General features: G+C 38.8%; 10 protein-coding genes and 2 pseudogenes across 13 annotated transcripts in view; 5 read left to right on the top strand and 7 right to left on the bottom strand.

Annotated features, from left to right (window-relative positions):
- LOC137942510 (phototropin-1-like) overlaps window positions 1-10,670 on the top strand; it is an 11,267-nt gene extending 597 nt beyond the window's left edge. The window contains exons 2-24 of the mRNA XM_068788195.1: window positions 109-319; window positions 1,292-1,474; window positions 1,588-1,679; window positions 2,154-2,433; window positions 2,570-2,786; window positions 2,874-2,944; window positions 4,320-4,426; window positions 4,516-4,565; window positions 4,690-4,794; window positions 4,931-4,990; window positions 5,076-5,165; window positions 5,504-5,580; window positions 5,997-6,081; window positions 6,808-6,888; window positions 7,165-7,268; window positions 7,460-7,509; window positions 7,659-7,765; window positions 8,187-8,306; window positions 8,637-8,688; window positions 8,881-8,993; window positions 9,551-9,691; window positions 9,942-10,049; window positions 10,394-10,670. Coding sequence (XP_068644296.1) covers window positions 109-319; window positions 1,292-1,474; window positions 1,588-1,679; window positions 2,154-2,433; window positions 2,570-2,786; window positions 2,874-2,944; window positions 4,320-4,426; window positions 4,516-4,565; window positions 4,690-4,794; window positions 4,931-4,990; window positions 5,076-5,165; window positions 5,504-5,580; window positions 5,997-6,081; window positions 6,808-6,888; window positions 7,165-7,268; window positions 7,460-7,509; window positions 7,659-7,765; window positions 8,187-8,306; window positions 8,637-8,688; window positions 8,881-8,993; window positions 9,551-9,691; window positions 9,942-10,046 — 2,501 coding nt within the window. The 3' untranslated portion in view covers window positions 10,047-10,049; window positions 10,394-10,670. The remainder of the gene's footprint in view (window positions 1-108; window positions 320-1,291; window positions 1,475-1,587; window positions 1,680-2,153; window positions 2,434-2,569; window positions 2,787-2,873; window positions 2,945-4,319; window positions 4,427-4,515; window positions 4,566-4,689; window positions 4,795-4,930; window positions 4,991-5,075; window positions 5,166-5,503; window positions 5,581-5,996; window positions 6,082-6,807; window positions 6,889-7,164; window positions 7,269-7,459; window positions 7,510-7,658; window positions 7,766-8,186; window positions 8,307-8,636; window positions 8,689-8,880; window positions 8,994-9,550; window positions 9,692-9,941; window positions 10,050-10,393) is intronic.
- Window positions 10,671-11,839: 1,169 nt separating this feature from the next.
- Window positions 11,840-12,852, top strand: LOC137943116 (senescence-specific cysteine protease SAG39-like). Its single transcript, XM_068788813.1, has 2 exons — window positions 11,840-12,170; window positions 12,254-12,852. Exons 1-2 carry the CDS (start codon window positions 11,840-11,842, stop codon window positions 12,850-12,852), a joined length of 930 nt encoding a protein of 309 aa, XP_068644914.1.
- A 3,614-nt stretch (window positions 12,853-16,466) lies between these two features.
- LOC137943115 (senescence-specific cysteine protease SAG39-like) lies at window positions 16,467-17,599 on the bottom strand (annotated as a pseudogene).
- Window positions 17,600-18,144: 545 nt separating this feature from the next.
- On the top strand, window positions 18,145-22,236 carry LOC137942508 (BTB/POZ domain-containing protein At5g60050-like). Its single transcript, XM_068788194.1, has 2 exons — window positions 18,145-18,707; window positions 19,878-22,236. The coding sequence occupies exons 1-2, from the start codon at window positions 18,195-18,197 to the stop codon at window positions 20,838-20,840; spliced, it is 1,476 nt and encodes a 491-aa protein (XP_068644295.1). The 5' UTR covers window positions 18,145-18,194; the 3' UTR covers window positions 20,841-22,236.
- A 1,246-nt stretch (window positions 22,237-23,482) lies between these two features.
- LOC137942509 (chitinase 2-like) lies at window positions 23,483-24,402 on the bottom strand (annotated as a pseudogene).
- A 5,387-nt stretch (window positions 24,403-29,789) lies between these two features.
- Window positions 29,790-30,698, bottom strand: LOC137943114 (chitinase 2-like). The gene has a single exon (XM_068788811.1). The coding sequence runs from the start codon at window positions 30,696-30,698 to the stop codon at window positions 29,790-29,792; it is 909 nt and encodes a 302-aa protein (XP_068644912.1).
- A 2,496-nt stretch (window positions 30,699-33,194) lies between these two features.
- Window positions 33,195-39,776, top strand: LOC137936836 (kinesin-like protein KIN-5D). 4 transcript variants are annotated; one of them, XM_068781764.1, is made up of 23 exons: window positions 33,195-33,275; window positions 34,063-34,269; window positions 34,374-34,503; window positions 34,600-34,758; window positions 34,841-35,317; window positions 35,490-35,587; window positions 35,744-35,900; window positions 36,007-36,076; window positions 36,198-36,274; window positions 36,372-36,425; window positions 36,520-36,600; window positions 36,687-36,798; window positions 37,028-37,114; window positions 37,228-37,403; window positions 37,482-37,643; window positions 37,747-37,854; window positions 37,976-38,134; window positions 38,223-38,306; window positions 38,394-38,599; window positions 38,694-38,795; window positions 38,893-39,002; window positions 39,092-39,243; window positions 39,338-39,776. In XM_068781764.1, exons 2-23 carry the CDS (start codon window positions 34,094-34,096, stop codon window positions 39,563-39,565), a joined length of 3,165 nt encoding a protein of 1,054 aa, XP_068637865.1. In that variant the 5' UTR covers window positions 33,195-33,275; window positions 34,063-34,093; the 3' UTR covers window positions 39,566-39,776. The 4 variants fall into 4 exon arrangements, with proteins under 4 accessions (XP_068637865.1, XP_068637875.1, XP_068637857.1 ...); XM_068781774.1 differs by having other exon boundaries at window positions 33,203-33,412; XM_068781756.1 differs by having other exon boundaries at window positions 33,203-33,476.
- A 1,410-nt stretch (window positions 39,777-41,186) lies between these two features.
- LOC137936828 (uncharacterized) lies at window positions 41,187-46,160 on the bottom strand. The gene is made up of 2 exons (XM_068781735.1): window positions 45,687-46,160; window positions 41,187-45,494 (listed from the first exon to the last, which is right to left on the bottom strand). Exon 2 carries the CDS (start codon window positions 45,387-45,389, stop codon window positions 41,367-41,369), a length of 4,023 nt encoding a protein of 1,340 aa, XP_068637836.1. The 5' UTR covers window positions 45,390-45,494; window positions 45,687-46,160; the 3' UTR covers window positions 41,187-41,366.
- An 829-nt stretch (window positions 46,161-46,989) lies between these two features.
- Window positions 46,990-51,694, top strand: LOC137942506 (adenylate kinase isoenzyme 6 homolog). The gene is made up of 4 exons (XM_068788193.1): window positions 46,990-47,064; window positions 47,232-47,507; window positions 50,889-51,034; window positions 51,394-51,694. The coding sequence occupies exons 2-4, from the start codon at window positions 47,316-47,318 to the stop codon at window positions 51,578-51,580; spliced, it is 525 nt and encodes a 174-aa protein (XP_068644294.1). The 5' UTR covers window positions 46,990-47,064; window positions 47,232-47,315; the 3' UTR covers window positions 51,581-51,694.
- Window positions 51,695-55,462: 3,768 nt separating this feature from the next.
- Window positions 55,463-57,121, bottom strand: LOC137943113 (WUSCHEL-related homeobox 3-like). Its single transcript, XM_068788810.1, has 2 exons — window positions 56,801-57,121; window positions 55,463-55,720 (listed from the first exon to the last, which is right to left on the bottom strand). The coding sequence occupies exons 1-2, from the start codon at window positions 57,119-57,121 to the stop codon at window positions 55,463-55,465; spliced, it is 579 nt and encodes a 192-aa protein (XP_068644911.1).
- Window positions 57,122-61,550: 4,429 nt separating this feature from the next.
- Window positions 61,551-62,123, bottom strand: LOC137943112 (embryo-specific protein ATS3A-like). Its single transcript, XM_068788809.1, has one exon. It carries the CDS (start codon window positions 62,121-62,123, stop codon window positions 61,551-61,553), a length of 573 nt encoding a protein of 190 aa, XP_068644910.1.
- Window positions 62,124-62,698: 575 nt separating this feature from the next.
- On the bottom strand, window positions 62,699-67,579 carry LOC137943111 (uncharacterized; the record flags this gene model as incomplete). Its single annotated transcript, XM_068788808.1, has 7 exons — window positions 62,699-62,895; window positions 63,003-63,066; window positions 65,462-65,475; window positions 65,678-65,712; window positions 65,802-65,877; window positions 66,440-66,575; window positions 67,351-67,579. Coding segments are annotated over 7 exons (687 nt in total), but the record flags the coding sequence as incomplete, so codon positions are not given.
- Between the last annotated feature and the right edge of the window lie 558 nt (window positions 67,580-68,137).

The raw sequence follows: 68,137 nt of genomic DNA, 5'->3' as shown, positions 1-68,137 counted from the left end.
AGTGCATCAAATAGTTTTCTCAGTGTGCTATTTTCCTTGTTACTATGGTCTTCTTACATTTAATAGAAGGAAATTTGAAAGTTTGATCTCTGAACACATGGCTGTCAGGTAATTCTGGGAGGAGCTCCGAAGAGTCAGAGGCAGGGAAGGATAAAGGGCTTCCCCGAGTTTCAAAGGAGCTGAAGGAAGCATTATCAGCTTTCCAACAGACTTTTGTGGTGTCCGATGCTACGAAGCCTGATTATCCTATCATGTACGCTAGTGCCGGTTTCTTTAAGATGACGGGCTATTTAGCGAAAGAAGTGATCGGCAGAAATAGGTATGACCCATTAACTCGGTCTCTGTGGTAGTCTTTTCTTTCAATAAAATTTTCCATTTGGGGACCATTCTAATTTCATAGGTTAAAATAGGCATACTTCGTACAGGGTGGGCCGCGGGAGTCACGGCCTCACTTAACTGTCGCATTAATTTTCACCCTCAATTTTATAGGGTATTGAGTTTATGTAAAGTGGTAACAAAATTTATTATAAAAAAATAAAATAAAAAATAGTTATGAAAAGAATTCAATTTTCGCGAATTTGCCTAAATGGGTCGATTAGTAATTGAGTTATAATTATATATATATAACAGACTTCCGTATGCACAAAGATTGATACTCCGTTTTCTTATTCTATAAGCCTTGGCTCTGATATAAGAGTAAACTTAGGGACCAAATGAAACTTCATACTAACCAAAAAGAAAAGTATGAAAAAAACTAAAATGACTCTGGGTGACATAAATAATGTAGACACTGAAAATTTATAACATGATTATTTTTGTTATTATAATGCTTAATTTTATATGAATTTCACATTATTTATATGGGAGTCACATGAAATAAGCGATTAACAGGTATTAATTAAAAGTTCAGCTCTAGAATTAAAAGAAGACATAGCATTTCTTTTAAAGAGAGAACGTTTTTAGTTGGATAATATAGTGGTTGGTAGACATGATGTGCCTTAATGAGGGCCGGGATACTGTTGGAGGACAGCAACGCCCATTTATTTTGCGAGGATTGATAAGATTCCCGCAGAAAAGTTAGTAGAGAAGATTAAGAAGTTTGATCTTTGAGATCCACGTAGAAAATTCTTGTTCCTCTAATAAAAAATAATGAAAAAATTAAATTGAGATGGTGTAATAAATTTCATTAAGGACAATTTATATTCATAAAAATTATTTAAAATTATTTTCTATATTTTAGTTTCTTCTGACTGTAGTAAACTAGCGATTAAACTTGTCATCCACTGTGCAGCCGGTTCCTCCAAGGCGCTGGGACGGACCATGCTGAAATCGCGCGGATCAGAGCGGCACTGGAAGCTGGAACTAGTTACTGTGGCCGTGTGCTCAATTATAAAAAAGATGGGACCCCCTTTTGGAATCTCTTAACCATTTCACCCATCAAGGACGAGACGGGAAAGATTCTCAAGTTTATAGGGTGCGTAGCCTAGCACGTTTATCGATTTCGCTTTCAACTTTTGCCTACATGCATATAATTATGATTAATGCACACTTACAAGGAATAATTTCCTTTTATTTTTATGTTAACAGAATGCAGGTGGAGGTCAGCAAGCACACTGAGGGAGCAAAAGAAAAAATGGTTCGTCCTAATGGCCTACCGGAATCACTGATTCGATATGATGGTAAATTTAACATATGTTTTTTCTCTTAAACGATGCTCTCATATCCACAATTTACGTAAAAAAGTGCGTGTGGTTGTGATTACCTCATAAGCATAAGCTGTTTTGGAACTCACAGAAAATTGCAGTTGCCATGGCACAGTAGGTGACAATTAAGTGATTAGTTTATAAATAATATCCATAAATAAACAGAACAATATCCTAAATTAATTATTATAAAATATATTTAAATAAGAAAATAATTGTCACTTACCTGTGGCCTTATGCTCCCTTTAGGTGAAAATAATGGGGTTGGCTGGTTCCTGAAAAAGTAATATCTTTCGAACCAGATAATTTTCTTTTGTATGCAAGAACGTAGTTCCTGCTTGATTAGAACTAGCAAATCAAACTCATGAAAAACAGTGGATCCTATTTCTTTTAAGTTATTTTTTACAAGTTCGAAACTAAACTATGCATGCCGTTCCATGCTTTTTGTAGCTCGACAGAAAGAGAGTGCAACAAGTTCAGTTACTGAGCTGGTGATGGCAGTGAAGCAACCGCGAGCTTTATCTGAATCCACGAATCGCCCATTTGCACGTAAATCTGAAAGTCAGACAGAGCAACTGAAACTTGATACCATGGGAAGAAGAATCTCGGAGAATATGGCGCCGGGAAGACGAATTTCTCAAGCTTCCCGCAGAAGTTCAATGCAGAAAATCAGTGAGATCTCTGAAGGAGGGAAGAAGCCGAGGAAATCTGGTCTTCGTACCTTCATGGGGTAAGTGCAATTCGTCTGTCACTCGGAAGCTAACGTTGGCAGTCTAGCTTGAAATAGCACCATATCAGAACGAAAGTAATTTCTGGATAAGATTGGTTGTACGACCTAATGAAGGCGGCGCTTTACGTGCATGTAGGCTCAAGGGGAAAGGGCACTCCAACATGGACAGAGACGAGGTTGAAGCAGCCACGCTAGATGATCAGTCAGTGGATAGTGACGACGAAAGGCCAGAAAGTTTCGATGACATAGTGAGACAGAAAGAAATGAGAAAGGGAATTGACCTCGCCACTACACTTGAACGTATTGAAAAGAACTTTGTCATAACAGATCCTAGATTGCCTGATAATCCCATTGTAAGTATATGTTCTTCCCTGAACCAAATCTAAGTTTTCGGAAGAAAAATTCTTTACTCGAGTGTTTCCTTTGTTGTTAAACTGCAGATATTTGCTTCGGATAGCTTTTTGGAGCTGACTGAATATAGCCGTGAAGAGATCTTGGGAAGAAATTGCAGGTACGTTTTTCTCTTTGGTAAGCAAAGTTTTGTTTTAATTTTATATTTCTAAGCAAACACAAAATCTACACCAGATCGGAATCGAATCCTCTGCCACTAGATAACTAAGTCCATTTTAGGTGTTATATTAAATATATGATTCTATATGAAGTCCACAACTAACGGGAATATGTCACACGGTTTGATAATGAAACCAGTCCGTATTTCTTTTTCATTAGTTTTTTTAATTTTAGATTAGGCAGAGTCCGTGACTCCCGGGTCAGATTGAATTGGTTCAACCCAGAGGTCTGCTCCGCGGACGGGTTTGGTGAACTGATGGATAATCTAATAGTAGATAAGCTCTTGAAGATGGTTTGTCTGTTACAGAAGAATAGGCTTCACAGTCTATTGCAATATGACAAACGTGTCGCGTTCCCAAATGTGGTTACTTGAGGTTTACTAGGCTAATTTAGTAGGTCGAGTGGCTCATAGGATGCCGAGTTCTATGTGCGTCGAACAATTTACCATCAATGCTCGGCGGGCCGTCTCGACATGTAGCCGATTGGGGTTCGGTCTTTTGACTTTAGTGTTAGCACTGGTGCGCTGACTGCGGACAAACAGAGGCCCCGAGACTTAGCTGGTCGAATATGTGATTCTCAACGTCCTTGATGAAAGCACGTCGGCGAATCTCGGCCAGAGTGAAAAATTAAAAATTTGAAAAACTACTCTCTGCATTAGGAGAAGCAGATACAGAGAGAAGTGCGTTGTCTTCAGGTGTTTTCTCCTACCTACCAGAAGAGAATTGAGGCGAGCTAAAAAATTTCCTCGTTCTTCCTTCGAATAGTCAGGCTTTTATGCTAGATGCAAAAATAAATCTTCAGCGTTTGGCTAAATGTCTAAATTGAGTAAGAGGCTCTGGCCTCTCTTTTCATTTACGAGGAAATGGGTACTCACATTATTATATGAGATGGAAACGGAACAGCTGGAAGAAATGGTGGCTTATATGGCTCTTGAATTTTCTAACCTGAACGAGCATAAGATGAGAACAAAGAGATAGGTCCTTTCACGTAGTGCAGAGAGGTTGGGTTTAGCAGGAAAAATGAAGAATCTTGTTGGGAGAGCTTGCGTGCTTCATATTCAAACAAAAGATAGCAGCTTGGCAGTTAACTCACTCATGTATAGTAACCCTCTAAATCTACAAATCTTCATGTTAAATATTTTTAATCCCTTCTAGTGTTCCAAATATTTTTCATTATTAGAAACAGAAAATTAACGTGTAGAGCTTGAACTATGCCTCCTGATTTTTCTCGGAACAGTGAACATCAACTGTTTGTTCTTAGTGGAATTAACTTTTTTTTTTGGCTTTTTTTCTACTGTTTCTTCTGGGTGATGGCAGGTTTCTTCAAGGCCCTGAAACTGATCCTGCAACAGTTAGAAAAATAAGAGCGGCTATTGATAACCAGACAGATGTTACTGTCCAACTCATAAACTACACGAAAAGTGGTATGTTCTCTTTGATAAGGATGTACCTCTAATTAAGTTAAAATTTGATTTCCTCATTTCTTAGTCTTGAGTCGTTTCAATTGATGTAGGAAAGAAGTTTTGGAATTTGTTCCACCTCCAGCCTATGCGTGATCAAAAGGTGTAAAGAGATTTCTTTCTTGTCCTATTGTTGTCTGTTTTCTCATTTTTTTCTTCTGTTCAGATGATTTTTCCTGAATTAACATGATACTTATAAAGTCATCAATTTCATTTCCTGTGAAAAGGGCGAGGTACAATATTTTATTGGAGTACAATTGGATGGTAGTGAACATGTTGAGCCACTTCATAACTCTATTCCCGAGACAAAAGCAGAAGAGAGCTCAAAGCTGGTAATTTTTTTTTCTACTTTTCTGAATTAGTTTTCTACTTCATCATGCATTGATTTTGTCCTAACTCAGTTATTTAGCAATTTCACTTCTGTAAGGCCAATAAATGTCTCTCAATTACTGCTCTCTCCATATTTAGGTGAAAAAAACTGCTGAAAATGTTGATGAAGCTGTGAGAGAACTTCCAGATGCTAATTTGGTAATTTTTACACATAATTAGAGTTTATAATATATACAAATATGTATGTATGCACTTTTAATGACATAAATGTGGTTTCATCTAGACACCTGAGGATCTATGGGCCAACCACTCTAAGGTAGTTCTCCCTAAGCCTCACAGAAGAGACAGCCCATCTTGGAGAGCCATCCAAAAGGTATAGACTTATGACCTACACTGGTTAGCAAAAAATACTATATTTCAGGAAGTTGCTTATGAAAGATTGAAATTTTATGTGAATACTTATGTTTATGGGACTTTTCTATGGTGCTTGTTTTTCTCTAGTTTGGAGGCTATTTCTGCTCATTAATATTGAATGGTTAGAGTTTGCTTAGTTGTGTAATGAAATATCAACAAGATAATTAGGATTTCTTATTGCTTTTTATACAGCCAATACTGTACTAGATCAGTTTAAAAATGTTGGTTGCTTTACGTGTTTAGCATAATGCAATTCTTAGTTTCTCTGTTTTACTTAATTAACTTCCAAATCTTCAGTTTCGGGGAAGTGGAGAGCAGATAGGCCTAAAACACTTCAGGCCAGTGAAGCCATTGGGATCTGGTGACACAGGCAGGTGTGTATCATTTGAAATCTCTCTCTCTCTCTCTCTCTCTCTCTCTCTCTCTCTCTCTCTCTCTCTCTATATATATATATATATATATATATATATATATATGTATATATACACACACACACACACATATATATACACTGTTTTTTTTTTGGAATACTATTTGGACATAAACTATGATACTCGGCATGTGTGTGAAATTCCTTTTTAATTCTAGGATGGTGTAGGAAACTGGGTTCTTAAACTCGTTGAGAAGCAAACTGTAGATAACACATAAAACAACTTCATAAGTTGGACATGCTATGATCACTACAATCTCTTTGAGGTTTAGCATAGCTTCTCATGCCATCTTTTGAGTGTATCTCCCACATCATGTTAAAGCTAAAGCATATAGATCTAAACCTCGGATTATTTTGCAGTGTTCATTTGGTGGAATTGGTTGGAACTGGAGAATATTTTGCTATGAAAGCTATGGACAAGAATGTGATGCTTAATCGTAACAAGGTACAAAAATCATTGCCTCAAGCATGCAGATAGTATTATCACTCGATGTGCAATCATGCCATGTTTGCCATGTTTCTTTCTTTCTTTCTTTCATAGGTTATGCTTGTTGGGTCAATCAGCTGCCTCTGTGGATGAAACAGATAAATTAGTGGGGTTTTTGCATTTTTCTTTAGTACTTGCTATCCAGCATGCATTTCATCTTGAACAATTAGTAAAGTTAGCATATCATCTACTCATCTTGGGTAAACATAACAAAGGGTTCAGCCTGTTGGTCATGTGCCAAACCAATAAACTCGAGATAAAGCTTTGATGGATGTGGTGATCTGCTTATTATGTGTCATTTTAGCACTATCAACTTATTTCAGACAAAATTCAATTTTAGGAACATCAGAGCAGTAATTTTTTATGCCTTGTTGAGAGGCTCTGGGCAACACTAGATGGGAACATTCCCCTGAGATCATTTTGGAGGAGAAATATATTTTTTCTCCTCCTCATATTAGCTAATAGTAGTTTTTTAGAATTAATTTTGTCAGAAAATTTACTTCCAACTGCAATGATTGGACGCATCAGCTAAGTTTGCCCGTACCAAGTTTAATGCCATCAAACATTATGACCAAGTAGCAATTATTATTTAAATAACAAGAAAATCTCCTGTAACTTGTTTAGATTTGTATTGTAAGGCTCCTTTTTTTGTATGATAAAGTAATGGCATTTTTTTCACTGCAGGTACATAGGGCTTGTGCGGAAAGAGAAATTCTTGATATGCTAGATCACCCTTTTCTTCCTGCACTCTATGCATCTTTTCAGGTTTAATTCCTGACTTTATTTATCTTTATGCTAAAACATTAGTTTTTTCAAACTAGTGAGATTAAATGATATTAGCTGTTTATGTCAATCTATAATATGGATGCCACCTAATTTTGATCTTTCATATCTTAATTCTCTTCATATAACTTTCACTTCGGTACAAATGGCTCTTTTTGTGCTGTCATTACTTTTCTGAATTAGGTGATATTCTAGTTTATTGTTTTTATCCAGTGGTACTCTGTGCTTTACTGAAATCTTATCTTGTTTTTTTTACAGACCAAAACACATGTCTGTCTGATAACGGACTACTGTCCTGGTGGAGAGCTCTTTCTGCTTCTGGATAGGCAACCAATGAAAGTCCTCAAGGAAGATGCTGTAAGGTATTTGAGCTGATTCTTAATTTTCTTCAAATCTCTATATGACTTCTTTTTGCCTTGATTGATGTCCTTCTATACCAATTTCATATTCTTATGTTACTTTACACACTTTATAGGCTACATCATGTTTTGTTATTGTGCTGAAAGTATCCATTGTTTCTTAATATGCTGAAGTTAAATGTTAATAATTGTAGGTTCTATGCAGCAGAAGTAGTTGTGGCACTAGAGTACCTACACTGTCAAGGTATGCAGTAGTGGTCAACAAGTGTTTTTGGTGGCAGTAAAACTTGTACAATGGAATTAAATCCTAAGACATACAAAAGTTTTACTTGCCTCATGAAGATGCTTGATGAAGTTCTCTTAACTATGCGATTATTTGATTACTGCACACAGGTATTATATACCGGGATTTGAAACCCGAGAATGTCTTAGTTCAAAGTAATGGGCATGTCTCACTGACAGATTTTGATCTATCATGTTTAACATCTTGCAAACCACAGGTGCTTTCATTATCCTGTGAATTACTTCTCTCTCTCTCTCTCTCTCTCCCTCTCTCTTTCTTTTGTTTAGTCTTTTTAGCTTTTTACCGGCTTCTCTTTCTATACATGTTTTAGGAGATAAAAGAAAAAGTTAGTATACTTTTTTTTTTATTGTTGCAGCATGTGGTAGTTCTGAGTTTCCTATTTCAATAAACTTTGAGTATATTGCATGACAGTCATGTGTCTCATTTCATATGCTTTATTCCATTGTTCACAAAAGTAACCCCCGGTTAAGTTAGAGCTTAATATTTGGAGAGTCTTACTTGAAAGCACATCTTTCCTTTCCATCTTGTTCCTGAAAACTCACCCTAGATCCTTTTTCCATAATAATGCAACTAGCAACTGCAATAGGAACTTAAAATGTTTCTTGTTTCTTCTGTAGCTTTTGATTCCTGATGCCCAAGAGAAGAAAAAGTCAAGGAAGCAAGCAACTCCCATTTTCTTGGCTGAACCTATGAGAGCTTCTAACTCCTTTGTTGGAACTGAAGAGTACATTGCACCGGTATGTACTTACCAGAAATTTTTTACTACTTCATAAAAGCCAATCCTTTTATTCTCTTGAGACGGTGCTTCACGTTATGTAGGTCAATTGAAGGCATAGAATCATGACACAATATAAAGCACAAGATTAATATTATTTGTCATTTTCTGAAGCTTGAAATGTCTACGCACTTGCCTCTTTGTGAGTTCAGAAGATATATGCAAATCATGCTATATGTTTCTGTGTTTTATAACTCTTTAAAATGTGCATGCAGCGAATAATATAAAAATAGTTTTAAAAATAATCCGATTATCTCAAGGATTTATTGCATGAATTTGAATTCTTTTACAGGAAATTATTACAGGAGCGGGTCATACCAGTGCAGTTGATTGGTGGGCTCTTGGTAACTCTCCATTCTATACAACTGCGTTTCTCATATTTTAACTGAAAGTTTAATGATTGGGTGATCCCTTCTGGTAATGTTAAAATGACAGCAATGAAATCCTTGTAATTGCAGTTCTAATAGAAAGCTTTTGGGATTTCCTTTTACTTCTCATTCTGTTCTTGTCTGTTGATTGCCTAATCTCATTCACAGGAATTCTTCTGTATGAAATGCTTTATGGATACACACCATTCAGGGGGAAAACAAGGACAAAGACATTTGCCAATATTCTTCATAAGGATCTTAAATTTCCGAAAAGCATTAGTGTAAGAAACTCTATCCTACTCTGATTACCCTTCATTATTATTAACTTTACATTAATTTTATAATTTTATTGTCTTTATTGTCTTGAATTTATTAGATCATTAGTGGAACATCCAAGCTTCTATTGTTGTGTTGTGGTATTTGGGCCTGGCGTTTGTGGATTGTTAATAAGCCTCTCCTTCCAAATTGCCAGTGCACCCATGTCCAATTGGCGCCATATCCTGTCTTGTCTGACTTCAACTCAAATGTTAATTTATCTGTTTTTTTTTTTTTAGTATCTCATATGTTCATCTCAACTTATCTGAAAGACCGTCCAAGTTGTCACCATAGATGAGCTTTATTTCAGCCGATTATTGGTTTTTACTGTTTGGATGTGAAAAAGTTGGTTGATTCATTTTCAGTTGAAAATCATTTTGGTGGTAAGGTACTAGGCATTGTTTTCCTTTGATGTTTTTGCTATCCTAATAGGTGATTAGGTCAAGTATACTAGCTAATGTATACAATAAATGTTTAATCTGCAATTTATTGGTCATTTACACTTACTGTCATCGCTGTACAGGTAGGTCTCTCTGTAAAGCAACTGATGTATCGGCTGTTACATCGGGATCCAAGTAACAGGTTGGGTTCATATGAAGGAGCTAATGAAATCAAGCAACATCCATTTTTTCGTGGGGTCAATTGGGCCCTTGTTCGGTGCATGGTTAGAATCTTTGCCTTAATGATTTTTGCATGACTAGTGTGAAATCTTATACTACTGTTTCATCATAGATGCATTAATGTGGATAAGAAAGCAGTTTCAAGTGTTTGGTTTCTGCATTTCTTTTATAAGTCACCTTTTCCCCTTACCTTTGCATTCTACCAAGCATCATTGTTTGGAGAGCCCTTGTTAGACCTTGTCATTACTCCTTATTTTCCTCATGCATGGATGTTGAAAATCTGTTGGTTTGCAGAGCCCTCCTCAGCTAGACGAACCTGTCCAAATGATGACTGAAGGTGAAAAGGAAACCAAAATTGTGGAACCTGAACTAATGGATCTTCAAACAAATGTCTTTTGAAAGGTTCTCTCTTGGGCACAACTCTTACTACTGACATTCTTATTCTTTGTATTGGTTGCACAATGTCACTCTAAAGATCTACCACGGCAAACATTAGAACAGAAGGCTTCCCACTGAGAATTTCCCATTTGTTGTTTGAGCGGGAGTTTCAATCCATGCTCAGACACTATTCGTTATGCTTGAATCTAGTCAGTATCCTTTGTTGAACAATGGGCTTTCCTCTTAAGTTCCTATGCCCTATCTGGCCGAATATTATTTGATCATAGTAGTACTATAGCTAAAACTGGAACTAGTAACTTATAAAAAACTGGTTAGAATGAAATACTGACTGAATTTTGCATCAGCAGATTGAAGAAACCGAGTCACATTCCTTACCGAGGACAGCTGGTTTTAGTAAAGTTGCAATTCTTTTAAAGCTCAGAGAAGATTAGTTGAGAGGTGGATTCACTTCGCAAAGGAATAATCTTGTGCAGTTTCTTGTCACATCTTCTCAAGTGTCCCTGCAGATGTGGAGACTTTGGCAGGAGAATGCATGAGCTTTCTTTCATTTTTATTTTATTTTATTTTTTTCATTTCTGGAGTGTCTCTCTATATGTTATGTTGTGAGTGAAGACTAATGCATAAATAATAATATGGTTCTCTCTTTATTTTCCTTTTGTCCAATCTAGGAAAGACAAACGGAAGATTTTTTAAGACGGACTACCATCGATTTTCTCCAGAACTCTTGGACCCTTAACACAAGGATAATTCTTCCTAGGCTAATCACACTTACGTTTCTCACATAAAATAGTACATGTGAAGACGCTGATGATTCTGAATCATCGGCCGTATGCTACACTTGTAACTTCAGGGCACTGAAAGAATTCAGTTTATATGGAGGGAATCAATATTTGAAGAGAATATGGTCCATTTGACTGTAGTTTTCGGATGAATTTTATCCATTTCAGAGTTTCTCTCCACTAACAGTAACCCCCTTCTTAATCTAGGAAATTGAAACTGAATAGGGTAGTCAAGAGGTTTTGGAATTTTTTTTATTTTAAAAATTTTCTATTATTATTTTTTTATCTGGATTCCAGATTCTGCAACATATTGTCTGGCAACAAGAATCAGACCCAAGTGACAGTTTAGTCTCGACTTCTATGTGGAAGACACATGAAAGGTGAAGTTTTGTTGAATTTGAAGCAGCTTGCAGATGCTCAAATGGAAGAATATCAATCCAAGCTGATGCACTCGACGCCACTGAAGGGCTTTGCGGTTTGCCATGGCAGCATCGTATCCAACTGCCTAGCTTAAACATGTCTTCATCGTCCATCTTTAAGTTTTACGTACGACTATAAAAATAAAATGAAAGCCATCGAGGATAAGATGAATGGGTTCTTTCAGTAGATGCAAACTCAAAATTATCCTCCTCCAGAGCCTAAGAGCCCCAAAACTCGGGATATTTTGGGGAAACTGGTTGAGAATCTGAATATCTATTGTGCATATGATTCAAAAATGGACTAAGTTGATAAAAAAGTGGAAGACCGTTAACTGGAGATAACTTCGATTTACCAAATTTGATCAGCGTAAAATTTCTCTCCTCGTACTATTCTCGTCTCTATTTGCTAGTCCAGTCGTTGCAGTTTACGAAGAATCAGGAGGGGCGGATCCTGCTATTTAATCCCACTGTAGATGAGCATATGTGATCCACTCAAACAATGGATTCGAAAAACCCTTGCCGATTTCTGGCTTTTTGGTGCATCTTTTTTGCTTGCATATCTCACGGATCATCTCGCTCTCTCCATGAGGCATCGATGAGGCTGAGACACGAGCAGTGGTTGGAACTTCATGGGCGCAGTTACGGAAGTGAAGCTGAAAGAGAGCAACGTTTTCAGATATTCAAAGCCAATGTGGAGTTCATCGAATCATTCAACAATGCCGGTGACAAATCCTACACGCTCAGTATCAACCAATTTGCGGATCTCACCGACGAAGAATTCAAGGCCTCTAAGGCTGGGTTTAAGCCCTCACAACGCAAGGTGGGAGTTACGTCTTTCTTCAAGTACGAAAATGTTTCTGCAACTCTCAGTATTGACTGGAGAAGACAAGGAGCAGTGACACCCGTTAAGAACCAGGGGAGTTGTGGTATATACCTACGCCCCATCTACTCTGCAGGATGTTTTATAGATGAGTTTGCTAATGGATTATATTTGATGGAAAATATATAGGTTGCTGCTGGGCATTCTCAGCTGTGGCCGCCATGGAAGGAGCCACCAAGCTAAGAACAGGTAGGTTGATCTCTTTATCAGAGCAGGAGTTGGTTGACTGCAACGTCGGCTTTGGGGGCAACATGGGATGTCAGGGCGGTAGCATGGAGAACGCCTTCGAATTCATAATAGAAAATGGCGGTCTCACAACCGAAGGTAACTATCCCTACAATGGAGTCAACGGCGGCACCTGCGACTTGAACAAGAGATCCGATCATTCAGCCAAGATCACTGGCTACCAAAACGTGCCTTCCAACAGTGAGGAATCCCTTATGAGGGCGGTGACCAGCCAACCGGTTTCAGTGGCCATTGATGCCAGTAGCAGTGCCTTCAAGTTCTACTCGAGTGGCGTCTTCTCGGGTGGCTGTAGCACCGCTCTTGACCACGCCGTCACCGCCGTCGGTTATGGGGAAACCGGTGATGGAACCAAGTATTGGCTGGTCAAGAACTCGTGGGGCACAAACTGGGGTGAAGCTGGTTATGTGAGGATGAAAAGGGACATCGGCGCCATGGAAGGGATTTGTGGTATTGCCATGGATGCATCCTATCCAGTTGCTTAAACCTCTCATCTTCCATGTTTGCATGAAGGCAGTAGGAGGAATTGGCGGTAGTGTTTAAATCAAATCTCCAGTTATCATTTTTCCTATTAAAACTAAGCTTAAATTCGTATCTCCTCCCCTTCCACAAATTTGTCCAGCTCTCCTTTTTCTTATTTGACACAAACTAATCCAAACTCTCTCCTCGGTTCCCTCTTGGCAGATCACAAAGGGGGGACTCTGTCTCATTGCATGCTAAGGGCCCCCTCCCCTTAATCAATGTCATAACCCAATAGATTAGTTAGCTAGTATGATGTTTTCCATGGAAGTGTTTGGTCTCTACTTAATCGAGATTGTCATCTAATTTTAAGGTAATCTTATTTTTATCTAAATAAGAACCGAAAGGGGTCAAATTTTGGTTTAAATGGTTAAAACCACATAGAAGAGGAAACCCTTTCCTCATTTTTCCGAGCTCAAAGCTTCAACTATCCACTTGTGAGAGCCAACAATCTTCCTCTTAATATAGATGAAGAATAGAATTTTTCATCTTCCTCTTTCAAGATGGACATTGTTGGAAGCATTTTGGAAGTCTCTTATCGGTGATAAGTTGATTGTTGTATTTAATTTGAAAATGATTCAAGCAGAAGCTAATTGTTTGTCAAAATTATTTCATCTTAATATAATTATTTAACCGGGTGTTGTGTTAAATTAGAAATACATAAAATTAGAACCACTTTCCCTGGGCAAGGGAAGAGTTCAGAATAAGTAGATTCTATAGAACATATAGGGACAAACTCTATGCTAGCAGACATTAACCAAGGGTTTACCATCTAAGGTCTTTCATGAGCACACTGTTCATATGGGCGTTATTTATGAGAATACCTTGGTTTAGTGGGAGTCATTTTTGTACTATATGTTTGCTTTAGACATTGAGTTCTTCGATTTTTTTAATAAAATTGATTGCTTATTATTTTATTTATGAACTTGCTTATGTTTTTCTTTGTGCAATGTTCACATTGTATTAAGGACTATGGAAAGATCCCACTAAAGACTAAGGTATGTTTGAGATAACATTATATGTAATTTCCATGCTACTCATACATATTTGATCTATGTCATTGAATGTATTAGTATGGTGATCATCGTGGTTTAGTCATGACTCTAATGTGATGAAAGTCGCAGTGGTTCCATTATTAGTATATATGATGGTTCCATTATTAATAGTATACAGATGCGCGCCTCAAGAATTTGATATATAATTGTTTTAGGAATGATATGTAACCCAAGTGGGAGATTGTTAGGAAATTCACATTTCCTATTCTAATTTGGGTAACATATTTATTATGCAATTATATTTTCTATTTTTAATGGAATGGGCTGAAAGTGATCTAATTTTGTTAAGCCCATTATGGAATAGGCCATGGATATGGCCCAATTAAGTAGATACCATAGGGAATTATGGGAACCCTATAAGGCGATTTAGTTGAGGAAGACCACAACATTAATATCCGTTCTTATCGTTCGTCATAGTAAATTCCGCATCAAAACGAAATTAACAGAATGGATCCAGGTATGTTTTCAATTCTAATATTCTAGCATGTTGTAACTTTTGGATTAGAATTTACTATTACAGATTCTAACATGGGACTCATGCTTATAAGCTAAGGTTGAATGATCTGTTGCAATTGGTCTTTGACGCTAGAGTCGGCCTCCAAGCTGGGTTTGCCTCGGCTCGTTCTCTACAGAATGAAGAACTTCACAACCATCGTTACTATTGGAATTGGCTGCCTATCTTTAATATTCACATTGCGCCTTCTCTAAAAGGTCGATCTATTAGAGCAAATGGTTTCAATATGGTATGAAAGCAGGTTGGTCGTGTGTTAAATCCTGCTACCCCCAATATCTGTGTTGACGAATTTGGTCCCCCGGTTTGTGGGGGTTGCCCCGTGTTGTGGGTGTCGCATGTGCGACCTTTTAGAGAAGGCGCAACGTGAATATTAAAGACAAACAGCCAATTTCAACACTCCCTCTCACGTGCGACACCCACAACACAGGCAACCCCCACAAATCGGGGGACCCACAACACTTATTTCTCAACCCTTGTCTCCATTTCACCATCCCCGCCCTATCATGTATGTGCAAAAAAGGAACCATGGATAATATTTTTATTTAATATTATTATATCATTACTATTATATCTTTATTATTATTATTATTATTATTATTATTATTAATTTGTAACAATGAGATGGCTCACAAGGGGATGCACCAAACAAGAAAAGTCTGGGAAAACAAGAGAAATCTAAATGATAATCCAATAGGATCAAAGTAATAGTCACTAAGAGATGGGTAGATAATGTCAGAGCTAGGTGGTTTCGACCTACCTAGGTTAGGTTCTGTTCACCCCTGTTCCACTGATAGGTTAGGTACTTGGCTTTCCGCACTTAACAAACCGGTCTTTTGGGTTGTATTGGCTAGGCGTTTGACAAATAAGTCCCAAACAAAGAAATGTTGTGTAGTTACTCAATTCCTGGGATGGTGTACGTGATTAGATAGTGCAATGGTTTTCATCCTCCAAAGTGAAAACTAAGCTTCTAACACATGTTTTGAGAAGTTTTTGCATTGACCAAAGCTTAAAAGGAGGCCAAACCTGATACAAAAAATTTATTGAGTTAAGTATTTATGTGTTTTTTATTTAAATCTTAATTAGTTCATAGATCTCAGTTTACTAAACATACCAAGTAATTTTATGATCATATTTGAATATAGTGAACTAGTGTTAAACACACTTTGAAATCATTCACCAAAATTCATATTACTACTAATGAGCTATAGTTTGAAGTCAATTGTTGCATTGAGTTGCCTTGGTGTGCATTCCCCAACTCGAAAAGCCAATCTAGATTTACATTGAGCCTTTATTTCCAAATTAAGACATCTTGAGCTGCTTATATTATCAAATCAAGTTATTAAAGGCTGCTATGATTTGTCTTCATTTTAAAATCAAGTCATTGAAGACTATTTTAAGGCGTATATTACATTGGTTAGGCCCTTAGCTTTGGTTTACTTATTTGTTTGTTCTTCGACTATTAAAATCTGCCTATTGAGAGGAAATTTACTTTGGGTTATATTTTAAACAAGTAATAATTGCAATTGGATTAAGCTCTCACCCATAAATTGTTTGAAAAAAGATGTTGTGTTGGAGTAGACATTGGGAAGTTTTGTTTGCTACTATGTGAGCCATAAGACATTATATAGGAAGGCGGTTTTGAAAATCCCTTGTGGGTCTAGGCTAGTGTCCCTAGTTAGTTGTTGTAAGGAGGTGACAGAGGAGGGGGAAGCAAGAGGGGAGGTCTCCCCATGTTCATCATATGGTGAAGATAAAGGTTGGGGCTAGGAAGCTGAAGACAACTCCACCGTGCCCTCTCTCCCTCCCAATCTTTGTGTGCCAACGAAGTTCTTGTCTTTGAAGGAATTTGGCACATCCACCCTCACAGAAGGGAAGAGAGGTGACCCTTTCATAACTTAAAACTTTATTCATGAAACTCCCTTTTTGGGCTACCCTTCATGTCTCCAAGCTTCTTATCTTCCAACCTGTAACTTTTATTCTAAAAGAACAAGTTTTAAAATCGTTCTTCCTACTAATGTCGATTTATTTGAAACAGAAACAGTGGACAGATTCTAGCTAGAAGGGGTAAAAAATAAAATTGGATGCTGAATAGAGGTTTGAGCCATGAAGTTGGATACGATGCTGCCATGGCAATACCTCAAAGCCCTCCTTGGCATCGACATCCCTCTGCATCCTAATATATCCTTCTTTTTGAGTCCCATGAGTTCTTGACCAACCAATACTTGGTTCCGTCATCAGATTTTCCATAACCGAGTACAGTAACGCCGTGGTCGAGATTGGTGCCATCGAAGTAGAACTGGAAGGCAATGCCACTGAAACCGGTTGGTTGGCCACCGCCTTCATAAGGGATACTTCACTGTTGACGGGGACATCTTCATAGCCATTGATCTTGGCTGAATGGTGGGATACGTTGTTGGAGTTGCAGGTGCCGTCAACTCCCTTGCAAGGATAGTTAGCTTCAGTTGTAAGACCTCCATTTTGTTTGATGAATTTGAAGGCATTATCCCATGAGACCGCCTTCACACCCATGGTCCTCCCCGCCGGTGTCACTGTCAACCAACTCCTGCTCCGATAAAGAGATCAACTTACCTGTGCCGAGCTTAGCGACTCCCTCCAAGGCAGCCACTGCTGAGAATGCCCAGCCAGGGATTCGAATAGCTTAGTTGAGGCCATTGTATGAGATCAACTGCGAAGGTACTATATCAGAATCAGAGACGAAAATGGCTTCAGTTTGAGTGGATTGCAAAAGCTCCGTCTTCAGTGGGATCATATAGCACACAGAGCTTCACCTATTCGGCCCTTCTGCTTCTTCGCTGACAAACTTACCGAGTAGATGGGAACCAGTTTGACTGGGAACGCTCTAATCAAAGTGTCGTAATTGCTGATGTTTTGCTTGGACCATAATTCTCTGGAGCGGTGGGACGAAAAGGTGTCCTTTCCGTCTTTCCAGAGAAACATTGAGCTTTACCTCTTCCCATTCACACCACCGTTACACCCACGACGCATCAACGAACCGTCGCCATTATTGCGGCTGCTAACTACGCCTTCCCGTTCAACTCCGGTGAAGTCTCCAAACGGCGATTGCACACTGATCGGAACTACGGCGTCATTGCAGCCGGTTAATGAAGGGTTAATCACTCGCATCTTCTCCGATAATTAACTAGTTTTTGTGCGCTGGAAAGCGGATAGTCATCCAGACAGCCTTTTCCCTGAAGGGAAGAAAGTAGCCATTGTGATTCTGCATGATTCTGTCCTCAAATAATTCGCACCTCAGCCACCACCTTTTCAATTTCCATCAACACTTCCACCCTCTCTTCGCCGCACGATAAGATCAGCCTCATTTCTGTGGGCCCCTCTCTCTTTTATTTTTCTGTACTCTCAAATGTACGGCCGCCCTCGAGCCATTTACTTTTGGGACACGAGGGTTGCTAAATTAACGGTGGCGATCGGTTGAATCTCTAATCGTCGCGTGTACAAAGTAGAGGTACACTCGTGACGTCCGTTAGCGGTATATGTCACGTCAAGCATTGCACCAGGGGAGATGTGCAGTGCTAATCGAAGTCGAAGCAGCAGCAAAACGACACAACATTCGTCTCTTCTGTCTCTGTCTCTGTCTCTCCCTCTCTTACCGTCTTACTCTGTTTTTTCTTGGTTTTCTATCCTGAATTGAATCTCTGGGACGGCTTTAATGGCTGCCCAGAAGGGACAGAGCGTCTCCGCTAAGCGAGAAATCGCGGCAATGCTGAAGCAGGGATTTATCTCCAACCCGGCCATGGTGCTCTCTCCCGCCAGGTCTTCCAGGCTCTCCCGCTCGCCCGCCTCTTCGCCTTCTAGGAATCTCCCTTCTCCGCCCCCGTCTTTCCCCAAGAAAATTCAATCACCGACGCTCCAGGAAATGATGGCCCTGGAGTCTTGGTCACCGGCGAAGCCTCTTGAGACCGACAAAGTACAGAGATTGCAGGACAGGGTAGCGAGGTTGGTGGCGCAGGTGCCGATTCCCGCCAGCGATGTCAAGCTCATTATCAGTTCCAACGATGGGTTTAAGGTGTCTATGGACGTGCACCGGGTAGTTTTGGCGGAAAAGAGCAGGTTCTTTGCGGAGAAACTGAATGAGAATGGTGCTCATTTGGTCGAGATTTGCGAGTGTGATGATGTGGAGGTATATGTGGAGACTCTGGTTCTGATGTATTGTGAAGATTTGAGGAAGAGATTGGTGAAGGAACAAGTTGGGAAGGTTTTAGGCCTTCTTAAGGTACGTTTTGTTTTCTTCTTTAATCCATCACCTGTACTTTAATCTTTGCTTTATTGATTTTCGGGGCTTTCTTTGTTTCATTGCTTCTGGGAGAGACTAGGTACACCAGTTTCTGAATAACACACAAACAAACGTTTGTCTGAATACCAAATAATCCTTGATCTAAATTTTCTTGTTTCTCAAGTAAAAAGTAAACCTTACAGTTAAATTCATGCTTGCGTGAGAAAAGTTGAGCCCTTAAACAGGATTTTGACTATGGGTTATTTGCTCTTAACCTGTCAACCCCTAGAAAAATGCCTCAATCATTCTCACCCCCCGAGAAATGGTAAATTACTCTAATCCTCCTGGTTTCAAATTCGTTGTTCTCTAATCTCCTTCTGTTCATATTATCCAAAAAAGAACAAGAATGCCCTTAAAATTTTAAATTAACTACAAACATACAACTGCGGCATCTACTGTGACGTCTACTGTGGCTTCCACACCTAGTTTCCTCCACGTTGCAGGGGGAGGAAGTTGTTTCTCTCTGCTCCCTCACTCTGCTAGCAACAGACAGAGAGGCCCAGAGTTCCTTTTATGCAAAAAAGGACATTGTGTCATGGCTTTTAGAAGATGGCTACTATTATTTATTTATTTATTTATTTATTTTGGTATATGTAGCTTTATTAAACAACCAACACCAAGTAAAAAATATACAAAACCCTTCTTAAGGTAGGATTTTTGTTGGTGGTTCTCCTCGGTTGGTCTTATTTTACCTACAAGAATGCAGGTTTGAGGATTATGTGGGGCATCGCAAAGAGCCTCTTCATTGCTTAGGATTCCCTCTAGCAAAATACTTTCACTTGAAATTTATAATAATCCAGATATTTCATTGAAATGTTAAATCAATTTATCAGTGATTGCAAATTGTTAACATGATATGCTGCAGTCAGAGTGATGTAATACTTTCTATTAACAAGTACTTACTCTCAATGAAGATGAATATTTGCTACATAAGCAAGGTATTTTGAGTAAGAAACATAACTGCCTGTTTAGTCCTACTTTCATCAGCAATTTAACCTCTATATTTTCTTTAGCGTTATCAGATTTTGACAATCTTTTCCAGTAAAAGTAAGAGGTTGAAGGTCTATCTTTCCTCAAGAAATATTTCATGACATAAGCCCCTTGTCTCAGGTATCTGCAGCTATCAAGTTTGAGGCAGGAATAATGTCGTGCTTAGAGTATCTTGAAGCTGTTCCATGGTCTGAGGATGAAGAAGAGAAAGTTGTATCTGTTCTTGAACAACTTCAGCTCCATGATCCCATCCAAGAAGTTCTGCAAAGAGTCTTAGTTCAACCATCCACTTCAGCAGGAGGTGATGATATGTTCCTTCGTCTCCTCACAGGTGTATTGCAAGCTAAAGATGAGAAAGCTCGGCGAGAAATGAAAACCCTTCTTTCTGGGCTACTTAAAGAGGGTCCTTCTCATAATAGCCATGGTATAAGCAAACGTGATGTCTCTAGAGATGCCCTTTACAGCCTTTGTCACAAGTGCCTCAATGCTCTTCTTCTCTGCTTATCTGCCGTGGCAGTCATAGATGAAAACAGGAGAGACCGTGGATCTCTAATGGCTGAGGTTGCTCGAGAAGCAGATAACATGCAGTGGGTTGTAGATATTTTAATTGAAAAAAAACTGGGAGATGAGTTTGTGAGGCTTTGGGCAGACCAACGGGAGCTTGCCAGCCTTCATGCAAAGATACCTGTTATGTACAGATTTGAAATTAGTAAAATCACTGCTCAACTTTGCATTGCTGTTGGGAGAGGACAAATATTGGTGCCAAAAGATGCTAGATTTTCCTTATTACAGACATGGTTGGAGGCTCTTTATGAAGATTTTGGATGGATGAAGAGGGCTTGTAGATCCCTTGACAAGAAACTTATTGAAGATGGTTTGAGTGAGACAATACTTACCCTGCCTATGGCACAGCAGCAAACAATATTGTTAAATTGGTTTGATCGGTTTTTGAATAAAGGGGACGACTGCCCCAACATACAGAGGGCATTTGAGGTGTGGTGGAGAAGAGCTTTTATTAGGCAACATGTAGGAGAACAGGCTCAGTCTGAGTTGCAGATTACTGTATGTGATTATCCCATGTAAATTCATCAGATTAATATCATCAGCCTACAAAGTAATGTCTGGGCTGTTGTATTGTTCTTTGTTATACGAAATATAAAAACAACTCTGTTTTGTTTGCAAACAAGATCAAGGCTTGGTTATGCTCGTAGGAGAACTTTTGGTGGGGAGTCACTGGATGGTCTCAAAGTTAGATCTCTAACATCACTCACAGGGTCCTGACCATCTAAGAGGTTGTCTTATAAATTTATGGGCTGAATGCATTTTAAATTATCACCCTGGCACTCCAATTTTTATTTTCTGAAATTACAGTTTGTATCTCAGTATGGACCCACAGAACCTGACAGCTGGAAACCAACTCTTCCCAGCTAAACTAATGTGGTACTTTGGAAGTGATGAGACCTTGATGAGAAGGCTCTTTGAAAATTATTGATAAGATGTGTGTGCATTTGGCTCTCAAGTCCAAGAAGTGAAGGCAGAGGTACTAGAATGTGGACAGAAATCATGCTTGTCATGCCAGAGGTTAAGCTCATCCTTCGTTTCAAGATTGCAGAGGGAATAATGTTGTTTCTGGTCAAAGATTTGGTTTAGGAATAAACGGCATTTCTGAGCAGTACCAGAGGTGTGTTCCTACCAGACTAAAGGAGGCAATGGAATCCAGTGAGTTCTTGGCAGGTCTAAACCTAGTGGTTGGGATGCCTGGCTTTTTCCAAAATGCAGTGAAGATCCTTGATAGATAACATTGCTAACAGTCAAAATGCCATATAGACTTAGAAACAGAGCCCCAAGTCACATCTCTTGTGTGTGTGAGTGGCCTGGAAGGATCCTTAATTGTTGCTATGCATGGCAGACAAGTTTAAATGACATGCCTCCTTTACTAATTGGAAACAGGAGAGAAGTTTGAATTATCTAGTTCATCACCAGCTAGAGTAGATGCATCCAGAAAGACGTTTGCTCTTATGAGATTTTTATGATATTAGTGTGGGTGGCCCTGGTGCAGTTGGATGTGGTGGGTCTTCTCTCTTTGAGATCACCATCTTTCTTCTGATATTGAGGTCCTTCGGTTATTAAGGATGCTATCGAAGTAAAGGCTGTATCAATTTTATGCATTTGATCATGTTCTCCTCTGCAAATCCACCACAAATGTGTACTTGGAGGTGCAAAAGAAAACCAGATAGAGTTGGAAATGGATCCAACAACATGAGGAAATGAAGGTAACAGCTGTTTATGTGATTCTTGGTTGCTCTCCAAGAAGCAAATTCCACAGAGAACAGCGGCTTGTCGTCTTGCTTGGTTCTTCTCTGCTCTTGTTCTAGGCTGATGGGCGCTATATTCCTTCTTGTATTCCTGTTAAAGCAATAATTGATAGCGTATGATATTTGAAATGGCATGTCGTGCATGACTATTTTTTAAGATGACATTGAAATATATTGGATGTTGAGTTTGTATTTAATAGAGATATCAAGAATAACTTTTGAATTTTCAAACATGAAACAGTCATATTTTTTTAAGCGTTTTTGGATTGTGTAGGCTTTTTAAGAATACAAAATGATAAAAAAATCAAACCCATTGTCCCATCCAGCTTGAAACCAGAATCTTGTATTAAAACGTAAATTGGGGTGAGCTTTTACGTCTTGCAGGTTTCTGGAGTTGCTTAGCTCTTTTAAGTGGATAATCTAAAGAAATTCAACAGGATTCTTATCTTCATCTAGGTTGAGCTTTTACTTCTTGCAAGTTGTTGGAGTTGATGAGGTCCTTTAAGTGGATAATCTAAAGAAATTCAACAGGTTTCTTACGACTTGATATTTCTCTATTATGCAGATCAATTAGATGCTACATTTGATAAAGATCTTCTACTTCGATTATAGACCACATAAACAATAGAAATAACCAGATAGATTTATTTTCCTTTATTTCTTTGAAGTTTTCTAACACATTCGACATTATTTAGTGATGAATAACACTAAACAAAAGAGGAAAACAAAAATTACAGTACAAAGCACTCAATCAGAACATATTTACTGACCAACGAGTAGATGATCAAGGTAAAGAAAAAAATCATGTACAGGAAGTTTAGTGACCGGAGGCCAGAAAGGTTTGTGATCTTCGTTCATATCGGAAACCATTTCCCTTTGAGTCATCTGCAGACCCGCCAAAGATTCCATGAAACTTCCCCTGGTTCTTGAGCCTGCCGCACGCGGTGAAGAAGCCGTAATCTGGAGACAACCCACCGCTGCTATCACTGATAATACTGGCCAACACCTTACCTCCCTTATAGTTGGAGCTTTGGATGTCCATTGAAGTGGAAATCGACGTTGGGGTTAATGGGGAGATCGGAGAATCAAACATTGCTAAACTCTGCTCCAATATATTCATGAAAAAGGTTGGGAAGGACTGAGAAGAGGAGCTTTGAGATTATACCCATGGAGAAGAAAGGAGAGAAGAGACAACCTGTAGTACTCGATTATGGGATTATATAGAGTGAATTAGTTCTACTTAAAGTGACTAATTAAGAGTCTCATGAGTCTCCTATCGTTTTGATTATTGTTCATAAAAGCATGTTCTTATTCGATCATTTTACGTCCTGATACGGAGTACAAAACCTAGTTCACTAAACAAAGATTTCACACAGCACAGAAATTGTACACAAGGGGGAGATTATAAGATTAATGGCGAGAGGCCAACAAGCTTTGTGATCTTCGTTCATATTGGAAACCATTTTTCTTCGAGTCATCCGCAGACCAAACAAAGATGCCATGAAGCTTCCCCTGGCTCTTGAGCCTGCCGCACGCGGTGAAGAAGCCGTCATCTGGAGACAACCCACCACTTCCATCACTGATGAAACTGGCCAACACCTTACCTCCATAGTAGTTGGAGCTTTGGGTGTTGAAGTAGTTCAAGAATTGAGATACAGTCGTCCCTTTATCGTACGCATAAAACTGGAAGTTTACGTAGTCGATGATATGACTGTATTTCTTCCACAAAGCTATGTAATGACTCTGAACATCGTTGTCATCGAAGGGGGCTATGGAAGCAAACGAGATCACCCCGTTCTTCTTTAGTGTCGTAATGAGTTGACCGATGCACTCGGCAAATGTGCTTGGTTCTGCTTTGAAGTGCTCGTAATCGATATCAATACCGTCCAAACATAGTCTTGAATGATCTGGGTGAGGGAGGAAACTGCATTTCGGACCCAGGAATCGACAGAGGAGGGGTCGAAGTAAGCGTAGCCGTCGCCGACACCGTCTCCTCCCAGGCTCAAAGCGACTTTAACGTTTCGGCGGGAGCTCTTGATGCTGTGAACCTGCGAGGGGCTGAGGTTATCAGAGTCCCAGAAGATGTTGAAGTTTCCGTCGGTAGGGGAGGGCGACTTGGAGGTAGTGTAATCGATGGCGAAAGAGAGAATGAAGTGGAAATCCACGCCGGGGTTAATGGGGACATCGGAGAACCGGACGTTGTTGAACTCCGCTCCGATATATTCACGAAAGAGATTAGAATCTGCAGGAGCTGCTTGGGTTGATGAAAAGGTCAGGCAAGCTTGAAGGAGAATAGCTGAGAACACAAGGAACTTTTTCGAGAGGCCCATAGTAGAGAAGAAAAGAACGAAGTAGACAACCGCTTTTAGTCTAAGCGGGAGGAGGGAAGATGAACTTATAAACGCACGGGAAGGCCATAGAGCGAGGAGAAGACGAAGACGAAGACAAAGGAGGGGCAGGGAGAGTACCGTTGAAGGAGCTATCAGTTGAGATTTAAATAGCTGTGCCGTTTGTTTTGATCCTTCTGGGGCGATAGTGTTTTTCATTTTGATTAGTTTTGGCCAATGATTCGGTGACCATTAATCGTGGCTCTTCTTGTTCATATTAAAACCCAAAATAAGTAGAGAGAAGGATTGAGTTTTCTCATAATTGTAAAACCCCAAACTCGCTCTCTTTTCCCAAAACCTCCGTCATCTTGATTGAATGCCATGGACTGTCTCCTGCATTCTTTTAATCACAGCAGCAGCAACTTCACTCATGTACTGTATCTGCGTCGTTTTTCTGTGTCTACTCTGGCAGCTGCAATTGAACAGAGCAGGAAGGCGCCATGCTTCAGCTGGATTCTGTCTTCACAATCCTTCACTGGACTTCTTTGGTACTACAGGAAAGGGGGTCTCCTCCCGATTATAACAATGGAATCTCCAACTGGATTCAGCCACTTTGACAAACTTGACAGACTAAGCACAAAAATAGTATTCCTTCATTGACAATGGCAAAATAATATTAGGATAAAAAGAAAAGCTAATCTAGTGTCCCATATAAAACTCTTTCAGGGTTATTTGTATCAACAATAGGAAACTATAGGAGACAATGCAAAAAATACTCTTTTGACCAATTTTTTTAATGCTTCAGCTGGTTTTTGTGAATGAGAAAATTTTCACTTTAATTGTTTTTACACATGATAAAAAAAAGAAGAATTAGTGTTACTGTACCCTGAGAGTTTAGTCACTCTAATGCACTCTTGATTCATCATTCTTTGTGTTCTTAATGTTGTTGACCTAAATTTGGCTCCCATTTATATTTTGATGATAACAAAACTTAATAGTGCTGATAATTATAGATTTATCATTTTAGATGTTTTTCCTTCGAGAGACACAAAATTCAAGGTCTTTATAAATAAAATAAACCAACAAACACGTCTCAAGACCTCAAACTTAAACATGTGTCAAGTTATCTTGAAGAAGCACCTGTAAGAATAAAAAATGAAGATTTGAAAATTAAAATATACGATGTATAGAAAAGTCTCAAGAATTGTAGTTTTGTAAGAGAACAACATCAAAAGTCCAATTTTGAAGTACACAAAAGTCTTTGGAGCTTTGGGGCACATTTCTTTCAAACCATGTTTAACTAATGTATATAAATGTTTTCAACTTGTTAGAAACCCTTGGGATAATTTTTTACATGCTTAGAAGCCTAGTTAAGAAGACTGCCAATTGGCATTGATCCATCACTATCTGGTAATGATCGATCATACCCTATTTAAACTAGCAAGCAGTATCAAACATGACAATCAACCAAGTCGTTTATTCGATCATACGGAACTTATGCCAGAACGAGCTATAAAGCATGATCGATCATCCCCACCATATTGATCGATCATACCTATCCAAGCATTTAAAAAATATAAGGTATGATTGATTATATACTTGTGTCATTAGCTGTTTATTAGTTGGTTTGATATATCTAGTTCTCAATTTGGTGTCTAAATTAATCACTTGAGCAATATGTGTGGAAGCAACATCCATTAAATAAAAAAAGTTAAAGAAAACATAAAATAAAAGAAAGAAATAAAAAATATAAAAATTACGTAGAGAAAACATTAAAAAGCATATAAAATTAATGAGCAATACCTTTCCGAGCAAAATTTTCAATTTTTAAGAAAAATTAAATATTAAATTCGTTGGAGAAAGTGCATTTTCTCCTTGTGAATTTTTAAATTCACTAGGGAAAATGTTTCAACTTTACACTTTTCCTAGTGAAATTTTAAATTCGTCAGAAAAAGAGTTCCCTACAAGCTTTTCCCAACAAATTAGCTCCAATGGATGATTTTAATGTAATTTTTTAATTATTTTTTTTGTAAAAATACTAGATTTGTCTTGGCCTATATGGGAATAGTAGGGATTTACAGATGAAAACGGACTTGTATGATTTCCGACATGGGGGACTATGTAGAGGGGGAAATTGGAAGGGTTTTAGGCATGGAGAATCAGTAATAGTCAATTGTGATGTTTCAGCTATACGTTTTTCCTAGTGAAATTTTAAATTCGTGAGAAAAAGAGTTCCCTACAAGCTTTTCCCAACAAATTAGCTCCAATGGATGATTTTAATGTAATTTTTTAATTAATTTTTTGTAAAAATACTGGATTTGTATTGGCCTATATGGGAATAGCAGGGATTTACATATGAAAACGGACTTGTATGATTTCCGACGTGGGGGACTATGTAGAGGGGGAAATTGGAAGGGTTTTAGGCATGGAGATTCCACTCCTCTTGTCTCTTATCTCTTTGGCAGGAGATGAACAACAGGGTAATGGTCAATTGAGATGTTTGTAGAAAATGAAGTCCTAAAAGTGATCAAAAACTACATGTCAGGAGATGCCATAAAATCTATCTCCAAGGAGGGAGGTTGACCACATGATCGAGCTCGATCCAAGTGCGAAACGATCACCCTTGGCACCATCCGAATTTGAAGGAGCTTCAGAAGTAGCTCAAGGGAGAGGATGAAGACAAACTCATCTAGCCAAAATGACCTTATTTAGAATTTGGTAATATGTGTAGGAAATTTATTCATTTAGTTATTGTCTCATGTACTCATGCTGATGTCCACCTTTCCCTTCGAAGCGGCACCAGTCGTAGGAACGACTGGGGTGCCCCTGGTGGCTTACGTGTTGTGCACGGCTTTAGCCATGGGTGGCGTAAAATCAGGGATCTTGGTAAGAAAGAAGTAAAAGCTGGCTTTTTACCAATACCGTGGTTGGTTGGTTCAGATTTCGGCTGTTACCGATGATAGACGTAGCTCCACAGGACTCTTCTTTTGTGCTCTTCGTTAATCTTTTGATCAAATCAAAATCCAAATATTATTAAATCAGTCGATCTGCCTTCAGAGATCGAAATCTGCAAATAAAGGGCTTGCCTTGATCACGTTTTCTTCTTCCCTCTCCTCTCTCGCTATGGATCAAAAGCAGAGCACTTCCGTAGAACCCTCCTCTGAAACAAGGCCACAAATTCCTCCGTCGTCAACGCCTGTTCCCTCTCCTTCAGCGTCGAGATCTTACAAAACCCGTTTTGTCAATTTCCGTCCTTCTATCCTCTTAGAGAAGTTTATTCCAGAACGGGAGAAAAGACCCATTGCCGGTGTCATACTCGCCACAATACTCGTGTTGCTACTCCCGGCATGGGTCTATGGCTACGTAGCTTTCTATGTTTCGGAAACTGGTGCAAACCCGTTGCAAGCGTTCGCCATTGCGTTCCTCGGGCATGCGACACTCACTGTTATGCTTATCTATCTTATCACTAAGTGTATTGATGCGTTAAATAAGAATGATGGGCAGCCTCCTCACAAGAAGGGCGATTAATAGTGTATAAGAAAGATGTTGTTTCGATTGGAAGGTGCTGTGAAGACTGGTGGTAGATTTTCTCTTTAGTTTTTCCTGCAATGTTTTAAGTATTCAATTCAAATTTCAAACTGTTATTTGATTTTGCTACACCTCTGTTGATTAGATTCAGAATTTGCAGCTACATGAGAGTTATCCATAAGTCGATCTTCTTTGTTTTCTTGCACTTCTGAGAAAGCACTTAAAAATTGTGTGCTAAAATTGAGTAGTTACTTTTCTGACTTGTTATGGGTTTTTATTTTCTGATATCAGAGTCAAAATTCTCATGTTACTATTCATACTCCTTGGAAAAGGAAATTTTGGAATCAGTAACCTGCGCCAATTTCTTGTATGTTCTCTTAGAATGTGGAATTCGGCTCAGTTTTGAGTGTTGCATCTGCAGATATTTTTCTAGTAGCAGTGGGAATTTATCTGGACCAGTAATATTTTTTATATTGGTCTCAAAATTATTTGCTTGCTGGGTTGAATTTAGATTGGAGGTTTGTTTGATTTACCACATGGAAAATCGGAAGTATCTATCTGCCATACAATTGCACTCAGCAAGAAGATTAGGTCACCCAAAATCAACCAACTTTTGATTTATTATAACTTAGGGAACATTACTGACAGTGGCAACAGAGTGTGTGGATGTTTGAAATTCAAGAGTCGTTATAGATGAGGTATCAATCGTGAATGCTTCATATTAAGAATGTGGCATATATCGGTCCAGATCTGTAATTAAAGAATAGCTTAATGTTTACATGTCAGTGTTATATTGCTACCTGCAGCTTTTCGAGTGTATAATTTGACAGCTCTAAAGTATTAAAAATTTTGTCCTTAAGATAACTACATTTTCACCTTTGCACTGACATTTTTATTATTTTGTAGTAATCGAACCTTAACTGATGATGACTTGCTCAATGTGTTACTATTTTTAATAACTTCCGAAAGTTGCATCATCTTTTCATGCACTTTCCTGGACTTTTAAACTGCAAAGTTCTTCAAAAGTGATAATTGGAGGACTAGTCCACTAGCAACTCTGTATATAGACTAGATTAACAGCCTCCTTTTTTTTTCAGAGTCCTTGGCTGGGACTATTAGTTATTTATGAATTCCAGTAAACAGGTCGGTTGGTGGTTATTCATTTAGCACTGTAATTCTTCCTCTAGTTAGCTCGTATCATGGGTAGTGGATCCATCATTCTCCCTGTCCCCATGACCTGGCAGACTGAGCTTTCCGTTTCAGTATATATTCTGTTTCAACTGAATATGATCCAGCAAAGAGCCTACTTTTGGAGCATGGAACTGTTACTTTTTTAAGCTTCCATGCTTTTACAGATATAACTGTCTAAGCCCTTGCCTTCAAAAGATGTTGTTGGATCATGTATAACTGAAACAGTTAAGGTGCTGTACATTATTCTCGAAAAGTTTAGATCATATCTTCTCTTTTTGGTCTACCACTTTTTTATACTTGCCTGTCTTCTATACTGCTTGAAATTCATGGAGATTCTTATGTTTTGGAAAAGTCGATATTTGGATTGAAGAGAAAAAGGGAAAGGTTGGTGTTCAGTTTGAGCTTCTACATTTGCGCATTGTTATAAAGACTTGATCCATAACTTTGAGATTATCCAGAATCGAGGCATATGATACAAGTCTTCCAAGAGTCCTTGTGCCTATTAACTTTTTTGTTAAGAAATATATGTGTCATGTGCATATTTTCAATAATCAAGGAGTTCTAGTCTTCAACTCTAATTTGTGAACAGAATTCACAAGAACATTTAAGCCCAAAGAATTGACTACAAGTTAGCACTCTAAAAAACAAAACAGAGTGGAAGAAATTGAATTTTAAACAGGTATATTAGCCAACAAGGCTTGTGATTGATGTTCATAACGAAAGCCCATCCCCTTTGAATCATCAGCAGACCACACAAAGATACCATGTAGATTGCCCTGTTTCTGTAGCTTCTTGCATGCAGTAAAGAAACCATGAGCAGGAGATAAACCACCATCTCCCTCCTCTGTGGAGAAGCTGACTAACACCTTGCCTCCTCTGTAGTGTGAGCTCTGAGTCTTGAAATAGCTTAAGAATTGAGATACATTTGTGCCTTTCTCGTATGCATAGAACTGGAAGTTGACATAGTCTATGACATGGCTGTACCTCTTCCACAAAGCCAGGTAATGTCTTTGAACTTCATCATCCTCAAATGGTGCTATGGATGCAAAAGTGATCACCCCATTTTTCTTCAAAGTCATCACAAGCCGTCCTATACACTCTGCAAAGGTTCTTGAGTGGGACTTGAAATGCTCATAATCAATATCAATACCATCTAAATCATATTCTTTGATAATTTTGGTGAGGGAAGAGACTGCATTTTGTACCCAAGATTCAATGGAAGAAGGGGCGAAGTAGGCATATTTTCCAGTCTCTACTGTGTCACCTCCTAGACTTAGAGCAACCTTAACATTGTGATGTGCACTCTTAATGGCCCGAACCTCAACTGGACTAAGGCATTGGGAGTCCCAGAAGACATTGAATTTGCCGTTGGTCGGCCAAGAACCCATAGTGGTGTAATCAATGGCAAAGGAGATAATGAAGTGGAAATCAACTGCAGAATTTATAGGAACATCTGAGAACTTGGTGTTGTTGGAATCTGCTCCGATGTATTCTCTGAAGAGTTTGTTAGCTTGAGCTGGGGAATGTCTGAGAAGAGTTTGAATGAGAAAAACTGAGAAGATGAGCTTTGAGATGTCCATACTCTTGTGAAGCAGAGGAGATTTTCACTTTGTATTGGGCAATTGTTGGAACGACCATTGCAAGGAGACATTTACAATTTATAGTATTCTTAGTTGAAAACAAGACTAGGGGAGCCTTCTTGTCAAGGCATTGTATATTCTTATTCGGCGGTCGCAGGAAATAAGAAAAAAGAATCACTGGTTTTACCTCGTAAGGTTGACCGACTCTCTCTGTGATTGTAACCGTAGAGTCAATTACATTGTTTATTGAGATATTTACAAGAGTCGGCTCTCTGTTCTCGGCCGTTTCGCCGGCAGATTGAATTTGATTTTCGAGATGGAACTTGTTTATAAGATTGGAAGCAGGGAGGGTTCAGGGCAGATTTTAGAAATTTCCATCCCTTTACAGCTCCTGCCTTGCTACCTGGAACCTTGTCTCCATGAAAGCCTTGATTTTTCAATCTCAGTACTCCTTACCTATCCCTCTCGGTATTGCTCCACATAGCCTGAGTTGCTTGAATATAATAATTTTTTATAATATATTATCAAGCTTGAAGAGAATGCAAAAATTAGAGTATTTACCGAATCCGGAACACTTCTAATCCAAAACCTGAAGGGAATATCAGATCAGATACCCGATTACAGTTCCTTCCAATCCAAAGTTTGGATATTTGCAGATAATCGGATCGATCCAGATACTCCGGATCCATTAGAGCATGTGAAGATATGCATCTCACCTACTCAACTACGCTGCCCAGAAATGATCAAAAGCTGCTTAGACAACTCGACAGTGCGTCAACCCAATTATTCTCTCCCACAGTCACCTCAGTCTCCCAAAGTGTCCAATATGTCCGTTCAACAACCCAGAAAAACAGAGCAAGTGATTACCTTTGATCGGAATTAGAAGACGATAAACAAATCAAAGTCACAATCACAGGTGGGTGATGGTCACAGCTCAAAAGCATCTAAATCTCGTACATAAAGATTAGTTTACGGGGACAGAGCGAAAGAGGGAAGAAAGAGAAAGGGGAGCAGCAAATGGCAATTGCACCCCCCCCTTTTCCCCCAAAAGCAAGATCTCTACTTTGGTCCCAGACAGATATTGCAACAAGTTCGCTCCCTTAAAGCAACATTAGGAGCAGCTGCTGTCTTTTTGCCTCTGCACATGGAAGCATCATATGATCCCGTGACCGCCACTCTTACGTCCCAATCCCCTCCATAAAAAATAACATCTCACCCAACTCGACACTTTTTCCCTCATTTGTTTCTATTTCTGGGCGCATCAGAAGGGTGAAGAAACCTCTGCTCCTCTTCATCCAGAAGGTTCAAACTCCATTCAAACCACTGTGCTGGACCTTCCGGTAGCTGCTGCAATTAGATTACTTTTTGGGACGCCGAAGCTCTCGGGAGTCATGTGGATGGTACATTGACCCTTATCTTTCATGGGTTCTTTTCATCTGTGAGAAATTGTCAGAGATAGAAAGAAGTAAAGTGGAAGGAGCATATACATGGAGTAAGATCCAAGTGAAACTGTTCTTCCTCTGCACATGCCTCCACCATCAAAAGCTGTTTTATCTGTTTCTCTATCCATATCAACTGGAGATGACTCTCTGGTGTTGTCTTTGTTGGATAGTTAATCTTCCTTTCACCTTGACCCCCAGAAACAAGTTTGGCTTCTTTACACCGGAGAAATAGTGCAGGGACCAAATTTCCGGCGATGAGTGGCTTCAGTTGTAAATTGAATGAAAACTAGGGTGGAATCGCATAAATAATCCCTCCAAAATGCGTCAGAACACGTGCCCACTTTTTGTATGTGGGCCACGTCTATAAAAACTCATAGATTCCGGCGAGTTAACTCAGTGACTCGGCCGGGTAATTCAGCTTTAAAATTCCGTTATGAAAAGTAAAAAATTGACACCATTAAATTAGTTTATTAATCAATTAGCGTAATAATCTGAAACTTTACTTGAGCGGGACCCACTGCACGAGTGGTAGGAATGATATCATTTTATGGTCCCACATTGACATCATGGCATCTTTCTTTTTACCCTTTCAACGATTTTTAAATATTAAAAATAATATAAAAATGGCAAAATTTTCAAATTCAAATTAGACAAAGTGTTATTTTTCCTTTTTTTGATATTTTTAAAATTTTCTTAAAATAAATATTTTTTTCTCAATTCGTTCTGTAATTATTCGGACCACGCGTCCATGTCAGCTTGGAGGGGGACCCACGTTGTCTCATTCTCTGTCCCTGATTGCTTGAAGTGTAAATAATATAAATATTGGGGGTAATTTGATAGTATGTTGAACTTTGAAGACTCCAGGTGTCGAGAATGACTCATTTTTTTTAATTTTTTTTAATTTTTTTTCAAAAAGATAACATCCGAAAACTCGTTCTAACGGTCGGAAATGACGTTAAAAGGCTCTATTGACGGCGTTACCCGGTCGCCCCTTCAATTTTTAAACGCCCTCTTAAGGCCTCCTTATTTATAACTTTTTTCCTACTTCGCCTGCTCCTCTGTTCCTTCTTCCCATCTACTCCACTTTGTCTCTCTCTCTCTCTCTCTCCTTATTATAACCCACCACCGCAAGCAGGTACTGTATATAGGAAAAAACAGTTATTAAGAAAAGAAAATTTCGAGATCTTGTAGGAATCCTCTGCTGGAAATCATCGTCTAGTTGAGAATCTCTCCTCCGTCGTCATCTGCCGGTTTCTTATCTGATATTTCAAGGTTGAGTCTTAGGGAGTATTATTCTGGATTTCGGACTGTAGAAGTTGCCGGCTGGTGTTTTTGTGTGAGTGTCGATCTGGTTCTCAGCTGCACATTGGGAATGACGTTTCCGTTTTGCTGCATTTTTTGGGTTCTGAGGTTCGGGTTGAGGAATGGATTTGGTGTTTTTTTTTTTTTTTTTAATGATTTTCCAGGCTCTTTTTACTGCATTTATGGTTGTGTGCGTTTGGAGTTTGAATGGTCTCTGGTTTTTTTTGGTTTTCTTCATTTTTGAGTTTTTAGTGGTGTCTATTTCGACTTTGGGAGTTTTGTTCTTGGATCGTGGGGATGCTCGGTCGGAGTTTCTGATTGTCAGAGCTGTTTCAGGGTGTATTCTTGGAAAAAAATTGAATTAATTGGTTTGGCTGCGTTTGTGTTATTTAAAGATGCGGTTGAAGGTTTTCCAATGGATACAGTTTTAATTTCCTGCTTTTTTGTCGTTTTTTAATTTTTCTTCTTCAGTGGATATGCATTTGGTTTAGTGGATCTTTGGGCGCCTGGGTCGGGAGTTTCCCATTTTTAAGTTTTCCTTGTCTGGTTTTTGGGATTCTTTAATTTGTTTCCTTTTTCTTACTTCAACTGATTATTTAGCTCGTTATATTGAAATTCAGGAAATTCATATACTGGTCAGACTGTACCTTCATGGATTACTCACAGCAGCAACAGAAGAAAGGATCACTGGTCTCTCTTTCTCCTTCTCAAACCCCAAGATCGAGCGAGAAATCGGCGAGAGATATCCGATCTGGAGATGGAAATTCCTATAGTAGTAAACACGATAAGGACAAAGGAGTAAATGTGCAAGTTCTTCTCCGGTGCCGGTGAGAGTTTTTCCTCTCAAGCATTTCCCTCTCTATAAGTTATCTAGAAAATTTGCCTTCCAGTGTTTAATAAAGATATTGCGGTCCTTCCGACATCGTCTCAGGCCATTAAGTGAAGATGAGACGAGGGTGAACACTCCAGTGGTAATTTCGTGCAATGACCATAGAAGAGAAGTATCTGCCATTCAGTGCATTGCCAACAAGCAGATCGACAGAACATTTGCCTTTGACAAGGTTGGGATCCGATCTTTTTCTCTTTCTAGCAAATTAAATTTTAATGCGTATTCTAGCTAAGGGAGCTGATATTCTTCCATATTTTACCTTTGGTAGGTGTTTGGTCCTACTTCTAAACAGAAAGACTTGTACGATCAAGCTATCTCCCCCATTGTGTTTGAAGTTCTTGAGGGGTATAACTGTACTATTTTTGCCTATGGTCAGACGGGCACTGGTAAAACTTACACGATGGAAGGAGGGGGAAGGAAAGCCAAAGTATGCCATTTGTACCAGTGAATTCAGTTTCTGGAGTCTTTTGTGTGTTTTCTTATGTTGTTCTATTTTTTCTTATTTGCAGAATGGAGATTTCCCTAGTGAGGCTGGAGTTATCCCCAGAGCCGTTCGGCAAATTTTCGACATACTTGAGGCTCAGAATGCTGAGTACAGCATGAAAGTCACATTTTTAGAGCTATACAATGAAGAAATATCAGATCTTTTGGCTCCAGAAGAAACTTTCAAGTTTATAGATGATAAATCAAAGAAACCAATAGCTCTTATGGAAGATGGAAAAGGAGGTGTATTTGTCAGAGGCCTGGAGGAGGAGATAGTTACCACAGCCAATGAGATTTACAAAATTTTGGATAAAGGGTCAGCAAAAAGGCGCACAGCAGAAACTCTTCTTAACAAGCAAAGCAGTCGATCACACTCTATATTTTCCATTACAATTCACATTAAGGAGTGCACTCCCGAAGGGGAGGAAATGATTAAGTGTGGAAAGCTTAATCTTGTCGACTTAGCTGGATCAGAGAATATTTCACGTTCAGGTGCCAGAGAGGTACTCCCTGTTCTAAGATTTCTTTTTTTTTTAGGGCTCATGTTTTAGAATTTTTGCTGTTGTTTACATACAGGGTATATTTCATTCTTTCGTCTGAACTTACCTTGGTTGGCTTTAGCATATGTAAGGAAAGTGTATGAAATTCACTGTAAAAGATGGGTTTCACTTGCAGGGCAGAGCAAGGGAAGCTGGAGAGATCAACAAGAGCTTGCTAACACTGGGGCGTGTTATTAATGCACTTGTTGAGCACTCGGGTCATATACCATATAGGTAGGTCACTTGGTTCAGCTTTTGGATGTATTTTGTTAGACTTTAGCATTTTCTTTGCTGAGAATGTTTGAATTGCTTTCATTGTTGTAGTTTTTACTAATTGAGTTGATCAACATTCTAAAACATGAACTTCTGAAATTCTTAATATATATCCAGGGATAGCAAGTTAACGAGATTGTTGAGGGATTCCCTTGGAGGAAAAACTAAGACGTGCATTATTGCGACAATATCACCATCCATCCACTGTCTGGAAGAAACTCTTAGCACATTGGACTATGCTCACCGAGCAAAGAACATCAAAAACAAGCCAGAGGTCAGCAAAATCACAGGCATCAGCTGTCAAATCTCCAATATCTGTCACTGGATTCTAACCATTTCCCACGACCACATCTCACTTCCTACTTTCCTATCTATTTCAGGTTAATCAGAAGATGATGAAATCTGCTTTAATCAAGGATTTATATGGGGAAATTGACCGCCTTAAACAAGGTTAGTAACAAAGTTTACTAAGATTAGATAATAATAATTGAAATAAGCATAGTATTGAAATTCTTGGTCAACTGATGGTATTAGTCCAACTTGGTTGAATATTATGTTTCCTTCCATGTAGAGGTGTATGCTGCAAGAGAGAAGAATGGCATATATATTCCACGAGATCGTTATCTGCTTGAAGAAGCTGAGAAGAAGGTTGGTTATGAACACATGAATTTGAGATTCCAGACTCTTGGTGATGAACACATGAATTTGACAAATTGATATTAAGGTGTTTTTAAATCTGCTGCAGGCCATGGCAGAGAAGATTGAACGCATGGAACTTGATTCTGATTCAAAAGACAAAGTAAAAACAATCACTTTGTTTAACTGTTTGGCTCCCCTAAATATACCATTTTTCTTCCTTTTTTATTAACTTGTGATATTGTTTTGTTTGTCAGCAACTTGTAGCACTACAGGAACTATATGATTCTCAGCAACTTTTAACAGCAGATTTGAGTGACAAACTTGAAAAAACTCAGGTGGAATGAACATTGACAACTATTTCCTAGACATGCTAAACCTTGCATGCAAGTGATTAATATCTCTAGTTTGTGACTTGCTGCAGAAAAAACTTGAAGACACTGAACACGCACTAAGTGACTTGGAGGAAAGACAGAGACAGGCAAACAACAAAATTAAAGAAAAGGAATTCCTGATCTCTAATCTCCTTAGATCAGGTGAGTCTGATGCTTTGATAGACTCTTGGGCCATTTCGCGTAAGAATTATGCGTACCTGCATTTTTCTTCCAACATAAAAACATCATCAGACAGGTGAAGTCGAGTTGTGGAAGTAAAGGAGCCAGTCAATGTTCAGCACTCACTCTTAGTGAAAGGATATTTCATTATCAATGTGTAGAAGCTTAAATGTCTACCGCTTTGTGATAGTACTTTGCATTGCTCTTTCAGAGAAAGCACTCACAGAGCGTGCACTGGAGCTGCATATGGAGTTGGAACATGCAGCATCAGATATTTCAGGCTTGTTCGAAAAAATTGGTTGGTACAATCGTAATTTAGAAGAATGACAGCATACTTTGATTTTCTCTTCCTTTTCGCAATATCTTAGACTTTTACTTATTCCCAAATTTTATTTTTATTTTGGTGACCAGATCGGAAAGATAAAATCGAAGATGGAAACAAAAGCCTTGTCCAAAAATTCAAGTCTCAATTGACTCACCAGCTGGAGCTCCTGCATAAGACTGTTGCAACTTCTGTTACCGAACAGGAGCACCAACTTAAAGGAATGGAAGAAGACATGCATTCCTTTGTCTCCACTAAGACAGAGGTATGAAACTGTTGGTATCGTGAATTTATTATTAATAATACGGATTCGTGAACTTTAAAGTGTTATTTCTATAAACAGGCAACTGAAGAACTCCGTCAGAGAGTGGAAAATCTGAAAACTATGTGTAGGTCTGGGATCAGAGCTTTGGATGACGTAGCTGGTGAACTTAATGGGAATTCCCATCAGATTTTTGGAAATCTTAATTCAGAAGTTTCTAAGCATTCTTCTCAAGTTGAGGATGTACGTCTCGTGCCCTTTCTTGGGGGACCTTTCTTTTTAAGTGCAACTGGCTTTTGATTTTCTTGAATTTGTCTGACAGCTTCTGTTCTACTTCCTCTTGCAGCTTTTCAAAAGAGTTGCTCTTGAAGCAGATACCATACTTGGTGAACTTCAAACAGGCCTTGCCAATGAGGAGGAGAAACTCTCGGCATATGCAAATCAACAGCGGAAGGTCTGAAAACGACTTATAGAAAATCAGTGTTCATTTATACGATCATGTTTTATCTTGTCTTGTCTGTTTTGTTTCATATTGATTAATCAATTAATTCACTCCTCCTTGGCACATAATATAGGGATATGCTAGAGCTGTGGAGACTACAAGGTCTATTTCCGGAATTACTGTGAACTTCTTCAAAACCCTGGACACTCACGCATCAAAACTAGGCCGACTTTTGGAAGAATCACAGACAGTCCATGACCAGAAATTGTGTGAACTTGAGATGAAATTTGAGGTGCTATTCATTCCATAAGAAATGGAATCAAAAGAGGTCTGGGATATTCTCTGTTCTGGTATTCAACCTACTACTTCACTTTTTGCAGGAATGTGCTGCTAATGAAGAAAAGCAGCTGTTACAAAAAGTGGCAGAAATGCTAGCATGCTCAAATGCCAGAAAGAAGAAGCTGGTATGGATTGCTGCTGTTTGCTTTTTCTGCCATCTGGAGCCCCTGATCTTTCTGATCAATCACTGTTGTTTCTGTTTCTGTTGAAAGGTCCAAACTGCAGTCTCTAGCCTACGTCAAAGTGCCGCCAGTAAGACCACTGAGCTACAGCAAGAAATGTCGACTGTTCAAGATGTTGCTTTCTCAGTTAAGGGGCAATGGACTGCCTTCATGGAAGAAACTGAGAGCCACTATCTAGAAGATATTGCTGTTGTTGAAGATGGAAAGCAGTCCATTGAACTAGGCCTACGAGATTGGTAAGCTTTTGTTGCATTTTCATTAAGGTTGGGTCATCTAGTGAATTTTGTTTGAACTTCAGCCTTTTTTCTACTTAACTCCCTCCATATGCAGTATGGCAAAGACAAAAGCGAGTGCACAACAATGGAGAAATGCACAAGAATCTGTTTTGAGCCTTGAGAACGGCAATGTTGCATCGGTGGACTCTATTGTTAGGTGATTGTTTAATACCTCTGTTTTGTTTAGAGAACTATTGCTGACTGCACATGTTGTGACCTCCTTATGAACCTTTCCTTTTGGTTTTCTTGAGCAGGGGTGGGATGGAGGCTAATCAGGTGCTCCGCGATAGATTGTCTTCTGCAGCTTCTACAGCTCTTGAAGATGTTGATGTTGCAAATAAGACGCTCTTTTCCTCCATAGACAGTAAGATGCCTTCAGCCAATACTTCTGACAAAACATTAATCTCCATTTTAACACTTCTTTATTAATAGAAGGAATACCTCTTTTTGCAGATTCCTTGAAACTTGACGAAGATGCATGTGTAAATATGGAATCCATGATTCTTCCTTGCTGTGGGGGCATGAGGGAACTCAAAAGTGGTCACTACCATAAGATTGTAGAGATCACCGATAACGCAGGCTTATGTCTGGAGGAAGAATATATGGTAAGATAATTATAGTTCATCACTGCTCCGATTTAATACCCACCATTTTTCTTCCTCTCACTGGATCCCTGCATGTTTACCATGAAACCCACAGGTAGATGAACCGTCTTGTTCAACTCCAAAGAAGAGGCCCTTCAATTTGCCAAGTGTTTCTTCAATCGAAGAGCTGAGAACTCCGGCCTTCGACGACCTACTGAAGTCATTCTGGGATGTCAAGTCCATGAGGTTCACAAATGGTGAAGCAAAACATTACTCCGATGCCTATGAGGCTCAATCTCCATCCTTAAGAGATTCAAGAGTGCCTCTTACTGCTATCAACTGAAGGATTATCAGTCTATTACTGTACATAAGATAAGATGGATACATTCATTCATTGTTCAATTTGTTTAAGCGACAATAGTGAGCCATTATTTGTTGTCATCACTCTTTTAAATCTTTTGAGAGGCTGAGTATTTGTCATAAGAAGGGAAGAGCTAAGATATATGAGGAACAAAATATGGCAGGATTATTAGATTTACGAGTTAATTGTTTCCTGATATTGAAGTTGTATCAAATTTAAGAGTTTTTTTTTTCTTCTAAAAATATGTTTGTTCTGGTTAAAATGTCCTGGATCTAAACATCTTACTGCAATTTCTACAACTGTTATTCTTCTTCCTTTACTTCAACCATATATTAAACCAAATCTGGATTGGGACCCAAGAAGGATTTTTCTCGAGTTGATGAGATCTCTGGAAAATGTTTCATTGATTGATGACAACCCTAACATTTAATTTTGTGGGCACAAGAGCATCATTAACATGACATAGAGAATGTGATGTTTAAGATGAGAAACCGAGAGAAACCAATCTTCATAAATTACTCGTCCTGCTCAAGTTAACGAGTTAATGCGAAAAAGTTGAATTCGATCAAATCTGATAAGAGTCAATGTTGGAGTCACTTGAACAAAAATATCTTCAATGACAGATACAGGGCAAGAAACAGGAACCTCTGGTTTGTTATGTCAAGTGTTTAGTACCTGTTGCGGATCCAGCAGCAAATCCCAGTCACATTTAACCAAAAAATACAACTGTTATTCAGGAATTTGAGAGGGCCTGATCAAGTTCTGGGGTTGGCCTCACCCCTTCACATTCCTTGACTTGCCTGAATCCAGCTTGAAGACTTAGGAATGTGGAGAAGAGGCATCAGTTATAAGCCAAAAAGCCAGTAAACACGAAGACTATGTAAAATTCTTGTGTTCATCAAGTGTAATGCCCCTTAATCCAGTTAGCTAGATCAAAGCACCAGCCCTGAAATGGTTGTGGGATCAGGAGATGAAGAGAACCAGGCAGTGGATAAAATTTCAGGCCTCTCAATAGGCATCCAGTAATTTACATTTTTCAAATGACAGACAAAAAACAAATATATGATGCTCCACCTCAAATTCAAGGCTACTCACGAGCTCAACACAACTTGTCGCATATATATGGGACATGACCCTGCAAAATATTTAAGGTGTTCCCAAGTGTTAGAAATCTATGGACCAGATGGCAAATGCCTACAAAGTATATCAAGATTTTCACTTTAAACTTGACAACTTGGGTTTAGCATCTGGTCCCTTACAAGAGCTCCATGACCATATCACTAAATTAAAACAGAACAAGAGAGATTTGCCACTTTCTTTGCCAAAGACAGACTTAGTGACAGCAGTTTGAAACCCAAACTTGCATCAACAAACTACTGGACAAGCCATGCCCTAAAGGACTTCAGTCAAAAACTTTTTTTAAAACATATGCTAAAATTCTTGCAAAAGCTAAACGCTATTAAGAAATTTAGCAATTGATAAGAGAAACATAAAATAAACAGATTGAAAAACCAAAAGAGCAGCAGTTGATATAGTCAATATTGTTGTTGAGAACGTTGTAATATGATTTTCAGAACTGCACCAAATGAGAACAGAGAGCGAGGAAAAAAAATCTCATAGCAATGAACAACAATGGGATCATATGCACAGATTAATTACTACAAGCTCCTTCACAATAGCAAACTCAAAACGAACAAAATTAGTTTGGGGATATGGCAATCTCAAAATGATACCTAAACTATTTCCCTAAAACATGTAGAGGTCCACTGCTGTTTCCCACCCTTCACGTTAAACCTGAACTGAAAACCCTAACTGACCTTTCCCGGCCAAACTCTTCATCAAAATCTTCATTTGTGTTCTCCTGACAAAGCATTTTTTTCTCTTGCAACCTATTCAACTCCAGAACTTCCCAACTCATAGGATCACTTTGGTGTATACGACCTGCCGCTGGATCAACAAATGGCTCACTGTTTCCCTCCATATTTGGCCTCAAATCATTATATACATTTTCTGCTTTCTCATGTTCATAGACAGATGATGGACCTGCATTGAACTCAGAGCCATAATCAAGTTCAGGAACACCACCTGCAACTGGATCCCCTGTCCCTTGATAGGCCATCACATCATTTCCAGATCCCATGTCAGGCTGCTCTGTTGCATCTTTTCGCTGCCTTTTCCATTTCTTTGTGGAAGAAGTCCCATCATCCTCAAAATCTTCTTCTTCTCTATCTCTGTGTAAATAGACCCACAACTTTCTTTCTGCGTCAAACTGGACACAAGGATCTCTTTCATAATGCAAACGGTCAAGAGCCCCACTGACAACTTGGTTAACCTGTGCATCTGACACATCCTCAACAATGAACTGTGAGTCCCTGATCAGGGTACAAACATCTGCCCTTGTCCCAATACTGCCAGGCAACCTAGCAGCAGCATCCCTTACAAGACACAGAATAGTTACATGTGGAGGACGGTCAGGCTTAAGCATAAAGTGGTCACGGGCCTTTGATGTAGGCTTCCCACCACACTGTCTTAAAGGGGCGACAATAGATTTTCGACCATCAGCAGCAGTATATGAAAAAGCTCTATCTGGGACAGAATACCTCAAAACTTCCTCCCTATGGAAATATGCCTTCACTTCATCAGAGCTGGGGCTGATTGTGATGAGACTCTTTTGGGCTCTCAGGTCTCTAAACCTCTCCTTCTCATCCATGTTGGGCATTAACGTCACAGGTGGAGCTGGAAGATTTCCTATCTGCTGAAGAGTCTCCTGTCCACTTTTTAGCCAATTGGCAAAAGCATCAACCAATTTCACAAGCATCTTGTGGGGGATTGCCCATGCAGCAGCAGATGTAGTCTCCTCCTCCACTGGATCAATTTCTGACAAGCTAGAACGAACTGGACCCACCCAGGACCAACTCTTAGTAGCCTTCTCATAGGATACAAGTGCCTTCCAACCCTTTGCACCCAAAGGTGCCGTCTTTGATGAAAATATCTTCAAAACTCCCCTGATCAAATCCTGAAGTGGCTCCTGAGTCTCAAGTATACAAGGATCACCGGGATTTGACTTCACCCGGTTCACAATATCTTGAACAGTGAGAGAAGGCAAATTTTTTTCACCATTTTGCTCTGAAGTAGTCATATTTATATCCAAGATCTCACGGAAGGACCCATTAGCTGATTCCTTCAGTCTCCCATCAGTTTTCTCGATGATATCTTCTGGATTTGAAGTAATCATAGCCGTTCGAACAGCTGAAAGAAGATGTATAATGGAGAATGAAAAGCCAGTGTGAACTGTAGGAGTGATCAATGGAAACTGCTTCTTCAAGGGCTTTGTTTCTGGCTCCCTGTCTCCACCTCCTTCTGAAATCATGACCTCTGAAGTAACCATTGGCACAGGACTGGGATTGGCCTCCAATTTCTTCTTCCCCTTTTTCTTTGTGGAGCTGAGATCACTCACAGGTTTCTGGGAATTCCACTGAAGGTGATTGGATTCATCGGGGCTCTCCAAATATGATGTGTCAATCTTCCCCTTTCGCTTCCGCGTTATTGAATTGCTTCCAGATAATGGCACACTCAACTTTTCATGCTGTTCAGTCTCATCTAGGTGATTTTCAAGGTTCTGAAACTTCTTCCCTGGTTTATTAGCTTCCATCTGATCATGCAAATCACCTTCCTCATATTTAACATGAGCAGAATACCCAAGATCACTTTTTCCTTTCCGTTTTTTCTCCTTTGAGGCAGTCTTTGGCAATGATACCTGATGCTTTTCACCAGGATCACCAATCATTTGATTCTTCTTTACTGATTTTGATTTTTTTTTATTGTCTTGCATTTTGGCTGAAGCCGGATAGTATTCCTCAGGAAAAGTTTCATTGTAGTGACTGGATTCATTTATCTTCCCCTTCTGTTTCCCTTTTGAAGTGAATATTTCTATCTCTGGCACATGTAGCCTTTCAATACGACCCCGGGCATGTTCATTATTATCTTTCCTCACAAGCTTACTGCGCTTTTTAGAATCATGCCTTGCTTTCGAAGTAGTGGAGTGGACCCCACCTGAGTGCCCCGGTTTCCTAATTGGCAAATCAAATTCTGCATCTTCATTGGCCTGCTCAGATGAATCTGATTCTGTTTCCTCATTTGGTGCAAAAGAACCACTGTATCTATACTCTCCCATGCTGACTCCTCCATTTTCAGCATATTTTCTTGCCATCTTCTCCTGTGATGTTTTGGCTCTATGGTCAGACTGAAAGTACAAGTCATTCATCTGCAGTGAAGAATCTTTATAAGATTTTTTCTCTGTCTTCAATTCCTTCCCTGTTTTCCAAGTTTTGCTTTTTACCGTCCAGCCACCAAGTTTACCGGACTGGTCCAAGGGAAACAGGTCTTCAGCTTTCTTGCTGTGTCTCTGGGGTTCATTGCCTCCTGACCAGTCAACTCGACTCCCCTTCTTCTTTGAGGAATTCACCCACTCTTCTTCCATAGACCTTTGTAGTTTCTCTGAATATTTTGCTTTTTTACCTTCATTAAAGGAACGAGAATCGTAAGAAAGACTATCATTGACAGGCTTTCGCGAAAATATTTCCATATCCATCATCTGCTTAGCGTTTCTGTTCTTACCACGAGAGATCAGGCTCTCGTTTACAGAGAAAGGGTATTCCATGTAACTATTTGTTTCTCCATTCAAAAGTCCCTGCTTCTTTCCCAACTTAGCCGATTTAATCTTATCCATCTTCCTATGTTTCCTGTAACCCATTTCATATGCTTCTTCTTCAGCATCACCATCATCCATAAAATGACTCCTCTGCCGTCGAGCACTCCCAAAGTCATACCTACCAGGTAGATCACGCTGAGTAAGTACCATCTGTGAACTGGAGACTCTTGATTTCCCATCAAATAACCCATGATTACCAGAAAGTAAAGCCTTGGAAGGAGCCTTGGGTGCAGCAACCTTCAAAATTCCCTTTGGGTTTAGTTTCCCATACCTTCCTGTCTCAAGAGTCACTGAAGGTTTCAATGAATATGAAGCACGGTTACTCAACTTGGAGCCAGGCCTAACATCCTTCAGCTTCTTATTCCAAAAGCCCTCACTAGATTCCTCTTTCTCTGAAGTGTCCGTTTCAGTCCCAAGCTTCTCATTCTTGCCATTCTGCAGCTCTCTCTGGGTTTTCATTAAATGCAAAAGATGAAGCCTCTCTTCCAAATCATACCCTAGACAGTTCTCCCAAGCATCTTTTATCTGAATAAAACTATCAACCATGGTGTTTTGATATTTGTGAAGTAAATGGTAATGCCTCCGCTTCTCCAAGAACTTCAAGCCTTGATGGTAGAGAGCAACTCTTGGCTCACAAAGCCCACCTTTCAGACGATTGAAAAGCTCAGAAAGAGGACTTCCAAAATGGAAATTACTACCAGAAAATAGCTCTTTTAAAGTCCGGATAAATGTCTCTTGGTCCATATCAGGAAGGAATTCGGCAAGATAAAACCGCTCATCCTCTGTAAGGCAGTTGTTCCACGTATCCAGAGAAAGAATTGCACACAAATCCGGGAGATCATAGAGATCCAATGGCACAGAAAAGTTATGGTTTCCTACTTGGCAAAACTCAGCTCCTACTTCTCCCAATTCGGACAGGTCAAAGTCATCCGAACCAGCCCCAGAATCCACATCAGGCTCAGATTCGGAGTCAGGCTCGAAGGTGGAGCTGCGAGTTTGAAGCTCATCATCGTCACTAGAGAGACTGTCTCTACTCCCAGGGGAAAAATCACTGTCCAATCTCGCGACTCTAAAGTTATTTCTTACAATAGCCATCGAACCACAGATAAGCCAATGAAACAACAAGCAAACGGGAATCTAAAGCAATCCCTTGTCTCAACCGAACTCCCAGCCTCCACCGTGACGGAAGCAATAGAACACCTGAGAGCGAGGAAAACAAGAAAGAAAAAACCAAAAATAAATATTTGCAGTTCTAGAACCTTCAATTCGTTCAATTCCAGAAAGCCATTAATCAGAGACGGCAATTAAACGTTTTTTTTTGGCTGATCCACAAATCAGATAAAGAAAAAGCAACACGCCACGAAAGGGTAATAAAGAAAAAGTCGGACATACCGAATCGGATCACTTTCGCATCACTTGCCGCGAAATCCTCCCGTCCCAAAGGCTCCAACTCCAAGACATGAACAACAGTAAACCAAATGGCGGAACCACCGAATTTGAAAATACTGCAGTCGGCAAGGTGCCGCTACCAGAAACCCTAGACCAAAAACAATAATATAACAGAGAAAGGGGAAGATATCAGGAGGGAAGGGGAAGAAGCGGTGGAGAAGATGACGGCGACGTGGAAGAATCTGTGCCGTCTATGGATACAAAAGGAGGTGACGAGGCTTCGCTGTTAAAAACGATGAGGAGCGAAAAAGGGAAGGAGAAGAGAAAGACGACGAAAAAAGACGAAAAAGGGCAGAAGCGAGAAAGAAGAGAAGAAAGAAAGAGAAGGAGCGGGGGTCGGGGAACGCGTTCGCAGAGACGAAGAGAGAGAGCGTAGACGGCGACTCAGCGGGCCAAGCGGGCTGCGCTTGACCCATCTTCAAGTCTGAACCGTTAAATTTCGTTCCGACTTCCAGTTCCAGAGATTTAATAAGCTCAGCGGGACAAGAACGGGTCGAGTTGGGTCAGGTGGATTAATACTGAACCGGAGTCTTCAAATGCCCACGATCGGCCCTGTTTGTACAGGCCGCTCGCTGCCCGGTGATAAAGACTGAAAGTAGCAAGGTCAGGGAGCGCCCGGGATTCATAAAATGATTAATATAATAATATGTAATTAAAATAATTAATATGTAATCAAATCATTTTATTAAAAATTTAAATTATCTGAAAACTTAAATTATCATTTTATTATAAAAATTTACGTATAAATAAGGGTATTTTAGTTTTTACATGTTAAAATTATATCTTATTTATATTATTTTTATTAAAAAAATAAAATATTTAGGGGTATTTTAGTAATTTATTTTTAAAATAGGTCTTATATAAAGTTTGTATTATGGTTTTGGATTATGTATCTATGTCTTCCGCTCTTAACAGAATGTGTTCCTTCCGTTCCTAACAGAATGTGTTCTTGCACTATTGGGCCACCGCTAAGCGGAAAGGGCGACTTCAGTGTATTTCAACACTACCGGGCTATCGCTCGAGTAAGCCATCGCAAGTGGGCCGTTGTGGACGTCGGCTCTTATGAGCGTGGATGTGATGTTATGGTCCTAGGATATGTATGTTCTTTTGGATAGTATTTATTGGTTAGGTTGATCAATACGAAAAGTTATTTTTTATACATAATTTTATATATTTTAAAATAGTACGCTTTTCTCAGAATATTCAATATTATGAATACCGATTAAAATTTAGAATACGAAACCCTCGGATCTCTAACTCGCCTGGCCCTTTCGTCTAAGCCGTTTCTTCGACGTCACCGTTGTTGATCACCGCTACAGAGGTAAACTCTCTCTCCCTCTCTGTCTCTCTCTCTCTCCCCCCGTGGTGTCTGGTGAGGATTTTCCTGCTGCCCCATGTCCACTTTCCTCTCAGCTGTCATATAATGGAAGGATTTTCCTCTCTCCATTTCTGACGTTTTCCATTACATGTGCTTCTATCTTTTCTTAGGAGCTAATTTTCCAGTCCCAACGTGATTTTGCTGTTAATCGGAGTTGAGCCTGAGAAGGAAGAAAAGGGCTTTTTATTAGCGAAATGGCGCAAGGTAGACAAAAGCCTAATATTCTGGTCACTGGAACACCAGGAACGGGTAAAACTACAACAAGTTCGTTGCTGAGTGATGCCTCCCAACTCCATCATATAAACATTGGCCAACTTGTTAAAGAGAAAAACTTACATGATGGATGGGACGACGAATTTGATTGTCACATCATCAATGAGGACCTGGTATGCTCTCACTATGGCTCAAAAGCCATTCCTTTAATTTTTTTTCTCTCCTCCCTTGAGAGTACTTCTCTTTTAGAAGTTCTCATCTAAGCTGTATGATTGAGTTTCTGGTAGTACATGAAATTCCTGTGGTTGCTTCGAAGAGAAGTTCCTGTAGCTTCTGTCATTTGGGTTTGTTCCGTTGCCATTTGGCATGTACAAATAGTTGAAATAGCATTCGGTTATTGTTTTAAAGATAGAATTTTTTCTCGGCTTTCCTTATGCAATTTTGGATCATTAAATGTTAACATGATCGATAACTCGTAGTTAAGATACAATACACAAAGAGTGATAGTAAATTGCATTTTTTTAGGACGCTGATGTATAGGTAAAAAGAATACCTGTAAATTCCATTAGCAGGCCCTTCAGTTCTCTGATTTACTTCTCCTTTAACGTCCCTTCACTCAATGGCATGTGGTTAGGAATTAGGATTACTCAATCTGCTAAAACATGAATTCTGCTGTTTCAGAAAAAAAAAAAAAAAAGGCTTGCTCAAGTTATCAAGTAAATGCTAAGCCCAAGTATTTAGTATGTATTGTATAAATCCCATGCATGATTAGGGCTCCTCAGAATGCCATGGGAATAGCTAAACCTAGCACGTCCTGACACCCAATGGATTAAGAATTCATAGAATGTGTTGTCAAAATTACTTTTTAAGATAAATCTCTTGGGTGAATGCTGTTTGGCAAGGATACAAGTTTATGCAGCCTGTCATGAGTGAGTAGGAGATCAATTCTTCCGCCCATGTGAACAGATTTGGTGATCGGTTTTATGAAAGCCTAAAAATAAGATATTTATGGATTTGGCTTCTTGCTTAGTCCCCTTTCTCTTTCAAGGCGCTAGCCTTTGTTTGTAGGATCCTCTGCACGTGTCTTTATAAACTTATCTTTCGTACGTACTGGCACATATATAAGGAAGCTTTGTCTTCACAAGTCAGTAAGACTGTTTTCTAAAATAGAATTGTAGATCTTTTTTCATTTTATTTTTTGTTACTGAAGTGAGTTTGAAGGGGTACGATATGATTAGTGTTGCCTTTCTGAAGTACTTGATTAATTAAGGGCAGATTAGTCACTTAACTTGAAGTGACTTAAAAGATTTCTTAAGTTTAAGGGTATTTGTGTCTTTTGATTGGATATCATACTATCTAGAGTGGGGTCAAATTTATGCATTAATCTCCTCAAGTATTGAATCTATGACATCTTCATCAGTTCTCTCTCTCTCTCTCTCTCTCTCTCTCTCTCTCTCTCTCTCTCTCTCTCTTGTGTTCTACTTCTGGTTTGTGTTCTTGCAGTTCTAAATGGTATCAGAGCATTAAGCAAATCATTCCTGTTGCTGCCTTTCCCTCTCTCATTGGCTCTTCCTTCTTCTTTTCTTTCTCTTTTACTCTTATTTGACCGGCAACAGAGAAAACCCATAAGTTTCTCTGCAGCAGATCTCCAGGTTAACCCTGGTTGTCTATTTGTCTAAGGGAAATGGTAGATGCCTCCTATATGTCTTTGGAAGATAAGTACTGCCGGCCTGCTCTATTTGTGAGACTCAAGTGTGCCTACTGTTTGTTGCCACTTGTTATCGGTTAAAATTACTTGCCTACTACCTGTACAGACTTCCCAGGGAATCTACTGTAAATATATTGTAGTGTTTTTCATACTGGTAGGAGGTTTTTGGTTTTTTTTTTTTTTTTGTGCCTATATTACAGGTCAATTATATTCCTGGTCTGTTTTAATTCAGCAGCTTTTCTACCTAGTATTGCCTGCACAACAATTTACTCTGTTTGCATTGCATTATTGCTGGTCATGTGAAATTCTAGTGTAAGTCTGTGTGTCTTTAGTTGAATACTATAACTAAACTAAATGAAGTGAAACCTGTCAAGGTTGATGAAAAGGAAGACAGTATTACACAAATTACTTCTGCAAAGCTGAATGAAAAAAATTATGTGGTATGAGCACAAGCAGTCCGGGTCTTCTTAGGGTAGAAGAAGCTCAAGTATGTTACTGAGGACCCCCCTGATAGTTAAACTGAAGAATGGGAGGCTGGTAAATATACTATCATGGCATGGTTACTAAACAGTATGAAGGCTCAGATTTTGAACCAAGTGGTGTCTAATAAAACGGCTGAGGGACTATGGACCTTACTAGAAAAACCATTTTCTAGGGATGGAAACATAACCAAGGTTTAAGACTTGTATATCAAAGCTTTTACCATGCAACAAGGGAAAAGTCGTTGACTGAATCTATAGGTGATTCGGATAGTGCATGGCAGGAATTTCTATTGTATCATCCACTGTATTGGACAAAGGCACACTGGAAAAGCAAAGAGAAGAACTGAGAATTTAGTTTATTGGGTACTAGACCAGAATTTGATTTGGTAGAATGAGTAATAAAAAATGACTTTAAATTTAAAAACCATAAATAGTATAAAAAATCCCGTTATCGTATAAAAAAATCCTTAAAAGAATATTACATAATCCCTAGAAAAGGCACTTGAATCATGGTTTATTTCAAACATACATTCACGCAAATAAAACAGAATTACTCTTAAATATAATGGGATAATTGGTAAATTGGATACGGAATAAGCATAAATGGATAATCTAGTAAAATTAACCGAATGCCTAATCGGATAAAAAAATTTGTTCCATTTTTACTCCATTTAATAAACGATAAGGAGAAAAGAGGGTAAACAGGTGAAATTGTCACCCCTAACGGCTTCCTCCTCTACAAGTGCTACCTGTTACACAAAGGTACGTTTCCTAGTGCTCATCTTTTGTCATCTCCTCAGCCCTGGTTTATTAACTTTAGTGCCTCAGTTCACATGACAGACAACCTAAGTTATTCTCTACACTAACTAGTGCTAAACATTTTGACTGTGTGTGATTAGCTAATGGGTCAGAGCTCTAAGTTTGTGGTTAAGGTGTTCTTATAATCAGTTTTATATGTTCCTAAATTGCCTGTCAGCCTTATATCAGTTAGTCAGTTGAATAAACTTCTTAATTGCTCTAACTTTACTCTTTTATTTTACATTGTAACTTTCTTTTAGTGATAATTGTAGTAATGCAGTCCTTGCCAATTTTGTTCAAGAACTCTACACTACGTTGATAGAAAAATAACAATTCTTAGCAACTTTTTAGCGTCTTCCATTGCATATTGAGTTGATTCAGACATGCATTTCACTTCAGATGAACTGACATGCTTTGGACAGTCATAAACGATTTTCTTTAATTTTTGTTTTTTTTTTTATTATTATTTTGAGGATGACTATTTGCAAAAGGTGTAGATGTGCAAAATTCTGTTATCTGACTATTCTTACTTCTTCTTGTCATCAAATTGTTAAATTGATTTCTAGGTGTGCGATGAGCTGGAGGAGATGATGGAAGAGGGTGGCAATATTATAGATTATCATGGCTGTGATTTTTTCCCTGAGCGCTGGTTTGATTGTGTTGTGGTCCTTCAAACTGACAATTCTGTACTGTATGATCGCCTGGCCAGCAGGTATAATCTTAAAGTTCTGTAGACTTTATCTTATATTTTACTGAAGAACAGAGCTCTGTTGCTTCTCAATTGTGTAGAACCTTGTGTCAGCTCATGTTTCTTGTACAATATTAAATTTATCGCTTCCCCTGGGGAATTGTTCAACTGTTGCAACAGGAAAAGATATTGTTCAACCGTTGCAATGGGAGAAACTGTTGGGCAACTGTTCAATTGTTACTAGTCCTTGTTATTTGTCCCTGGTGTTTTCATTTAGTCACCAGGTTTAGATACAGATGCACAATATCTGAAATTTGTCTCTCATCCAATTATTTATTCCTATTTTCTGTTTGTGTTGATTAAAATTCTATCAATGTGTGCAGAGGATACATGGGAACAAAGCTCACCAATAATATTGAATGTGAAATTTTCCAAGTGTTGTTGGAAGAGGCAAAGTCAAGTTACCCTGAGGAAATTGTGATGGCTTTGAGGAGTGATTGCGTGGATGATATTAGCAGGAATGTGGCCACTTTGGTTGACTGGATTAAGAATTGGCGCCCTGTTTCTTAAATACACAGTGGTCATTATTTTTCTGTTTATCTTTTCTTTTCTTCTGTTAAACTGCATACGTTGTTATGATGATGGCGTGTCTGAGATCTTACATAAGAAGATGGTTTTGTGGTATATTTTGGCTATTCTCTGGTTGATTCAGTTTCTTCCTCCCTAGTTAGAATGATGATTCTATATGGGAATTTCAGGAAGGAAATTATAAGAAAATTCTTGGGTTGCTTGTTTCCTGCCAGATCCTTTCTAACGTTGATACATTGCCTTTTTCTGCTTGTATATCAGAACTAACATTAGTTGTCAGAAATTATTTACCTTTTTTCAGAGGCAGCTCTTGCCTCTTTTTGTATACAGTTGAAGAAAATGTAAATTTCATCCCAACTTGTCAGGCTATGCTAGTGACCCTGGCTGGAAATTTATGCCCAGGAAAATCCTTAAATGTTTTATTGATAATGGTTTTCAGGAAATCTTTAACTTGAAAACTTGTTAGTGTCCTACTAGGAAATTGCTTGGAAATTTATCAACTTTTTCTGAGTAGATATTAGAGTAATTCCCAACTAAAGATATCTTTATCAAAGTATCTGTAATTGAAGCCAGGATCAGATCTTTACAAATAGAGAAGGGAACTGACACTCTTCTGTATTATATCTTTATCGGAGTATCTGTAATTGAAGCCAGGCCGTTCTCTGACACTCTTAGTCTTATATATTATATCTGATCTGAAAATGGTAATACAGGAGGAGTTGCATAAAAACGTCTAATTGCAGGGAAATGGAGCTAAAAATTTTAGCTACTGAAACATCCATTTTCGTTTGGATTAGAAAGGGTGTTTCAAAATGTTTTTTCTTATAAACTAGCTCCTTTCTTCATTTATGGGGCAGGAGCGGATATCCTTCACCCAGTTCCCCGTTTAACTGTCAAATCCGGTTGGATCTATTTGGTTTTCAGCCTTTCTTTGGACCTTATAAATGTGTAACCTGGAGAGGGGACCGAGTTTCTGGCTTTAATTTTTGCTATTGTCAGACAAGTATGGAAAAGGTGAAAACAAGTCAGAAGCACTGAAATATCACTGCGTAAGATGAAGCCACTATATTCTCTCAATAGAGAACAACCTGAAATAAAATAATATAAAAATACTTTCCTTCATCCTTTCAACTCGTTTTTGGATTTGTGCCTTCTCTCTCTATGGTTTCTTATTAGACCCACAGAATCCATTTTGCTGTTTGCAAAACTTTCCAATACTCCTTAATCAATTACAGCTTGCAATCAATAAGAGATTCAAGGAAATGTATAGAGATATCTCTTGAAGAAAAGAAGCAAAAGGGTGGTTTTCACGCTTAAATGTCAATTACATAAGGTAATTTACTTTCACTCGACGCTCAATGCTAATCCTGCAACAAGCCCCTACATCATCGTCATTCATTTTCTCCTTCAATTTCTTAGCCACCGCAACAGCCTCTCTGAGACACTCCCTGCCACCATCGGAGTATACTCGGACATCGGAAACAACTCTACCGCCCTTCCATCTTTTTGCTTCTCTAGCAGTGCAAGCTTCCCTATCAACAATCTGTTTCTCTTGACACTTGTCGATGTTTGGTCCCAAATAAACGCTTGGATTTTTCTCGCTGATGCTCGTAAGTGGAATCCATTCATCTTTCTCACCAACGCTCGTCGATGAATTTTTATTAATGGATTTTAATGGAAGTACTCATATTATTTTGTTAATAAAAATCCTATTTATTTATTTAATTTATTCATAACTTTTAGTATTATATTATATTACTAATTTAAGAGTGATAATTAAGATATCGTAAAAATAAGAATTGGATCAGGTATCTAGAGTAAATATTTTTGTTTTAAGTATTCTATTTTTTTTAATTAATTAAAATAATTTTTTTTACTTTGTAATTATTGTATTAATTTAGACTAATTTTTTTATCTTATTTTATTAATAAAATACCCTATTTATTTATTTATTATATTCATGACTTTTAATAGTATATTAATTACTAATTTAATAAAGATAATCTAGATATCGTAAAAGTAAGAATTTGATTAAGTATTTAAACATTATAAAGTAATTGTTTAGGTATACTATTTTTTATTTTAATATTTTTATTGAAAATTTTAAAATTCTTTTATCTTATTTTGTCAATTAAAATTTTAAATAAACTATCTTAATAAAATTAAATCTATCTAAGTATTTTATTAATAAATTCATTCTCTACTTTCTACTAAATTTTTTATTGTACACACTAACATAATAAAGTACTACACTGTACTTTCTAATAAGCAAACTAACACAAAAAAGTAATTCACTTTCACTTTCACTTACACCGTCAAAGTGCACTACCTCTTTTAAGGTATCTGATATTAAGATATTTACCAGGCCATACGATACATAAGCAAGCCTAAGAGTTCTCCATAATGCATGAAAGGTTAATCCAAATCAAAAATTTGGAAGAGCAGTGTATATGATTTTAAATTTCTAATACCAAACACCGACTCGTTAGGGTCTATTTTGGCCGCCTAGAAAAGAAAAGAAAATAAGAATTTAATTATTATTAATTCAAAAAATAGTTATTGAAAATGAGATATGATCAAAAATTTTATTTTCATTAACTATTAAAATAATAATGATCAAATTTTTTTTAATTTTTTTTTTACGAGTTCCAAGTAGACCCTTAATCTAAATAATGGAAGTGGCTTAGTTTTGAAAAGTTTTGCCAATAAAGCTGCCATTTTCTAAAGGATGTCTATGCATTTTGATTTTATTTATGTTGTTGGTGACCAGCCAGGGCTTATCGAGACTTATTTATGCTTGAAAATGTTGGATCTATGGAAGAGAACAAGCTGCACTGATTATGGGAAAGGAGGAATGCTCTCTCGAAGTCCGCTCAGGAATTCTAGGAAGAGAGACTCCCAACCTATCTCATGAACTTTGTGGATTCTCTGTACCGAATTTGAGGGAAGTGATGGCTGTAGTGAAAACTTAGGCACAGGGAGTGCATATTCGCTGCAACTCTAAATGGGTACCATCACCATAGGGTAGGCAAAAATGATTCCTTTCTAGAGTGAAATAAATCTTATCGAGTACAGTCAAATACAGGCCAGAGTTCATCCTTTATCATCATCATCATCGCCGTCCATGAAGCCAAAGAAAAATTATGTTTCAGAGACACAACGAGGTACAGTCAAGCATTAGGCCTGGTTATTTTTTTATTGTTGTTGTTAATTGAGTTCTGGGTTCATTCAATCTTCAGAACGGACACCACCTCATAGCCTGAAAGACTGGAAGGATTTTATGTTATGCAGGTAAGCTGTTTCCTTAATTGCCTCCTTTACTGCTTCTCTGAACATTAAGCAGAATCTGCAAATCTAAAAGACCAAAACCCAAGAATTATCTCGCAATTGCCTGTCCGGATTTCTGTTTTTAAGTTTTTAAAAGCGAAGTAATTAGTAAAAGAAGATGGCAGCGGGAGAGTGACGAATGAAGATAGACTCTATTTTCTCTGCGTCGACCTGACTGGTCTAAAACAATAAACTAAGAGGTTGATTCTACAAGTCGCAACTCGCAAGTACTGATTTGCTATCTGTCAGCTTTAAGAAGTCGGAAGCTGCTGCTGCTGTTCGCGAGGAAAAGGAAGCAAAAACAAGAAAGGGCCTGGCTAATTTTTAATTTTCAGGAGATACTAATTTGGAAAAAAAACAGTGACTGTTGTAGCGTACGAGTTAGACAAGAGACTTCCCCAATCAGTCATTACACACCAGAACTTTAAAATGAAACGAGTAAAAAAGAAAAAAAAAAAACAACCCCAGGAAGAAAAAGAAGAGAAACAGACAGAAAAGGAGGGCTGAGATCCATGCAGGAGAAATGTTAAAAGGGTTTCAGTTGATGGTCGTGGAGCAGGAATAGGAGGTTGTTTTGGACGTGCTCCCTTCGTCTTTCAGGCTGCCACTGCTTTTGACGGGGAAAAGCTCTAGGGTTTTGAGGGGTCTGCAGAAAGGAGTAGGAGAGGAACCCATGCCCATCATCACCATCCAGTCTTGCCCGTAAGTGACTGGTTGCTTCCCCACTTCTTCCCGTTCTGAGGCGTCCAACTTGCAGAGAAAATTCATCACCTGGCTTGCCTCTTCCATCCCTCCCTACTCGCACAGAAAACCAACAGGAAAAAGCGAAAACGAAAATTAAAAACGATAATCAAGATGACCATTTCATAACATTGTCAGTTGTTTGTTATCTTCAAGAAAGAAAATCACAGCTCGTATTTTCTCAAAATCACACTGTCAGGACAAATCATACATTAATTATGCTGCAGAATTTTATTGAGAAAAGCAACTAATAGGCCTGTAACTGTCTAATATCCGGCGCTTAGGTTTCGGTCTGCGCTGCTTAGAAAAATAGGGAAATCAGAAACCCTACTTACTAGACTATCAAACGGCACAAAGCGTTCTAAACTCGGGATGCGAATCGCCTACACTTTGTCTAAGATCTTCGGGGATTTTCTTCTGCAAACCCACGTTGACCCAAGGGTGATGAAGTTGAGGTGTAGCCTTTCAGTTTCAGTGAGGGCCGAACAGCAGTCATTTTCTTGTTGTTTCTTTTTGGTGGGAATTTCATTTCGACAGGGAAAGAGAGAAAACAAAAAGGGGTACTACCCTTCTTCAATCTTCATCCCTTGCATGAATCCTCAGACAGGTGTCTGGGGTGAATGAAGTATGAACATCTTATCAACCTTAACAGAACTTTGGAAGTGAAGAATGTGCTGTGTTCAGTCTTTCTTAAGTTAATTTTTTCTGTAAATCTTATGTTGAATTTCTCGTTTGCTGCAAACTTGTGAGAAAACACCTTATCTAGCTGATCTTCCAGACTTTACAATGCTTGTCATTGCATAAAGAGTAGGTTGCACTGCTCTTCTTTCTTACAAATAGAGGGTGTTATCCCTCATTTGTATTAAACTCATAGCATCAAGCCTAGCAGTTAAAAAAATAAAATGAAGGGAATCATCACATATTAATCCTGAATGTCGTTAGATATGAAGGATAATGATTTCGTCAACACCATGGGCATGGATGCGGAAATGGAGGTTACAAAGAGATAAACTATCATGCAAACCCTAACCTAGAACCTGTCTGGGTGTGAAGACATGAAGTAATAAACCCTGAAGAACAGGAAGATATAATGTTTATGTGTCAATTTTTTCTTTAAAAGGGGAAAAGAAGTACCTGGTGGAAAAACTGAGTGTTTTGATTTGGAAGAACAGATGGGGAGAGTTCAGTATGTTGGTAAGTCTGATGCTGCTGGAGGTGTTGCAGTTGCTGCTGCCTACTGAGCCTTCGCCGGAGCTTTTGCCTGTCCCTGGCCTTGTGGTTCTGAAACCAGTAGAAAACGTTCTTCCCTTCAATTTTCCCATAGAAGGAGAGATGAGCAGTTATCTGTTGTATCTGTGATGCGTTGGGAGTTCTGATCCCTCCTCTGTACATTTCTTCCAGGATCATCAGCTGCTCTGGAGTGGGGCACCACCTGGTTGACGACGCTTGAGGCATGTTGCTAGAGACTGTCAAGACTCGAGAAAGGAAGAAGAGAGGGACGCTGAAGAGGGAGAGACAAAAAGGATAGTGAAGAGAAGCTGCAAAAAGAAAGGTTAAAGGGGAGGAGTACTGAAGCTTGTCATGCTGATGCCCAGCTGAGAAGCATTCAGTGGCGTCCCAGCAGAGAATAGAGAGTTTCCCTTGTCTTTTTCAAATAAATAATACAGATAGGAAGGGAGAGAGAAAGAGGTGAAGGCATCTGCCCGTCGAGTATTGATGGGTTGGAATGACTTGCTGCGTAATACAGGTCTTGTGCCTGTAGAGAAGTAAATTATAAGGTGATGATGACGGAATCATTCCAAATAGTAACCTTCTTCACTGTCTCTCTGTTTTTTATTACAGAGAGTCGGAGGAGACTGACCCGCCCGTAGCATTTCACCATTGAAACCACGAATGCATGCACAAAAGTTCTCGTGTGGCTGCAACCCTAACGTTAGATTTGAGCCATTTTTCTGGCAGTTTCAGAAACTTAACTAGTGGGAGAGGAACTGTCTTTCCGAGTGCATTACTTGTCTTTAGTGTTCCATGAAAGATTCAGGGAAGAACCAAGCTTAGGCAATTACACAGTACAGAAAGTTCGAGAAACAAGATCACCTTTGGATCATGGAGAATATTTACTTGAACTCCACGTTAATAAATATAAATCGAATGGCCACCATGATAGCAGATAAAAAACATTAAAAAAGAGGATGAATACATGAATTTCTCCTTTCGGCTTCAGGCTCACTAGGCTGCTGAGGATTCTTGATTCAACGTCGTGACTGATCTATGGACTTGACTTGTTTTTGTTTGGGTTCTTCATCTCACATATCCAGATGTGAGGGTTTTACTTGATATCAGCCAAATCCGATGGGTATCTAGGACTAATTTTAATATTATATGAGTTCCCATTCGTAGAACCAAATTAAGTTTTCCAAATTCATGGCAATGGAAACTTCCAGTCATGGTGAGAATGAGAATGGAAACTGGCATTAGAACCCATTATCCCTAGCTTCATACATTTGAAAAGTAAGCTCAAGCATCTGATCACCATTAGCCTTGCCCAGCTTCACCAAACATACTCGGGAATAACTGAAAATTTCGTTCTCAATTTTAGTAGATGAATGCAGTCAAATGGAGCAAAGAACTCCCATTTCGAGTTGAATTTTAAAAAAAAAGTCCATGCAGTTTGCCCTGACATTATCGAAACAAGGCTAATAAGACGATGACTGGTTAAAGCAACTCAGAATGGGTTTAGCACAGTTTCGTTCTTGAATCGTTCTCTTCATCTTCCTTAATCTCCAGTACTGCATCCCAGACGCAAGCTAGCTTCTACCGTGTCGTCGTTCTCCAATCAGCACCATTACTCATTGCATTAAGTTTCAAGAACGGAAAAGGAAATCTACTTTGGATCTTTCTGTGTAGAAACCTAAGCTTCACTGTCCTAATTCTGAAAAGTGCGAAAAAAATCAAACAACAAACCTACAAACTTAATTGTCTGATCTGTTCTTGAAAAGGGTTTGCCTGTTTCCACCACCAGATTAAGGGACATCTTTCTCCGCAAATGGGGAATTCACGATGCTACGTAATCTTCTGATGTATCTATATTAAATTTCTTATTTGTAAGTGCATCAAATCTAACTTGGAGTCTTCTTAACCTGGATTGATATTAGTTCTTTAAAAAAATAAACGTAAAAATAAAGATAAAAAGTAATTTCTTGATATTTAAACCCTCGATAAGCTCTCTCCCAAAAAAACAACATTGAAAGACAATCGATTCTTTCAGAGAAATAGTACAACCCAAACAATTTATCCACGGTAACACAAAACATAAACTGACTGATCAATCAGAAGAAAAGAGGAAGCCTCTAAGTTTGGCTTCTGTTTCCTTCGACGACAGATGCCATTGTGGCACCAGAAAACTTTTAAGCTAATACATTAGGATCAATGAAAACATAAGAAATAGAAGAAGATATCAAATTGTCCAGCATTCATCAAGGACCAATAAATGAATATTTCAAAAGATTAAGCTAGCCTAACTAGTCAAAATAGCTAAAACTCCTAGAAGCCAAACTAGCAGCAAAAACATGGAAAATAAGGAGGATGACTCCTTTTACCCAGAGAAATCAATTCTGACAGCCTTTCCCTCTCCAATCCCCATCTACAACCATTGACAGTTCTTGCCATCCATTGTGTTGAGACAAAATGCACTAAGCTGACAACCACCTTAAGCTATCCCGATTTATGCTTTTCCGATTCTTTAACTCTAATGCATTAATGCCTAAACCAGACAGGAATAGTTTCTACGGTTCCTATGAAGTGGCCGGCTAACAGTAGACATTAGACAGTCCTTAGGCTACTAAAGGGCTTAATTGTTATGATACATAAATGCACCATTAAGATAAAGATGACTAATGGCCCTGCTGCAACCACCCAGAAGCAAGTAATTTAAAACCTGAGAAAAGAGAAGGAAAAAAAAAAAGTGGTAGAAGGGTGAGTACACCAAATGATATAAGAATCTTATATCATATCAAAACAAAATTCTTCTCTTTCATGAAACAATTATTCAGGTAGAAATAAAAGTACAGTCAAGAATAGGACTTCAGGGGAGGAGGACAGCAGAGGGGAAGGAGTAGGCTCATGGAGCCGGGGTTGCCACGTACTGACTGGAATTTGGAGACTGAAACAACTTATGATCCGGTTCTTAAAGCATGGACAGTGCAGAATCGAGACGAGTAGTCACACTTCGTAGACTAAGAAGGCTGTGACAGAAATGGATTTTCCAGTAAGACTAGTGGCAGCGGTGACATCTGATTGGAGTCAAATCAATATGATATCGGTGAGATCATCTAGCAGCTACCAAACTGCCGCATTTGTTTCAGCTTGTCTCGATAAATATGTCAAAGGCTACTCTTCGTCGCAAGTAAATGCCCGCGGAAGATTAAAGATGGAATTTGCTCATCGGTCCCCGGTTTCTCTCTCGTGTTTCATTCAACTTGTACGAGAAACGGGGGAGAATCTTGTTATATGTCTCTTGCGTGAACTAGAGGGATTCATCCGCCAGATTAAACAGTGGGGTGGATTTACGATAACGGGTACGTTTTTGTTTTGAAGAACTCATGATCTATCTCCATTTCAATCAAAGCAGCGTCTGAGCTTTAATTAAGGCTGTCACTCAACAGTTAATATACACAGTTGGTTACGTACAATGGGAGAGACTAGAGGAAGGAGGCGTGCAACCTTGGGAAAGTAGAGAAAAATTCATTAGTCGTTTCACCGAAGAAAGTGGGAGAGATACTTTTCATGGGTTGCTCTTGCTACTCGCTAGTTGCTCAGCTCAATCGGAGGCTAAGTACAGTTCCTTCTTCGACCCTTTTTGACTTTGGCTCCGGTCTTGTACAGAAGCCACAGCAGACGGCACTTCAGTTCTGCCTCCAAAGACGAGCTAGAATGAAGGAGAGAGAGAGAGAAAGAACAGAGAGAGCTGAATCCTGAAAGATTTCTCTCACCCTTTCTCTCTCCCCGCAGAATTGCAGATTCCATTCACGTACGGAAGGATTGAGAGGTGATGACAGGAGCAGTCAGGAGGTTCCTCTTCCTCCCCCATTACCCATCATCTTTCCCATCTTGAATCACCCTCTTTTCTCCCACGCCAACGCGACCCGAGCAGAGCGGCATCGTCTGATTTCCATTTATTTCTCGCTCGTACGTTGCATCTTGGTTTTTTCTAGCAAAAAAACGTACATTACCGTCTGGCGAAATAGGTAGTTAATTTATGGGGTGTCCTCTTCTCGCTGATCGATGAAATTCCACTTTAGACTCTTTCTGTGGAAGACAAAACGAGGCCAGACATTCAATTCGTTTATCCAAGTGTGCTGCAACTCCTGCTCCTCCTCCTCGATATCGAATACACACACACCTCTCAAAAACTCTGGTTGTAGTCGACATTACGTAAACTTTGATTGCGGAAAATGACCCAACGGTAGAATTCCAAACTGGTCCCGGCGATCAAGATCCTGGAGTCCAATGTGCGGGCCAAAATATCGAATAGACGTGGGATGGGCACCTGGCCTGGCATAAACTGGTACAGATTTCTTGCGCAGCTTCTTAGAACGAGATAGAATAAGAGTCATTCCTAAAAAAATTTCTAAGATTTTTCTGCTGCATCTCGGTGTAATAAAAAAGTCAGGATCATCCATCAATGGGTCTAGTCCGGACGGATTGGTTGATTCTATGCCATATTTATAGCAGATTTACTAGTATTTTAGAACCAAACTCAAACCAAGTACAGAAGTTACAAGGCCATTACATTTACATAAAAGTTTCCAACAAGGTCGCTCTAGCAAGTTCCCTTAAAGCTTCAACGATACGGTTGAGATACAAATGCGTACTTCCATGCTATATCTCAAGTTTCACCATCAAGATCATTCGCAACTTCAGGCAGTGGTGGCCGGTTTGAATCGCAGTAGTTAAACCCAAACCAGACATTTTCAGGCACGAAGACACGAAAATAGAAAGGATAAGAAAAGGTCGAGGTCCGGCCATCTTCTCGGAGACTGAGGACTTTGATCCAGCCCGGCCTCCATTCATCGGAGCCCAACCTTTTCACGTAGAGCGAACAGACTCTTTTGTCCATGCAAGGTCCATTGGCTTCGAACTGATTGATCTCACACGCCTCGAACCCATTGTAGTCATTCCCTTGTTTGTTATCTTTTCTTGGACTGTAGAGCAGCTTTGGGTTCTTGAGATGTCGAACAACGATGGAGTTTTGAACGGAGTCCCCAAACCTGACACCGATGATGGAGGTAGTTCCGGCGGTTGGGGTGCAAGAGGTCTCAACATCAATGGCGTATGAGCAATTGCGTTGAGAGGGAGAGACATTGGAGGGGAGACTCCCATTATCCGAATGGAGAAATTCCAGAAGGCAGGTGGTAGTGGTGATGAAGATTATGGCAATGGCTTGCTTTGATTGCTTCATTGCGGTCAGGCTACCCAAGATTGTGGGTTAGAGTTCTCCCATTTATAGATAGGAAGCTCAAGTTAGATTCTCCTGTAATACAAAAGTGAAGGGACAAAGGGAATCCTTAAAAGGGCAAAGCGTCTCTATCATGACTAAGCATCTGTCATAAAATAAGCAAAGAGCTTTGGAGAAAGATCTTCATGGCCCTCAGTGATCGGTAAAGAGGGTGCTTTAGCCACAGCTTTTCTTTTAATACACTTTCATTTCACATTTACAGTTCGAATAAGGATCAGATCGCAGTCTTTTCATATGATCAGAACCAGCACACACCACTGTTACAGATAAAATCAGCTTTGGTGAAAAAATATCAAGCACCGGAATGCAGACATGATGCTGACATGATGCTCATGAACAAATTAGAGGTTATTCTAAGCTCTGTTGAGAAGCAACGATGACAATTGATCAAACATGTCTTTGCAGGCTACTAAAGAAAACCATGCCTACATATGTCAGTCTTATTAATGGCCAACATCAAACTTGTCATCTTTTTCTTTTTTTCACATAAAGACAGTATCTTCCACATCAGTGCTCTATTCATTTAGAAGAAAAGGAAAAAGCAAAATCCAAGCTAATCCAAATATAGGATGGCAATTCTCTCTATTGAAGAAGCTTCATGGTTACAAGGTTATTGAGAATAAAGCTTCTATTTTTCATACTGATGGCATTTGTGGCTTCAATTTGTGATGGAAACCTGACCGTAGCCATTCTTATGGGTTCTGGGAAACCATCCCTGAGAAGTTTCAAAATTGTCACCTTCAAAAACATGTTTTGGATGTTTTGTGACACTATGAATAACTGAAATTTATAGCAATAAGATATTGGTAAGCTGCCTCTAACCTGATGAACATTTGTAGGCTAGATGCATCAAAATCATAACAAGAGAGAAAGCACTCCACGACTTCTGCAAATGCACTACGAGGAATTCCACTCAGCAAAGCCTTGATGATTAGAGACATCAGGAAAACAATGAAAAGTTTGAGACATTTTAGGCAAGCAAAAATTTCCTAATATAAAAATTAACAATTATATAAGAGACCACACATCTACTGGCAGTAACATAAACTGCACTGAATTGAAGTACACATCTTCTTTAACATCAACAATCTAGTGAGAACCCAGTACATGCTATTTTAAAACACTTCATAACAAGAATATGGAATAAAATCACATAGAACATCTGGGTGGAGTTGGAAGACAGGGCCCAAGCCCACACGACTAAGGAAGACCCACTTATCAAAGTGTATTAGAAGATGGGCTCAAACCCATAAGACCAAGGAAGATCCATGGATCCAAGAGAAATAAAAGACGGACTTAAGGACCACAAATCAAGGAGAAGGCCCATAGGCCCACATACAGTGATGGCAGGATGGTAAATAAAGGGTCATCTCATAGAGATGGCATTGATGTAATTATGTTAAAGTTTCAGGGTTAAAACCCTAAACCCTAAGCTCAGGGTATTATTGTAATATTGTAGTTTCATAAATCTATAAATAGAGGTTCAGGGGGAGGGTTAGGAATAATCAATTTCATAACCCTTCTTCCTCCAGTTTTTTCCCAATGAGTTTCTTTCTCTTTTTCTCCATGAGCTAAATTCATGGAGTCCTGAAAATCAACAGGTGGAAACACCAAACAACTTCTATGTAATTTACATTAATCTAACAAGTTTTTACATCCTCCTACTATTATTTGCTATCTCCATTGTTAGGTGGTCCTCCAATTTCTCATTGGTCCAACAAATCAACAACATTAAGCCCTTCTATCTAATGAACTATTCATTCTATATTGGTGTCTATATTGCTGCTGCTCTTATTACTTTTTCAAATGAGTTTTTTCTTACATCCTCTCGGTTTGATACCCATCCATCTGAACACTCTCTTCTCCACTGATACATCGTCTATTATCCTTGTTCCTTAGTTGTTCAACCTACCTCTCCATAAAGAAATGTTACTCTAAAAGCAGCTGTGAAGAATTTAGTAGTTATCTCAATGCTCAAGCATGAGCCTATTGCCTTAGACTCACAAAACAGTCTCTATTTTTAGGCTCTCCAACTTTATTCTATAATAACATTTTCCTCAATCTTCATTTTCTATGAAAATGAAAATTTTCTTAATTTAACCGTGATGTCAACTAATGCATAGAGTACAATCCAGAGGGAGATTGCATCAAGTGAATTGATAGCAAAAACCTACAACCTCCCACAACTTGTATATTCTAAAATGGGCAAAGAGGATTTTTACTGCAGTACCTAACATTGTTTGGTAAAGGCCTTCAGGCCTTGACAATAATAATGTTGACAACAAGGGGCATTTACATGGCCTAGTTAACATAGTCTAGACCTTTCTTTTATCGAGAAAAAGAAAAAGGCAATAAATTCTGTTACAAATGCGGTAATAGGGTTCCTGGATAGCCTAACTTTGAGAGCCTGGACAGTTTTTTTCTCATTCCCCAATTTTCAATTAGGTTTAGGAAAGGATATCACTTTCTCATCCTCTTTTTCAGTCTCACTGTTTATTGAGAATTATTGCTTACTTTACTAGAAAGTTTCTACTTGTTGAAGCCACAAAATTTGTTTGCGATTGTATGTAGTTTTCTTTCCTTTTCACACACACACACACACTCTTTCCCCGATCCTTTACTGACCAAAACTCTCTCTAGCAATCAGTGAAGCAAGAACCAGTTCTTGGCGCCTTTAGTGTCTGAATTTACTCATACTGCCAAGTTCCCTCCACTCCAAGTTCTGATTAACCTTGTTCTGCTTCCACAAGTGCAGACAATCCCTCAGATCGAACGGGTCAAGGATCATTGCTCACTTTTTTTTTAAAGGCGTGTTAGGAATTCAATGAAGAAGAGAGAGAAATACAATAGTTAACCCCCCTCCTAAAAGGGACTAAGATAATTCAGAATTACAACCTCAATAAACAAACAAATATTGCTACGACCCTCTTCAAGTATCTAGATATAAGAAAATAGAGTTCTGACACTGGGGAATCGAAATAGTTTGTGAAGAGAAGAGAAGAAGTTTGGAACTCAGCCAGGGTGTTGCAAGAAGACACGACATAATAAAAAAGGAGTTTTGGTTTTCTGGATTGATACACACCCCATCCATCTCTTTTCATCCATCTCTTTTCATTAGAAAAGGTCTAATTAATCCCTATTAATTGAACTATAACTATGAACTGAAGTTATTTCCTCATGTCCCAATTACACCCAAGTTCATAAATAACCCCTGCATAATCATCAGAATGACTGAAATACCGTTAGGCATCTAAAAAGATCAGCTCAAACAAGAACATCACCGGTTAAGATTTGACTAGTAAATCAGAAAGAGGACCACCCTGCCCAGCAGGTCATCAGTACAGAAAGGCCTATATAGCCGCAGACTTGGCTTGCCAAAAAGGGATCCAACTGTATCATATCTGGAGAATATCACAACTTTTAGGGGTTAAGGAGTAGAGATGATCAGAAAATATTATAAAAACAGGACTTTTCTTGTATACTTACAACTTTGCCACTATGAGGTTTGAACATCCCAAAGACCACAGTCAATCTACCTCCAAGAGCATATTATACAATCAGTTAAAACAACATTTGACAAAACTGAATTTTCATTTTAGCAAGTGCATCAAGTAGTATTACCTCCTCCAGTTTATACAAATGACCCTTCTTTATAGTTGACCTTACAGCATTCTGAAAAAAAGATCGTGAAGGAAATCATAGTATCCTGCTTGCAGCAAATTATTAATCAGCATATGCACTAGGAGAAGTGAGATTAACTTTGACTACTATAAAGTGTCTGTGAAGTTTATTTTGTTGCACTGAGTTGATCTCAAATTTGTATACAATTTATTTGAGGGTCCCACATAAGATATATGAGTGCAGAAAAAAGTGAGATTTCTGCTATGTCAACCATATATATAACAAAATTTATGAAATTTTGTAATATTATAATGCTATATTTGTCAAATAAATGTTTACTTGCTCCTTTTTACAAAAGAAAAAATCTCCTCTTTGGAGAAGTTTTATTTTGCTGCTTCACCAAAGAGGTGGCTTTCTCCTCTTTGGAAGATGAGCTCTGTCAAAGAGAGTACCAAACACATTTTTTAACTTCTTCTATAGCTCTTTGATTAAATGAGCAACTTTGGGCTCCCAAGAGATGTGCCAAATGCTACCTTACACTTCCAAAGAGTCTCATCATGTCCGATACATATAATCTGTGAAAAATCCAGGAGTAATTCAACCAAATATAATGGAAGAAATGGGGAAAAGGAGCACACATGCTAAGTGATGTAAATGTCCGGCTGTATTCAACTCGAACATCCTCAATAGTCAGGTCACATCCTTCAAGATAATGTATAATATCGGTTTTTAAAGTATTTTCTCCAATTCCTGTGAGCTTTCCATAGATTGAACCTGAAATTAAGAAAAAAGAGCCACTAAAGTAAATAAAATGAAATCTGTACATGTATGTGTGCATGTCTATGAAATTTACAACATTGAAAAACATTGAGAAGCAACTACCATCAAATAAAAAAACTATCAGAAACAGACAAATATTTGACTAAATTTTCTTCACATATGGTATCATTCAGAAAATTGTCCAATTCTCTGAAGAAATAAAGTTCGTTCACTATCTTCTTATGCTTTCTCTATGTGAACATTCCAATATAACTGTACAAACTAACATTTTAACCCTCCTAAAGGTTACAAATCGCCTGGGAAAGTAGATAAGGATAAAACTGAAACAGTATCAAATATCTATAGAATTTTGGAGTTTAGCTGATTAACATAATTTCTATTTCAAAGCAAAACCTCTCCTTCAATTCCTTCATCCCTCATCACAAACTTTGCCCCTGTACTCCTGATCTCTTTGTATCTGTTTTTCCTTCTTCTCTTCCTCCTCCTCTGTTTATTCCCTTTATCCCGGTAGCTCCATCAGCGTTTGCAAAGGTTTCGGCTTCCTAAATAGTTAGTTTAAGTGTTTTAATATTTTGTGGCAACAACGTCATAAGAAAATTTCAGAAACAGAGAAACAGTAAATGGTACCAGAGTATGTATAACTTCAAAACTCATGGGGATGGATAAGAATAACGCATACATTTTCTTTTTTTTTTGTTAAAAAAAAATGCTCATCCACATTTTATGTACACAACAGACAAGCACTGACAGAACTCAAATTCCTTGAAACCTCTGCTTGGTTTCTGAAGAAAGGGTCCACAGTAAGCGCCTCCTTTTCCCCGCCTTCCCCGCCGGTCGAAAAGCTTCTCTCGGCCAGCCGCATACACGGCAGAAGGGATTGATTCAGAACAGCCCCCTTCGCTTTGAACACATTTCCGAGCAGACTTAGCTTCTGCATTTCTCCTAACGAGAACAAATTCGAGTACACCGATTGTTGGAAAAAGACCGCCGGAGCCAATCGGGACGATTTAAAATTCTCGCTCTAATGCAACTCTAGTTCTGGTGAGCTGCGACGAATGGTAGTGACACTGTTGATCTGACGGCCTATGGGCCATCATTGGGCTTTCGAATCTAATCATCAGACCTTAAGATATTTATATGGATGATTCAAGTAGGTCAACCACAGTGGACTTTTGGGCCTCATACGGAGGATTAAGCCCAAAAGACGACTAATTTTATTTTTTTCAGGGACTGTTTATGACAGAATAGAAAAACTAAATGAAAAAATTATTGAAAATATTTCTTCAATCTATTTTTATTTGTGTTGCCATATAAAATAATAATAAAATAATTATATTTATTTATATTTATACTAAGAATAAAATAAATAATTTAATAAAATATAAATTATAAGGTAAAAATAAGAGATGAGTGATACACAGAACCCTAAACCCTCAGAACTCCATTATTGTTTCCTCTTCAGCATTACCCAGCTGCCACCTCAAGCAACGTCCCAGAGGGAATGAGTCCCTCCGAATCCACCAAGTGTCTTGCTATGGAAGGTTTAGAGTGTGAAG

This window comes from Aristolochia californica, unplaced genomic scaffold, assembly GCF_029961685.1.
Source record: "Aristolochia californica isolate CCGP_79_NKW_82.1479 unplaced genomic scaffold, dmAriCali1.0.hap1 SCAF_10, whole genome shotgun sequence".
In the NCBI taxonomy this organism is placed as follows: domain Eukaryota; kingdom Viridiplantae; phylum Streptophyta; class Magnoliopsida; order Piperales; family Aristolochiaceae; genus Aristolochia; species Aristolochia californica.
Note: the sequence above shows the minus strand (reverse complement) of the source record. Positions and strands in the feature narration are given on the sequence as shown.

Coding starts and splice junctions, on each gene's coding strand:
- LOC137943116 (XM_068788813.1), top strand. CDS start 11,840: ATGAGGCTGAGACACGAGCAGTGGTTGGAACTTCATGGGCGCAGTTAC. Junction 12,171..12,253: donor TAAGAACCAGGGGAGTTGTG/GTATATACCTAC, acceptor GAAAATATATAG/GTTGCTGCTGGGCATTCTCA.
- LOC137942508 (XM_068788194.1), top strand. CDS start 18,195: ATGCTGAAGCAGGGATTTATCTCCAACCCGGCCATGGTGCTCTCTCCC. Junction 18,708..19,877: donor AGGTTTTAGGCCTTCTTAAG/GTACGTTTTGTT, acceptor CCCTTGTCTCAG/GTATCTGCAGCTATCAAGTT.
- LOC137943114 (XM_068788811.1), bottom strand. CDS start 30,698: ATGGACATCTCAAAGCTCATCTTCTCAGTTTTTCTCATTCAAACTCTT.
- LOC137936836 (XM_068781747.1), top strand. CDS start 33,513: ATGACGTTTCCGTTTTGCTGCATTTTTTGGGTTCTGAG. Junction 34,270..34,373: donor CAAGTTCTTCTCCGGTGCCG/GTGAGAGTTTTT, acceptor ACATCGTCTCAG/GCCATTAAGTGAAGATGAGA. Junction 37,855..37,975: donor ATGCAAATCAACAGCGGAAG/GTCTGAAAACGA, acceptor CACATAATATAG/GGATATGCTAGAGCTGTGGA.
- LOC137936828 (XM_068781735.1), bottom strand. CDS start 45,389: ATGGCTATTGTAAGAAATAACTTTAGAGTCGCGAGATTGGACAGTGAT.
- LOC137942506 (XM_068788193.1), top strand. CDS start 47,316: ATGGCGCAAGGTAGACAAAAGCCTAATATTCTGGTCACTGGAACACCA. Junction 47,508..50,888: donor ACATCATCAATGAGGACCTG/GTATGCTCTCAC, acceptor ATTGATTTCTAG/GTGTGCGATGAGCTGGAGGA. Junction 51,035..51,393: donor TATGATCGCCTGGCCAGCAG/GTATAATCTTAA, acceptor CAATGTGTGCAG/AGGATACATGGGAACAAAGC.
- LOC137943113 (XM_068788810.1), bottom strand. CDS start 57,121: ATGCCTCAAGCGTCGTCAACCAGGTGGTGCCCCACTCCAGAGCAGCTG. Junction 55,721..56,800: donor ACACTCAGTTTTTCCACCAG/GTACTTCTTTTC, acceptor CTGTGCGAGTAG/GGAGGGATGGAAGAGGCAAG.
- LOC137943112 (XM_068788809.1), bottom strand. CDS start 62,123: ATGAAGCAATCAAAGCAAGCCATTGCCATAATCTTCATCACCACTACC.